The following is a 72,089-nucleotide window of genomic DNA, read 5'->3' as shown; positions in this document are numbered from 1 at the left end:
AAGGAAAGGTTAACTTGGCTTTTGGGTGGGAATTGGAAGACATTAAGTAACTAGAATCCCTCTAGAGGGGGTTCAGGACATTACAAAAATGGCTGTAAGTGGAAAAATACTGGCTGAACTGGAAAAGACCTTCACGCTCCTGGGAAAACTGCAGGATCAGATGGATGTTTTGACTGAGAATGTCACAATAATGAAGGGAACAGTAAATAAAGTTGCTGAGCCTGGAAGAGATATGATTCAAGTTCCTGCAGATGAACAGGGAAGTGTTGTTATTGATCTAAAAATCCTTACAGCCAAACAAGAAAAGGAATTTGAGTCATCTGAAGATGTGTTTAAAGAGGAACATGAGGATCTGAAGGAAAAAGATGGAGGCGCTGTGTTGTCGTAGATGATCAAGGAGAGCCAGAGGCCTGTTAAGTTGGACATAAGGAAAATAAGAACAGGTTGAAGAAAATTTGGTTTGAAGTGAAGAATGGAAATTGTAGAGATCCCCTCATATGGAGATCTGAAGACATATGGAATACAAATTTGGCTAATGTGGAATTTGGAGCCTTTGGGACATTTGGACTTATGAGAAGTAAGAGACAAGATCTTGGCTCCATTGTTAAATATGGAGGTCTGGCTGGAAGAAATGTGGACCTTATTGGAACAGAGCCTCTTCGAGATTCGGAATTTAAAATAAAGGACTATCAAAAAAACCGGCAGAGAGAAATTGAGAGAGAGTTAAGTGCCTCGGATGTGAGGTCGCCAGGCTGATTGAAGATGGACTGATGGACTTTGGTTGGGGTTCGAAACCGGGAAAGGGGGTGGTAGGGCTTCGGGAATCCAAAGGGTGTACAAATATATTTTGTTTTAATTAAGTTGGTTTTGCCACTAACATAAAAATGGGGATTTTGGGGAAGGGATTTGGGGCCGACCTTAGAAAAAGATTGTTAAGAATAAGTGTTGATGTATAAAGAATGAGGTTTCTAAAGTTAAAATGGGTTAATTAAATTGATGGGGCGAATTTAGGAAAAGTATTTTAAGAATAAGTTTTGAAATATAAAGATTGAGGTTTATAAGTTAAAATTGGTTAATTAAAATGAATCAGAGAAAACAAGGTAAAGTGTGGGGACAAAAATTTGCTGAGCTAAAAATTGGAACAGGAATACAAGAAGGGCAGGTGTGGGGAAGTCAAGGAATTTGGGTATGGAAAGTAAGTAATGTAAACTTTTTCAATTGCTGTTTTTTCTTTTTTTTCTTCTCTCTTTTTTCCTTTTTGTCTTTCTTTTTTTATTTTTTGAAAATTTCAATAAATATATTTAAAAAACAAAAAAACAAATTCCACTGTCGAACAGCTCTTACTGTCAGGAAGTTCTTCCTAATGTTTAGGTGGAATCTTCTTTCTTGTAGTTTGGATCCATTGCTCCGTGTCCGCTTCTCTGGAGCAGCAGAAAACAACCTTTCTCCCTCCTCTATATGACATCCTTTTATATATTTGAACATGGCTATCATATCACCCCTTAACCTCCTCTTCTCCAGGCTAAACATGCCCAGCTCCCTTAGCCGTTCCTCATAAGGCATCGTTTCCAGGCCTTTGACCATTTTGGTTGCCCTCCTCTGGACATGTTCCAGTTTGTCAGTGTCCTTCTTGAACTGTGGTGCCCAGAACTGGACACAGTACTCTTCTGAAGGGCTCAGCCCACTCAGCCGCAAAATGCTCAGCTTCAACTCGGCTCCTGCTCCTGCCATACTGCTCTCACCTATTCTCTTCTCACCTTGGCAACCACCCACGTTGCTTTCAGCTCTTCATCAAAGAATAAAATGAAACTGAATGGGAAGAAGGGAGGGGGAAGAGACACTTTTTACTGGGGTTTCATTTTATATCCTGGATGGATTGCCTCAATCGTGGGGTGGAAGGCGGGCGGGTGAAGAAGGCGGGGGGGGGGGAGAGAAATCCTTCCTCCTGAAATCCTTCTAAGAACAACAGCAGACAGAAAGCATGAAGGTAATACTAGGGGAACTCAGCACTTAATGCCTATCATTTTTTCCTAAGTGGCTCAGGGAAAGTGCAGGGTGCATCTGGTAGAATATACATATATATTCCAAAACAATGAAGGGGAAGGAACAAACAGGGCTGCAGGGTACCAGAAGGACGGCGAGCCCTGAGCTGTTGTCAGCAGATGCACAAATGATACCACCAGTGCAGCGGAAAATGAGGGGCTGACTTAGAGGCACTTGGGAGGAGACGAGATGAAGGACACGGAGCAAAAATACAAGACAATGAGCCAGGTCACTTATTCATTACCAGGAAGCGGGAGGCAGGGTCTTAGGCAGTCAGATCCAAGACCGTGGAGCCTATGTCCAATTTTCTGCCCATGGAGAGAGAAATCACCATGGTCGGGAAGGGGAGGAGAGAGGAGGAGAAGATGGGGAGAAGGCCCCCTCCAGAGAAAAACAAGGAAAGGCAAGCAATGGATGGGTGACTGTCCAAGTGGCAGCTGTCTAAAGACATGAGTGACTGTAAATAGAAGACATGAGAGAAGCAGTTATCTTCACCAGGGCGTCAACAACTCCCTCTGTGAAAGAGAGACTCTGCATTGAACAAGGCTGTCCTGTTCTGGCTCTGCTGTGTGCTCAAAGGGGGCTATGTAAGTCTGGCAGGCAGCTCACACTGAAAAGGAATTGCCCAGCAAAGGGATGCAGGTGGCAGGTTCCAGGTAGCAAGCTTGGGGAGCTCAAAGATGTTGCTCCAATAATCTGGAATGGAGCGCCTTTGGCCCTCCAGATGTTGCTGCACTACAGCTTCCATCAGCTCCAGCAAGCAGAGCCAAGGGCCAGGGTTGATGGGAATTGTAGTTCAGCAACCTCTGGAGGTGCAAAGGCAATGGTCCTTAGATTGCCAAGCCAGGACCAAGCAGTGCCAGAGCCACACCCCTCATACGAAGCTGCATGGCACTTGTTGGCCTCAAAGTGTACCGAGATGACCTTCTCCAGTGGAGCTCCCCAAGGAAAGGAAGTGGTGTTAGATAGTGTGTGAGCCCATTCACACAGCTTATGTCCAATGACTCAATATACTATTCTGAAAAGCAGAACCTGGTAGCTGGTTCAGGGAGTCAGCTCCTCCTTGAACACTTTGTTCAGCAGACTCTAGAGGAGTCATCATCTGAGTCATAACAGACACGATAGAGAGATCCTTGTATTGAGCGCATCCATGATGACACTTGTCTTCTGGTTGCAGATATAGCAATACACATTTCTGTTCCCCACTCACATGCTGGTCTAACATGCTAGTATAACTTCTGAACAGGGCTAGGTATAAGGTCCAATCTATGTACAGTGGTACCTCAGGTTACATACACTTCAGGTTACAGACGCTTCAGGTTACAGACTCCGCTAACCCAGAAATAGTACCTCGGGTTAAGAACTTTGCTTCAGGATGAGAACAGAAATCACGCAGCAGCAGCGGGAGGCCCCATTAGCTAAAGAGGTACCTCAGGTTAAGAACAGTTTCAGGTTAAGAACGGACTTCCAGAACGAATTAAGTTCTTAACCCAAGGTATCACTGTATTGTGGCAAATCTCATGGAACAGAGTTTCTGGGATCATACAATTTCAGACAGCAGATAAAAAGCTTGAACCACACACACACACATACACACAAACATAGCAATCTGCCTTCTACCAAGTCCAGCCATTGGTTCATTGAGCTCAGAATTGTCTACCACAACTGGCAGTAGCTCTCCAGGGTTTCAGGCAGGAAGCATTCTCAACCCTACCTGGACTGAACGTGGCCATACAAAGCTGATGTTCCATTGAGCAGGTGGCGCTGTGGTCTAAACCACTGAGCCTCTTGGGCTTGCCGATCGGAAGGTCAGCGGTTGAAATCCCCGTGACGGAGTGAGCTCCCGTTGCTCTGTCCCAACTCCTGCCAACCTAGCAGTTCGAAAGCACACCAGTGCAAGTAGATAAATAGGTACCGCTGTGGCAGGAAGGTAAACAGCATTTCCGTGCACTCTGGCTTCCGTCATGGTGTTCCGTTGTGCTAGAAGCGGTTTAGTCATGCTGGCCACATGACCCAGAAAGCTGTCCGTGGACAAACGCCAGCTCCCTTGGCCTGAAAGCGAGATGAGTGCTGCAACTCCATAGTCACCTTTGACTGGACTTAACCATCCAGGGGTCCTTTACCTTTTTACCTTTATCACTGAGCTACGGCCCTTCCCCACCAAGGGGACAGCATCACAATCTCAGTGCCCATAGGAAACCATATCTGGGAAAGGTGTCTGGCATAGCCTTCTCCCTAACATGCCATATTTCTCCATACAATGCATTTTTCACATGAGGCATGCAACCTTCTCCTGCCCACCTGCAACCTGAGCTGCCTCAGTTCCAGTAAGTCATGTGCACTGTGATGTAGAGATCAGCCTGAGCTCTGAGTTATTTCTTGCTCTTATCAATATAATAATAATAATATAATAATTTATTATTTGTACCCCACCCATCTGGCTGGGTTTCCCCAGCCACTCTGGGCGGCTTCCACAAAGACCAAAAATACACTAAGATGTCACACATTAAAAACTTCCCTGAACTTCCCTTAAGATGTCTTCTGAATGTCAGGTAGTTGTTTATCTCTTTGACATCTGATGGGAGGGTGTTCCACAGGGTGGGCGCCACTACCGAGAGCCCTCTGCCTGGTTCCCTGTAGCTTTGCTTCTCGCAATGAGGGAACTGCCAGAAGGCCCTCGGCGCTGGACCTCAGTGTCCGGGCAGAACGATGGGGGTGGAGACGCTCCTTCAGGTATACTGGGCCAAGGCCGTTTAGGGCTTTAAAGGTCAGCACCAACACTTTGAATTGTGCTTGGAAACGTACTGGGAGCCAATGTAGGTCTTTCAAGACCGGTGTTATATGGTCTCGGTGGCAGCTCCCAGTCACCAGTCTAGCTGCTGCATTCTGGATTAGTTGTAGTTTCCAGGTCACCTTCAAAGGTAGCCCCACGTAGAGTGCATTGTAGTAGTCCAAGCGGGAGATAACCAGAGCAGGCACCACTCTGGCAAGACAATCCGCAGACAGATAGGGTCTCAGCCTTCGTACCAGATGGAGCTGGTAAACAGCTGCCCTGGACACAATAAAGGTACCTCAGGCACTGGCCCGAAACACAGATCCGTACATCCCTCTGCAGGCTACTGTGCATTCTGTCAATTACAGTCTAAAGAAGTGACTAACGAGCTGCTTTGTCATTTCCAAACCCATGTGCACAAGTGACTTTTTGTGGACTTAAAATGTTTCTCAGAAAGTTTCAGGTCTGCATCAAAAGACCAAAGTTGACTTTGCCTTATTTGACTACATGTTGGTGTTTCTTAGCAAAAAGGTTAGTCATGAGGCTGAGTCACCATGCGCTGGGAAGGGAAGACAGCAGGGCCCCTAAAACAACCCCTCCATGCTGTGCTGGGATGTGCCATAGACTGTGGATAAATAGCTCCTGTCCTCCCAACTCTTTCTTTCTTCTTCCCTCCTGAGAAGAAAAATAGTCCCAGATGCTGACACCACCATCAAGCTCAAGGGGTGTGCCCCCTTTAAAATGATGCCGTGAATCAAGAAGAAATGAGAGCTCGGATTATTATGGTAGGGCAGCCTTTGCCAACCTGGAACGGTCCAGATGTTCTGGACTACAGTTCCCATCAAACCTAGCCACTGCTCTGGCTGGTGCTGATGGAAGTTGTAGTGCAAAACATCTGGGGAGTGTCACATGGGTGGAGGTTGTGTTAGGAGAAAACAACATAGAGTGCGGACGAGGTGAAGGTGGAGCATGAGAATGGGAACTCTGCTTGGAAAGGCATTTTCAGTACCACGGACAGAGTTTCTAAGAAACTAGGTGGGGTTTTATTGTCCAAAGATTATACAGACCTAGTTTGGTGTTGTGCATTTGAGGTACACAGCCTCTCCTGCAAGATCAGGGCCTTGGGCATAACTTTTGTGGCTCCCCAAGAATTTCATTTCAGAAGATTAAGGTCAAGCCACCTAAATAGAGGGATGGGGTGGATTCAAAGCCAGGATGCCAAGTCAAGGAGAGGAGCCAAGCAGGCAGTCCAACAGGACAGGTTCAGTCAAAGAGCACAGAGAAGAACAGGGTTGGCTATATATATATAACATGTAACAACAACAAAATTCCAAATCCAAATATTGAGATTACTCCGAATCTCCTGAACCCTCCATCCCTTCCATGGGTCCTAATGATAATATTTACAACTGCATATCAATGCTTATCCAAATTTTTATTCCTCTAAATTATCCATACTTTCCGTTATTTTACAAGTGTGATTAAAATCCGGCTAATGTTTTAAACTTGCTTACAGTGGTTTCGTAAATAAATTATAAACTTGCCCCATTCTTTCTTAAAGTTCTTGTCTTCTTGATTTCTGAGCTTCCTCATGAGGTGGCCAAAGTCTTGGAGCCTCAGCTTCAGGATCTGTCCTTCCAGTGAGCACTCAGGGCTGATTTCCTTCAGAATGGAAGGTTACCATGGGAAAATGACATTTCCCAGTTCCCCTGCCACAACAGTGTTCCAAACAACAAGGAAACAGAGGGGAAGTGGGAGGGTGAGAGAGAAACATCTGTCCTATCCTCTCTCCTTGCCAACACCAGCACCGCTAGAGCTAGGTAAGTAAGTGGGGAGAAGGGGGAGGTCAATTTCAAGTTCACATAACAGTCCAAGCCAGGAGAGGTGGCTTGGTTCTAAATGCTACAAGATTTCTGGTTTTCAGGGGGGGCGGGTGCCTCAATATCAGTCAGTCCCATATCAGTCAGTTTTATTGCACATAGCCAAAGGCTGCCGCAATGTACACAGAATTATTTGACAATTAAAAGAAAATATACTGAATTGGTAAAAAAAAGACTTAAAACATTTACCGTATTTTTTGCACCATAACACTCACTTTTTTCCTCCTAGAAAGTAAGGGGAAATGTCTGTGCGTGTTATGGAGGAAATGCCTATGGGTGGCATGCCTACGGATTTTCCCCCTCTAAAAACTACGTGCGTGTTATGGTCGGGTGCGTGTTATAGAGCGAAAAATACGGTATATTATTACAACATTAAAAAGGTAAAGGTAAAGGTACCCCTGCCCGTACGGGCCAGTCTTGACAGACTCTGGGGTTGTGCGCCCATCCCACTTAAGAGGCCGGGGGCCAGCGCTGTCCGGAGACACTTCCGGGTCACGTGGCCAGCGTGACAAAGCTGCATCTGGTGAGCCAGCGCAGCACACGGAAACGCCGTTTACCTTCCCGCCAGTAAGCGGTCCCTATTTATCTACTTGCACCCAGGGGTGCTTTCGAACTGCTAGGTTGGCAGGCGCTGGGACCGAGCAACGGGAGCGCACCCCGCCATGGGGATTCGAACCGCCGACCTTTCGATCGGCAAGCCCTAGGCGCTGAGGCTTTTACCCACAGCGCCACCCGCGTCCCTATTACAACATTATGTACTCTAAACAAAGCTATAAAAGTACCCCAATGTACAAATAAAAACATTAAACAATGAAATTCATAAGCTAAAATCATCACATGGTCACTAATGTTAAAAACAATATCAATTAATACAGTGTGCAATTTATACTCAGAGTTTGGTGACAAAGATAGAGCATAGCCTGAGGTAGATAGATAGGATCAAATAAATTCATCTCCTTTACAGTTAATGGCTACCTTGGCTATATAATTTGCTCTAATTTTCCTAGCAGCAGTTGCAAAAAGTGCTACCCGCCAGGTCACATACTTATCTGTGTCTGCAAGGAGATATAACATCATATCAAGGGGGTTCTGGCCAGGGGACCCTGTCATTATAGGTACCAAAAATCTTTTTCTTGCATCATTATATAACGGACAGTGCAAGATATAATGCATAAGGTCCTCTACTTCAGAACATCCCCTAATGCAAACACCTTTGTTTTTTAGTATGTCTCTATGTCTCCCATCTCTATAAGCAGAGCTTATTGTATTTAGTCTGAGCCATCCCGGGGGGTCCGGCACGCTTCCTCTGGGCGGCTCTGCTTTTCCCCCAGGGACCTCCGACTCCAGTAGCACGTAAACACAGCGGAACAGAAGCAGGGTCGTCGCGTGTGCGCAATAACTCAGGCTGTCTCCTTATCTTACTTTTAAGTCTTTATTCCTTAGCAAAACACAACAGTTATAAATCTCCTGGCGACAATGCGCTCATGGTCGCTGCTCTCGCAACGGAGCAAAACACACACTGACTGAGGTACAGAAAACACTCCCCTCAGTATTCTAAAACCACGCCTCAGAATGTGAGACGTCACTCAGAACTTCTTAACCCTGTGAGTTCTGAGCCTCTCTCCACACCCCCTCTCGAATCACATTTTGAGAGAACTTCTGAGTGTTCAACACGTTCCCCATTGCCTTCCGCCCCTTCCTGGCATCGTTGTTAGGCACCTGTTGATCTTTCTCACAAATCTCAGGTTCGCACTGTGCGAAACCAACCCACGCATTTGTGACCTGAAACCTCTCAGGTGGAATTCCCTTTGTTGCCCGAGATGACCGCCTGGGCACAAACTGGGGTGCTACCTCTGACCCACTGGGGCCAGCATGTGCGTCTTCCTCATCAGAAGAGTCCCCCTCTGACTTGACACGTCTGTGAGCTTTCTCCATTATGCGGACAGGAGATGAGGGCTCACTCTTGGACACTCTTTTAACAACCTGTGGAGACGCCCTACTCTGTTCAGGGACCTGGTCTCCACCAGCAGGTTCAAGCTCTGGCTCTCCCTCCTCCTCAGAGTCAGACAGACAATCTGAGTGAACGTCAGAGCTCGCTTTGCGCCTTGCCCAACCATCCTGCTCAAAGAACTCAGCCTGTTTACTGACCAGAAGCTTGGTCTGATCACCTTCTGGATATGCGAATCTCCATCCTTTTGTCGTAGGTTCATACCCACAGAAGATCATTTCCTGGTACCTTGGGCCACCCTCCTGCTGCTGAAACTTTGGTACAGGCACCATGGCTCTGCTACCGAAAGTGCGAAAGAAATGCACGAGCGGCCTCTGTCGATGAAGCAGGAAATACGGGGTGTCACCTACCACTGAATTGTAGCACCTGTTCATCGTGAAATTGGCTGTCTTTACCGCCTCCCCCCAAAAACTTTGAGGCAAACCAGAGTCATCCAGTAGAATCTCTGATGCTTGTACCAGAGCTTTACTCCTAAGCTCTGCCACATCACTCTCCTGAGGAGAAGTCACCTTGTGACGTATCCCTCTTTGGCAAAAGAAACCCTTTAGAGCAGATCCAGTGACCTCTAAACCTCGGTCACACTTGAACCCCTGCACCTTGGTGGAGAACCTTAGTTCCACCTCAGCAATCCAATCTTTGATCAGTTGTGTTGCCTCCTCCTTAGTTCTCAGCGTGTACGCCCATGCGTTCTGCGTAAAATCATCTGTCAGCACCAGCAGAAACCTGGCCTTGCCCAGACTTGGCTGTGGCATACCAAAAAGGTCTGCATGCACAAGCTCAAAAGGCTTAGTGGTTACTCTTTCCACCCTGGGATAATTATATCCCTTATTCCTGGCTTTTCTGCAAGCTCTGCAATTCAAAGGTTGACCACATTCTTTTACCTTGCAACCTTTGGTGCACTCTGATAACATCTGAATGTCTTCACAGGAACCATGTGACATTCTCTTGTGCCACACGCAAGCACACGACACATGAGTGTGATCAGTGGCTTTCCCAGCATTCCCCTCACCCTCCAGAGGTGTTTCCAGAACAAAGAGGTTGTTCTGATTCTTCTCAATACGTGCTAGCTGCGTCCCCCCTCTGGAAATTGTACAAACATTTTTCTCAAAACACACTTCAAATCCCTCCTGTAAAAGACAAGGTACAGATAACAGACAATGTTTTATCTCAGGTATGACGTAGACCTTCAGCTCAGCCTGTAAGAAAGAGACAAACAAGTTAGCAACATGAGTCACATGTCTCTGTGAACCATTAGCAAAAACAACTGTTTTCCCAGTTGAAACAGCCCTGCAGTTCCACATTTGTCCATCAGGTGGCGCTGTCACCAAATGGGTATTCGCGGCAGAGTCCACAACCCAACGCAGCACTCTCTCCTCACTGGAGTTGTCCTTCTTTGTTGCCTTAGCAACGGACTTCTTGCTCCCCCCGACCTTGGGGCCTTCGCTGCAGGTGTTCTCCAAAACTGCCAGCGAAGCAGTCAGCTGATAAGCTTTCCTACGCCTGCCTCCTCTGCAGGCCTGGTTGCCATGGAAACCCGCCTGGTTCCCATGGGAAGCAACCTTGGACACATCCTGCCCTGTCTCCCTTGCTCTCTGTGGGCAGCTGCGACACAGATGGTCAGAAGAATCACAAACAAAGCAACGCTGAGTGGAAAACTTTGCAAACTTGCCTTTGGTCTTCTCTGCCCCCCCAACCTTTCCAGCAGCACTCCTTGAGGCTTTTCTGCTTTTGGGGACGTGGCTTTTGGCTTCTGCTGTGGTTTCTCTGCAAACCGCCTCCAGCTCCTGCCAAACAGCCTGGGCACTCTCAAGACCCTTGGAATGGCCTGCACCCCCACTCTCAGGTGCAGTGGAACAGATTGCCACTGCATGTCTCTTCTCTTCTCTCAGCCGCTCTCCAGCACACAGCTCATGTGTTGAGGCATTCCAATAGCTTCCCAACACAGTCCCAGCCCCCTCTGGGCTTTCTGGGCGTCCCTCAGCCCCTCCTGGGCTTGGTGCTTCCTCAGAGCAACTCTCAGCCCCCTCTGGCCTGGCTCCCACTGTCTTCTTCAGTGCCTGCCACGCGGCCCAGAGCTTGCTCCCGTCCACCTTATCAAAAGGGACTGACGACTTCTGGCTGTCTGCCATCTTCTCCCGGGGCCCAGCCTACTTACAGTAACAGCAGTAGCACCTCCCGGTCCAGCAGATCAGATCTTCCCAGCGAGCTCCCCTCTGCCTCAAGATAGGCACAGCTCAGGCTGGCACCAGCTTCTCCTCAGCTGGCCTTTGGCTGCAGTCTTCCTTCCCAGCGTCCCGTTAGCTGGCCGCACCACACACACGAACGTTGCTTATCTCTGCTTCAGGCGTTTGCTGATGACCCCATAACCTGAGTCATCCCGGGGGGTCCGGCACGCTTCCTCTGGGCGGCTCTGCTTTTCCCCCAGGGACCTCCGACTCCAGTAGCACATAAACACAGCGGAACAGAAGCAGGGTCGTCGCGTGTGCGCAATAACTCAGGCTGTCTCCTTATCTTACTTTTAAGTCTTTATTCCTTAGCAAAACACAACAGTTATAAATCTCCTGGCGACAATGCGCTCATGGTCGCTGCTCTCGCAACGGAGCAAAACACACACTGACTGAGGTACAGAAAACACTCCCCTCAGTATTCTAAAACCACGCCTCAGAATGTGAGACGTCACTCAGAACTTCTTAACCCTGTGAGTTCTGAGCCTCTCTCCACATAGTCGTAGCTCTGTAAAAGCTTTTCGAAGCTGTGCAAAAGTCAATTCATTAAAATAAGATATGTGTCCATTGACCTCTCTAAGTTTAAAATACAATGGGGCGCATGTAGATGTGCACATAGAGTTTAGATCGTTTTTAGTTGCCACTGCCCTTATGGTTCGTTTAAAAATATTTTTATGTGAATATAAGGGGAGTTCTTTAATCTCAGTCACTGAGAGGTCATATTTGCCCATCAGTTGGGCAGCGTGATGTACCCAGTTTTTAAGGGATAATCCATTTGAGAGCTCAATCAGGCATTTTTTTGGTAGCCTAGTGTTGTCCATCTGTTGAACTCTAAACCAGTAACAGAGAATTCTTTTATCTATTTGGCTCTCTATGCTCAACATGCGAGTTTCCAACCTGACCATGGCAGATTCCACGTCTTTGGGTAAACCTAAAAGAACTCTTAAAAAATAATTCTGTGGGGGTTCCAGACCGGAGACCTTTGAGGTACCCCAAACTTCTGTACCATATAAAATCTGGGCCATTGTTTTTGCTTTATACACAGATAGAGCTGGGTTGACCAGATTTCCACCTTTACATGCAGCGAATTTCAGAATGGCTTTTGCTGATTTAAAGGCTTGCAATTTAATATTGGATAGCTGTGCCTCAATAAATAAAGCCTCAGCCCAGTTTTCTGGAAGGCCCCCACTCTAAAATCTCCTGCAGGCAGTCATTCTCACAGTACCGAGCTCCTTCTAATTTTAGGTCTAACAGTAGTTTTGCTGTTGAATGCTTTAACATACAAACAAATGTAGGATTGTTCCCTTAGATGCTTTGACTCAGCCCAGGCTGCTACTTAAAGTGTCTGCAGAATTGGAACCATCAGTCTGGACAGACCTAAATTGTTTAAAACCCAGCAATTTGCAAGCATGTGTGTAGACCATGAACAGAAATGTCCCCCTTCCTCCCAATTTGCAGAGATGTTCTTTGAAGAGCTGAGTCATACCAGGGTAGAGTGGAAGAATTTCCTGCTCTTCTGCTCGAGTTAAAAAGGAACGACCCTGTTAGTTCAGAAAAAAAACAGAACGGGGGATACACAGAAGGATGTAACGCCACCAGCAATCATGTACACACAGAAGCTTTTTGTTAACTTGCCATAAGACTTGCTCACTTCAGTCGTCAACAGAAGTCTTTGAGGCTTGGGAGTTGAATATCCTGGCATTTTCAACAGAAGCTGATCCAGGGCACTTAATGTAAAGAATGTTTCTATCTGTCTCTTTCCCTCTCTCTCTCTCTGCTGACGTCAATCATGCCCTTAGATAGTGACCTTAGACTAAAAGGATTGTGTGCTGCAGGACAGTCTTCAGAATCAAAACAAAAAAATTATTTTTCTTTCCAGTAGCACCTTAAAGACCAACTAAGTTAGTTCTTGGTATGAGCTTTCGTGTGCATGCACACTTCTTCAGATACACTGAAACAGAAGTTTAAGATAAAAGCATGACCCTTTGTACTTGGCAAACAAGAGGTGATGATTTTGCCTGATCTTTCCTCCGCAATAAATACCAATGCATCTTTTCACTACACCCCTTAGAGATCTGGATAGGGGTGAGAAATCACCCAGGGTTCTTCTTTGCTACAGTTGAACCAAATAGTCCCTTTTACTCCATTCATATGCACAAATCCTCCAAAATCCCAAAGAGTTGCCAGAATACTGAGAGATCCCACAATTTTGAAAGACCATGCGAACAGAAAACAATGTAGAGAATTTGAAGAAGGGTACAGTCGTACCTTGGAAGTCGAACAGAATCCATTCCAGAAGTCCATTCAACTTCCAAAACGTTCGGAAACCAAAGCGTGGCTTCTGATTGGCTGCAGGAAGCTCCTGCAGCCAATCGGAAGCTATGGACGTCTCTCAGATGTTCGGGTTCCAAAAAACGTTCGCAAACCGGAACACTCACTTCCAGGTTTGCAGAGTTCGGGAGCCAAAATGGACGTGTACCAAGGCGTTTGGGATCCAAGGTACAACTATATATCCAGAGATGGATGTGAGATGCAGAAGAAGAAGAAGAAAAAGAAGAAGAAGAAGCCAATCTTATCCTGATTTAAATATGTGCTCAAAAAGAATGCTTTGTCCTATTATCTGTTTATGTATTGCATTTATATCTGCAAAGGAGCTCAAGGCAGCAGTGGTGTAGCATCAGTTGCCAGTGCCCAGGGAGGGCATGCACCAGGTGGGAGGATGCCAGCCCAGCCCTCACCACCAATGCCACTGGAGTGACCCCACCCCCACCACAGCAAAAAGGGGCTATGTTGAGCCACATGCCCACTCGAACAGGGGGAAGCCCAGAAGGCCAACGCAGCCTTTGGTGGGTGGAGAGGAGCACTGGGCTGGGCTACATTGGGGGTGCCTGCATGGGGGCACCTGGTTCACACCTGCTCAAAAACTGTGTACCTGGGGGCACAGGGCCCCCCCCGGCACCTCCCACACTACTGCAACAGAAGATTCAGTAACTGCTCTAGCAATTTGATGCGGGGAGGGGCTTCCACCATTGTTATTTAACCAGAAAAGTAATATTTCGCTCCTTTCCTTCATGTTTTATTCAGATGACTAGGCTTCTTTGAGTTTCACACCTACATGCATGATTTAATTAATGGTAAGGCTATTAAGGAGGGGGAGCTAATAGATGTGAGGAATTCTCTGCTTTTCAGTGACTTGAGGTATTCCTAGGAGTTGCGATGGTGAAATCTCAGGTCCATTCCATTTTCTTTCCATGATTTTATTACTGTTGTTGTTGTTATTAAACAAGGAGGGAACTAACTGCATATCTAAAAACTCTTTATTTATTTATTGAAAAATGATTTTCCAAAAGCAATTCTGCAGCTTTCCCATCAAACTGTGGCTCACTGGCAAGAAGCCCAGCAGCCAGTAGAATCATGGAATTAATTGTTTTATTGATTAATTGATTTATTATTAGTATTGTTGTTACTAATTAGGTGGCTTACACAGGGTTCCCACCCAGACAACAACCAGATTCAGACCTGCTTGGCTTTGCTGCATCATAGAATTGTAGAAGGGGCCCTAAGGATCATCAATGCAGGAATATGCAGCTGTCCCATACAGGGATTGAACCTGCAATCTTGGTGTTATCAGCACCACACTCTAATCAACTGAGCCATATACTGGTACCATTCAAAGAAGGCTAGGAAACATTATTCCTATGAAGGGCTGTTGCTCTATGGTGAAAGTCAACAGGAGGCCATAAATGCTAGTGGGTGGGCGCCAAAGTCAAAAGTGGGTGCAGCATTGCAGAATTGTATACCTTTCTCTCTTGTCCCCTTTCCCTCAGCCACCCCATCTCTGCAGGCCAAATGAAATTTAGGACCACAAGCATCCCACAGGCCCCTTAGCCCTGGTATAACTGGTTCAATGCATCACTTATCAAAATTTGTGGCCGTGGAACTGCCACGATCTTCCAACGGTGACTTCAAGCCAAAGGGGACACCCCAGACGTTGCACAGCATCTAAACCCAGCTGAGAGGCTCCAAAGAGAGGATGATGTTAACTGCTGGTCCAACCCCCTGCCACCAAAGAGGCTCTCAGATGAGCTTGCATCAAAAGACACGAAGGAGTTTCTCCTTTCAACTTTGCATATTCAACAGTACGTTTCCAAGCACAATTCAAAGTGTTGGTGCTGACCTTTAAAGCCCTAAATGGCCTTGGTCCAGTATACCTGAAGTAACGTCTCCACCCCCATCATTCAGCCCGGACATTGAGGTCCAGCTCCGAGGGCCTCCTGGCGGTTCCCTCACTGCGAGGTGAGGTTACAGGGAACCAGGCAGAGGGCCTTCCCGGTAGTGGCACCCGCCCTGTGGAATGCCCTCCCCCCAGATGTCAAAGAGAAGAACAACTACCAGACTTTCAGAAGACATCTGAAGGCAGCCCTGTTTAGGGAAGCTTTTAATGTTTGATGTATTACAGTATTTTCATATTTTTTTGGAAGCCGCCCAGAGTGGCTGGGGAAGCCCAGCCAGATGGGCGGGGTATAAATAATAAATTTATTTTTATTATTATTATTATTATTATTATTATTATTATTATTATTATTATTATCAACTCTGATTAGGGTGATACTCTGGCAGCATTATAGCCACACCTTGATTGTATAAGGAGTGAGGCTGTATAACTTTAATCCTCCCAAGCTGTGAAATGCAACTTTGAGGCTGGGTTAAGGACAGGCTCTTCTTCTGTAAAAATTAGCTTGATGATCTGGCTTCACATTTAAAGAACCTCCCTGTGGCCCAGAAAGGAAAGAGCTTCAATTATATGTTCCGTCCCTGCTTTACAATTCCCTGGGAAAACGGCAAGCGTTTCAAGTAATAATTGCCCTTCTGTGCTCCATAGTCGCTGTCACATTTGAATACCTTCCCTACAAGGCAAAGTCAAAGCAACTGGGACGTTTTAGGTTAGAGGGATGGCATGACTGGGAGGGATGCAGGGCAGCAGAGTTTGATAAAAATTACAAGCAGCAGCGATAGAGTGGGAAACTTGGGATCAGTCCATGTAACTGATTGTCTGCAGATGCAGTGATAGATTAGATGGCTTTTAGAAAGGATTAGGCCAGTGCATTGGAGGATGAGTCTACTGGTGGCTAAGTGAAGCTTGCATGTTCAAGGGCAATATACCTCTGATTACCAGGGAATGGCCGTCAACTTCTTGTGCATTCCCCCATCGTTCTGCCCGGACACTGAGGTCCAGCGCCGAGGGCCTTCTTGCAGTTCCCTCGCTGTGAGAAGCCAAGTTACAGGGAACCAGGCAGAGGGCCTTCTCGGTAGTGGCACCCGCCCTGTGGAACGCCCTCCCACCAGATGTCAAAGAGAAAAACAAGTACCAGACTTTTAGAAGATATCTGAAGGCAGCCCTGTTTAGGGAAGCTTTTAATGTTTAATAGGTTATTGTATTTTAGTGTTCTGTTGGAAGCCACCCAGAGTGGCTGGGGAAACCCAACCAGATGGGCGGGGTATAAATAATAATTTATTATTATTATTATTATTATTATTATTATTATTATTATTATTATTCCATGGAGCTATTTTTGGAAATACGAATGCTACATTAAGAGCAAATCCACACCATACATTTAAAGAACATCCAATGCACATTTAAAACACGTTATTTCCCCCCCAAATACTAGAAACTGTACTTTCCCTTCCCTCCAGAACTACAATTTCCAGCATCCTTAACAACCTACAGTTCCCAGGACTTTCCGGGGGGGGGGGGAGTCATGTGCCTTGGATGTGCTTTACGTGTGTTGGGTGGGTGTGCTCTAGGCTGACCTTTGGTCTGATCCAGTTCTTCTGTTCTTCTTCCAAGCTCACAAGCGGAAGGGATCAAGGAAGTGTTAAAAGGGAAGGTACCTTTTTTCTGCTTATGTGAGCAGCTCAAAACAGCAGAACCAAAGTGATGCTTGACAGAGCATCAAATGGTGCTTTTCAGAGAGGAAAGGCTGGCACATGTTCTCAGAGTGCAGGATCCTTCAGGCTACCTGACTCACGGCCAGAGGGACCCCTTCTTGTCGAAGTACACTTAGTGATTCAGATCAAGCTCAGCTGGAGTCCCATTGCAAAAGGAAGACACCCCACAACTTTCCATGTTTCTAATGCCAGCTTATGTCCTGGTTTGGAACACCAACTATTAGCTTTTGGTTGCATTTTTAATAAATACGTTTGTGAACTTGTGTGAAACAAAGCCTCAGCTCAAGGAGCACTAACTCAGAAATAACAAGCAAGAAATACATTCTGGAACAGAAAGCCCAAACAATGTTTTCTGCTGACCTTTACTCAAGGATGTAGTGGAAGAGTTCTCAACCCCTTAACTTATTATTTTAACAAGCTTCTGGGGGGAAATCCAGTTTCACATTGTCTCTTCCCAAATACACCTTTGGCCAGTGCGTGACCTAAGGATTGCTTTTGCCTTTTCCCCCATCAATAGCTTCGACAAGAGCAGCCAGAAGAATCTCTCTTTAGCAAACACAACCCCCTGCTAAAGTACATTTTGATTAAACAGACAATAAGATCTTCTGTGTTTCCCCAAATCGCTGGCTTCAGCATCCTTCCAATAGGCATATCTGGCTTTAGATTCAAGCTTGCCATATCAGGTGGCCAGATCAACCTTTAATATAAAAATAAAATGTGAATATATGATGAAGGGATATAAATCCACATCCACACTCATATAGTATTTGCCTGCAATGAACATCCTTGACTCCTGTTTCTTGCAAAAGCCTGTCATCTAGCCAGTGCATAAAATATTAGTGCGAACATAGGATTTGCAACCAAATGATACGGGGGTGGGGGGGAGGCTTGGTTATATGTAAGAAGATAAGACCAGTTTCATTTCAAGATTTTTAAATCAGATATTTTGTACCGGTATGTGTCTAGGAAAAGGCAGATGGAGAGAGTTGACGTAATCAGAAAAAGCCTTTAGCATTGTGATCCCCAGCTTTCTAAATACAATATATTTCTGTTAAAAACTGAATGTTAGGATGTGCAAACATTTAGAACAGTCTTGGGAAAGGATCTGAACTGCAATATCATGAAGGATATGTGGAAGTATATATTTACCCAAGCAAACAGAAGCTTCTGTAGCAGCTGGCCAAAGACTGCATCACTTTAAAATACTTTTTTAATGCTGCGCAGATGGTATAACACAAAAGAATGTGTCTTGCGCAGACCACAACTGCTGAAGATGTAGAGAAGCTCAGGCTGATTACCAACATATCTGGCAGGACTGATCTAAAAATGTTTTCTTTTGGAAGGGATTACAATAATAAAAGAGAAAACAGGACAATCGCTTCTGTTAAATCCGTATGTTTTTTGCTTTTAGATATATAAAAGATGACATAAAACAAGAAAGTAAAGAACTAGGGCAGGATTCAACTAATCCATGGAAGCTCATGAAAGAATGTCTACTTGCACAATGGGGTTTTCCCCACTTTCTTCCACCCTGTACCCCTAAAACTGGCACTTGGAGGTGGTTGTGGAGCCCCCAGAACAGCATGCAGGGAGAAGAGAGGAGGGATCATTCCATATGAAGTGTTTGCAGTGATAGAACATTTTGAATAGCACCATGTTGAATTCCACCTGAAATGGCATCTAAATTTATATTTTCATCTCCTTGGGGTATAGACCTGCCATACCAGCTCTTCGCAAAATGGCAAGTGCATTTGTTGTTGTTTAGTCGTGTCCGACTCTTCGTGACCCCATGGACCAGAGCACACCAGGCACTCCTGTCTTCCACTGCCTCCCGCAGATTGGTCAGACTCATGCTGGTAACCTCGAAAACACTATCCAACCATCTCGTCCTCTGTCGCCCCCTTCTCCTTGTGCCCTCCATCTTTCCCAGCATCAGTGTCTTCTCCAGGGAGTCTTCTCTTCTCATGAGGTGGCCAAAGTACTGGAGCCTCAGCTTCACGATCTGTCCTTCCAGTGAGCACTCAGGGCTGATTTCCTTAAGAATGGATGTGTTTGACTTTCTTGCAGTCCATGGGACTCTCAAGAGTCTCCTCCAGCACCAGAATTCAAAAGCATCAATTCTTCGGCGATCAGCCTTCTTTATGGTCCAGCTCTCACTTCCATACATCACTACTGGGAAAACCATGGCTTTAACTATACGGACCTTTGTTAACTATACGGCAAGTGCATAGATAGTGCTATATAGTAGTGGCAGAAGTGGGGGGGGGCAATGGTAGGAAACTGATATATTTTATCTAGACTGTGCTGAAATTGGGACAAAGCAATGGAGAATTTCTGAAGCCACAATGGGATATTAGCTCCACCCAAGGCATGGTAGAGAACAGCAGCAACCGGGAAAAGATAGATATGATATTTTACAAGGACAAGAAGAAATAGAAGTTGTTAATATTGCAGTTGTTGCATTAGGGATTATTATTTTGCCAGAGTATAATTTAAATTAATAAGATTTTGGAACACAGAAATAAAGTAATATCATCAAACCATCAATTCTAGCAAGTGGGGGGCCACCTAAATTATACAATTTGGTATCTGAATGATTGGTATTAGTAACTGTATTATAATTTGGCATTGTTATAATGAGACTGTTATTGTACAGTAATCATCCAGTGTCTCAAAGTCATCCAGTGTCTCAAAGGTTTTCTTCCTCTGCAAAAGAGGCTTCCATTTTTCTGTCTTCTTTTCTGGGCACCTGAGAAATTCTATGGAATTTTGGTCAGTGTGGGGTTTTGCGCTGACCTTGTCATTACAAGGTGGCCAGAGGTGGTGGGTGGTGTTTGCCCTGCCTTCAGCTAGTGCAAAAACTTAGTTGAATCAGTCCACAGAGAGGACTGATTGCAGCAGATCATCTTGTTCTCCCATAGAGGTTACAGTTGTCTTGGTGGAAGGTGAACTGGTTCCTTGATCTCTCTCTCTCTCCAGTGACATAATTCCCCAGACATCCCCTGTGAAATCATTTAAAGCGGGGGCAGAGAAGGAGAGACACAAACAGACACGGCATTGAAAAAGAGCAAGACAAGACATGAGTCAAGAAAGAAAAAGAACCAGAATGAACGAAGAAAACCCAAACATTTTGAATGTGACTGGAACTCCTGAGGGATTTTCCTGAGACATTATTGGCTTTTCAGAATAGTTTGTTCTTTCCAGATAGCATTTACTTTGCTGGCAGCTAAGAGAGGAGCTAGGCAAAGTCCCATAAAGAACTGAACGTGTCTCTGAGAGTGGTGCGCTTGGGCCATATTATCTGACCAGCAAAAAAGTACCCCTCTTCTCTGTTGTATCTTTGTAGAATTGCAGTTTTCTGGAGTACTCCTGCTGCTGAATCCTGTTGGCAATCACTGACAAACAACAAAAGATTCTTTCCTCATTTGAAGCAAATTCTGGAAAGAAGGTGTCTCAGAGGGTCTGAGGACTGCTTGATAGTTCTGTGCCTCGCTTGCCAGCCTATCTTTCACCTTGAGAGAACTATAGGTTTATTTCGTGCTGGCACCACCATACGGGTCACAGGTGGGGAATCAAAAGCCTAATATGGCCTTCTAAACTTCTCTACCGAGCCCTCAGGATCCTCCCTAGACCTCACTCTTTACTGATACTGTCCTGGGGGCCACCATGAGTTCCTTCAGAAGTTTGCTCTCCAACTCACAGAGGCTGATGGAGGAGAATAGCACTCTCTGCTTTCCCCCACACTGTGCCCCTTCAGACACCTCCAAGTGTCCCTTTTATCCAGGGACACACCCAGATTTACAGAAGCCATCCCGGTTTCTGATTTGATCCCAGAATGTGCCGCTTTTCCTTTGTTGTTGTTGTTTAGTCATTTAGTCGTGTCCGACTCTTTGTGACCCCATGTCCCTATTTTCATCGGAGAAATGTTGAAGGGTATGCAGCTATGCAACTCGCAAGCCCAGGAGATAAGTAACTATACAACCTTTAGAAGGCATCTGAAGGCAAAGAGGTGGAAGGAACAAGAAGCCCCGACAATAATGTACTGACATTACAAGCTACAAGAATTTGCTGAAATGGCACAGTTAACAAATACCGTATTTTTCACTCTATAAGACGCACCAGACCATAAGACACACCTAGTTTTTGGAAGAGGAAAACAAGAAAAAATATATTCTGAATCCCAGAAGCTGGGACAGCCAGCGGGGTCACAGTGCAGTGATCCCGCTGGCTGTCCTGGCTTATGGGATAGCCGCACGCTGTGCTACGGAGGCTTTGGGCGGCTACCCCTGAAGCCAGGAGAGCAAGAGGGGTCGGTGCGCACTGACCCCTCTTGCCCTCCTGTCTTCAGCGAAAGCAACGCGAAGCCATGGAGCCTGCATTCGCTCCATAAGACGCACACACATTTCCCCTTACTTTTTAGGAGGGGGAAAGTGCGTCTTATAGAGTGAAAAAATACGGTGCCCTGAGAGGCAATTCAAAACAAAAATTTGTGGAAAAGTGGGATAGATATAAAACATATGTACAAAAATACAGTAAAGGTTCGCTATCTATGCTAGCATTTGATTGACGCTGGAGTGAGACTGAGTTGAGAAATAAGACTAAGAGCACATACTGATATAGGAATGTATTAGATAATATGTAAAGAAATATACAATAATAAGAGTACATTCATTTGTAAAAAAGGAATATACAATGGGAAAGACAGGAAGTCTAGTGTGTTGGTATGTATATGATTTTGGGAGAGAAATTTGTTTTTGTTTTTTCTCTTTGTTCTTTTTCTTTTTGTTTCATTTTCTTTCTCGGTATATAAAATTCGTATATAATTTATGTATACATGTTGGAAATTATATTATAGTAAGTCCTGTAATGTAATATGACGACGTTTACCGATGTAATACAAGAATGTTAACAAATAAATAAAATGCAAATTCAAAAATAAATAAATAGAAGGCATCTGAAGGCAGCCCTATATAGGAAAGTTTTTAAATGTTTTATTTTATATATTTATATATATTTATATATTTATATATATATATTTTTATATATATATATATATATATATATATATATATATATATATATATATATATATTGGAGGCCACCCAGAGTGGCTGGGGTAACTCAGTCAGATGGGTGGGGTATTATTATTATTATTATTATTATTATTATTATTATTATTATGGAATAGGACATCCATATTTTCACCTGAAAAATGTTGGAGGGTATGCCCTTCAAATGGGGAATTCTAGCACCTGAGGAGAGCTCATGTGACAAAACACTGTAGCCTTAGTGCAGTTTAAAATACTCTTAATACAATTTTTAAAAACCCAAACAGGTGCGATTTCTGCTGTGCCTTTAAAAAGAACATTAACTATACAGTACTGTAAAATCTCGGCACGTTGTATCCGGAGTGATACATTCACTAGATTTGAGAAGCACCGATGCACAAAGCCAAAAAGCATTTCCTAAACCCATGACAATAAGATGTTAGCTCTTCCCTACCATAGTCTGCGTCTCTCATTACCATTCATCACATTTATGGTTGCATTTAATCCTCAGTTGGCTCCATTATTTATGTGGAATTTGTTGATGGCGGCCATAATGAGCAGTGCCCCAATAGGCAAGGAGCTCATTTCACAGAAAGTGTGGGGAGGGAGGCTGCAGAGAGGGGCAGAAGGAGGAGGTGGGAAGCCTTATTTTGTTAAAGGGTCAATAAAGGTTGCTCGATACACGTTCTAATGAAGCAAAGCGGAATAAAACACCCAGGGAGAAGAATTTAACAAATAATCAAGGCTAGCCTTATGACCAGCAGTACACTCTGGCCCTGCTAACAAAACCACTAATGCATTATCTATTAATATTACATTTTTAAAAGAATACAGCGGAATAATTGACCCTAATTTGTTAATCCCAGCCACAATAATTTCTCAGCCCCTAAGCAAAGGACAGTAACAGCGAATCATTTGCACCTTTTTGCACGGCTACATGGCCTACTTTGTAGTCCTCTGTTTTGCGGTTTGAAGAGCTGAATGGTCTGGGATGAAAGATATACCCAAAGAACAGGGGCCCACCCACATCTGCATACGCTCCAAGTGTCCCTATTTTTCCAGGGACAGTCCCAGATTTACAGAAACCATCCCGGTTTTTTATTTGATCCCCAAATGTACCACTTTTCCCTAGGAATCCCTATTTTCATTGATGAAGGGTATCGTAGGGCATCCCTATTTTAATCAAAGAAATGTTTGTGGGTATAGAATTATGCGACCCCAGAGCCATGGAGTTAACTATGCAACCATTAGGAGACATCTGAAGGCAGCCCTGTATAAAGAAGTTTTTTTGATGTTTAATGTTTTATTATGTTTTTATATATGTTGGAAGCCGTCTGCAGTGGCTAGGGCAACCCAGTCAAATGGGCAGGGTGTAAAATATAAAATTATTATTATTATTATTATTATGGAACAGGATGTCTTTATCTTCATTGGAGAAACGTTGGAGGATATGTACTTAACTGTCAGGGGTCCTTTAACTTTACCTTCACCTTTATGTACATTATAATTGTGGTCGAATCTGTGCAATGGCGTGAGCTCCTGCCACTTTGTCCCAGCTTCTGCCAACCTAGCAGTTTGAAAGCATACCAGTGTGAGTAGATAAATAGGTAAAGGTAAAGGACCCCTGGATGGTTAAGTCCAGTCAAAGACGACTATGGGGTTGTGGCGCTCATCTCGCTTTCAGGCCGAGGGAGCCAGCGTTTGTCCAGACAGCTTTGTGGCACAACAGAACACTGTGACAGAAACCAGAGTGCACGGAAACACCGTTTACCTTCCCACCGCAATGGTACCTATTTATCTACTTGCACTGACATGCTTTCAAACTGCTAGGTTGGCAGGAGCTGGGACAGAGCAACTGGGGCTCACTCCGTCACAGGGATTTGAACTGCTGACCTTCTGATCGCCAAGCCCAAGAGGCTCAGTGGTTTAGACCACAGTGCCACCCATGTCCCTGGAGATAAATAGGTACTGCTGCAGTGGGAAGATGTGCTCTGGCTTCCATCACGGTGTTCCGTTGTACTAGAAGCGGTTTAGTCATGCTGGCCGCATGACCCAGAAAGTTGTCTGCGGACAAACGCTGGCTCCCTCGGTCTGAAAACAGAGATGAGCGCCACACCCCAAAGTCTAATTGAACTGGACTTAACTGTCCAGCGGTCTTTCCTACTGCAGTGCCGTGTATTTCTATTTCTGTTTTAGTAATTATTTCTAAATTTTCACTGCTATACGAAGATAAGCAGAAGTAGGCCTAGTAATCTTTCAGGCCTCAGAACCACTGTCAGGTGCAAAAGGGAATACACAGATTTGCATCAGTCCCTGGAGCTGGCAGACAGCAGGAAGCCCCTCAAGTGGTCAAACCGCATGTTGATACTGGAAATCTGGCTTTCTGCCTTTGGCCAGTCAACAGAGCAGTACCTTTTGCCTCATGCATTTCAATCCTCTCCAAATCCTCAAGGCCTAGTGAGATGCAGCCACCTATGGCCTCAACGGCCTTGTACTCAGTAGATGGACTCAAAGTGGATAAGACGAAGATGAACATAATTCCTAGCTTCTGTTAAATGCATATTCAACAAATGCAAATCAGCCCTTTATAGAAATACCAAATGGTTGAAGTGCTTACTCTTAAGTCTTCAGTTTTTAAAAGCTTTGCATTCTGCCTGCTGGTAAAAGTCAATGGCATTTTACTTCTCCTAAAACTAAATTCAGCTTCCAGACATTTTGTGGGCAGACAAAAGGAGGAGGGAGAAAGAGAGAGAGAAGGAGAGAGAGAGAGAGAGAGAGAGAGAGAGAGACTAAAAATGCCTGCCGTAGAGTGCTGCCAAAATTTGGTGTTTGTGAAATGTACTTGCAAGAAACATATGCCAGTTCCAAAGCTCTGCAACACTTTCATGAAGGAAGGAAGCGCTCAGGTGAAGAAATACTCATCCATTTCCTAGATCTGCAAGTAATGCACAGTGAATTGTGCACTGAGCAACAATGCTTCATGACAAGAATCTCATGCACACATTTTGTTTATACATTTATCTGCCACTTTTGCATGAAAAGGATCAGTGCTTTTTTTCTGGGGGGATGCAGGAGGACACAGACCCCTAAACGTTTTGTGAATCTAAGTTTGGCCTCATTGAGGGGTTAGTATTTCAATATGAGTAGGAAAATGAGAGTACCCCTAAACATTTTTTTAAGAAAAAAGCACTGAAATTGATTGTTCCAAGCAATCCATTAAAAAAAACAACAACCCTACTGTACATGGACAATTCAATGCTTTCTGCAGTGTATATGTTTGGGGGTTTTTGTTTGTTTTAATGAAAGGATTTTCATAGATAACAATGGTACATACAACATCTCTGTTTTCAATTCAAAGATTCCTTCCTACAGATGAGTTACATTCGGTGTGAGACACTGAATACACATTGTGAAGTTGTGGGGGAGGGAATCGGGGAGAGGGATGGAGGGAGAAAGAAGGCAGGTCATGACATTTCATTACAGTATTTTGTTTAGTATATGTGCGATGTTTTTGTGTCAGCATTGTGAGAATAGGTTCCTCATTTGTCTGTGTGCTGTTGTTGTTTTGTTGTTTTTTGCTGGCGGTGTGAGATGTTGGGGAGCCCAGAGCAGGGTTGATAGTGTTTAGTTGACTGCAGTGAATTTTGTTTGACTGTGTGAAGGGATGGGGGGCTGGTTGTTGGGTCAGATTAGTCATATCGCTTTGTATGTTGTTGTGGGGTTGTGTTGTTGCTGCAGTGTATAGGAGTTCAACATGTCAAAAGATGAAAAATCATCAGAACTCAGAACTGGGTCTAAAGATAATCAAGACCCTAGGCCCCATAGCAGTTGTTTTTGGAAGTTCCTTCCACTATCCTGCCATTTTCTTGAACTAACAGCAACAAGGAGAAAGTGAAAGCCCTTAAGAACAATTCACTAGGGTTTCAAGACAGTTGTGAATGCTTATAGCAGTGAAGGGATGGGTTTCCCAAACCCAAAACTGACTGTGCAGGCAGTTTGAAACTGCACCAAAATCCCTATTTTTCCTTAACTAAAATCCATTAACTTGAGCTCTGAGTCAATGTATAAACAAAAACCCGGCTGTGCTCAAAGCTCTCTCCTTTATCAGTTTGTGACGGCAATTATGGCCTTCACTGTACCTGTAGAACACAGAAGACACGTCTGTGCCTTATCTTACGTCCTGACCACAAAGACCACAGACCCAGTCTGGGAACAGCGCCAGAGTGTGTTCTCGGAAATGGTGACCTCTTGCTCCAAGATAAGAGTAGGAACAGGAAGATCCTTTTATGGTCAGAAGTATAGGAAGGAATATCCTTTTATGGTTAAGAGTGCTGGAGCAGGAACATCTGTGATGTCAACCTGCGTACATAGGCTGACGTGGTTGGATTCCTGGGGAAGGGGGGAGAGGATGCCTGGAGGATATATATACTGCATGAAACTTCTCATTTCTTTGGACATGCTGTGGACTGACCACGCAAGTGCCTTCTGCTATCCGGGGAGCAGAATAAACTCTTTCTTTGAACCAACCTTGGTATCATTTGACTTCCTTCCTCCTGTCTGGGAGCAACGCAGACCCAATCGGTGAACTCCAGTAAGGCTACAGCAGCAAGGGTCACTGGGAAACAGGAGTGTCAGATAATTCAGACAATAACAGGGGAGGAAGCGGAAATAACTGGTTTGCATATTCATCTGTGGTTGGGAACAGAAATCAGTCAAGTGACTATGAGAAGTATTTGTTCACATCACTGTTGTTTTAAGCCTTCAAAAGACACGTAATCAATAATTTTTAAAGATTGTTTCGACATTTCCTCTACATGGAAAAGAATGGAGGTTTTGTAAGTTACATAAATAGTTAGCTAACTTATATTGTTTATTGTGGATAGCAAGACAAATACCATAGCATTTGGCAGGAACTGAACTGCAGTAGAATGGAAACAGTGCTGATTGTGACAAATATAGGTCAGAATGAAAATTGCTGTCTTGTTAAATCCTTACTGGGAACTCTGTGAAATGGGGTTCCTGTGGATTCTGAGCTCGCTCCATGTTGCAAGAAACATGAACTGCAGTGCTGAGTAACAGGAAATATGGGAAATTCAGTGGGTCTCAGTAATATATTTTGGTTAGTTCCCAGTGTTCTTCAGCAGTGCTTCAAGCTTGTATGACAATGTCCAGATCTGAAGCAGTCCATACTGGTTTCTAGGAGCTCTCCCTGCTACCACTATCACCCTGCTTTCTAAGTTGCGTGGCGAGTTCCCGCCTCCCCCAGGAAGAAATAAAGACACAAGACACCAAGAATTAAGGTTAATGGGCGAAACAGGTCACAACTTTATTGATTACAGGAATGAGTGGTATTGGCTTAGGCATTGGTCCTATCGACTAGCCGGCTTCAGCCTGATTGCATGAAGACTGGCAAGGGTTAACCACCAGTCGAGGGAGTCCTGCTGAGGCACGTCAACTAGGAGCTCCCCCGGGGTTACCGCTCGGGGGCATGCCTTAGGCCCACACCTCCATAGGCTTCGGACAGGGCAATGCCCCCCGGAGTCCTTTATCGGACTACCCCTTAGCTGTGGGGGGAGGCGATGGCACTTCCTCCCCCCCCATACACTTAACCCTCCCTTACCAATGCCTAACCGCCAATGCCGAGGAGTTGTGACGAGTTGCTACGAGGTAGGCGAAAACCAATTGGCTGGAGCCAATTTACCAATTGGAAAAAATTCCTACCAGGCCCCTTGCGGCGACCAACCAAAGTCCATAGCAATGTCAAGGAGCCTACCTAAAGGGAGGGAGGGTGGGAAACTAAATCAGCTGGCTGGCAGGGTGAAAAGAGGGGGAGCCTCGGCCGCGCCGGCCCTAAATAGGGCAGGCCACGCCCCCCAGCCAGCCGATTTGGCTGGCTGAGTGGATGACATGGCCGAGGATTCCCCTGATCTCACGGGGGCTGGGGACAGCCCCCGCGCACGTGGGGTGGGCGTGATGCCTGCAACCCCACCTCCTCCCAAGCTCGGAAGTGGCTTAAGAGAAATGGCAGAAACAATACAAACAGCTTCCTGGAACTAAAACAGGAACATTGGTAGTACAAGAAGCCCAGGCCCAGACCCCAGGAAAGCTTGACCCAAAATGGATCCAGAGTGAACAAGCTCAGATAAAAAAGTGTCAAAGCACAAACATCTCACCCTCATTTTATAATTTTCCCTGTTATGAGAAAAGACAGCTTCATAATCCTAAAACAACATTCAGGATACAGAATGGATTAGCCTTCATGAGCAGTTTAAGTATTGGTTGTTCTGCTGACTTCTTCTACTTTTAATGCTTTCACCACATTGCTATATCTGCAATGCCCTGGTGTGCGACTGTGGGGTCTTCAATTCCCTGTCATAACTTTAGGATGCTCCTGGCAAAGCCAATAAACAATTCCAAGTCATTCGCAATGTAGGTGTCAATGACAGCCACCTCCAATCTCTTTCAGGAGAATTCATCTTATGTAAATTAATCCCATGCTGCTTGCTCTGGGGTTTGTCATACCATTTGTCCTTAAAAACAAGGTTTTATTTTTATTTTTTAATGGAAAAAACTGACTTACTTTTGACAATCACACTAATACCTGCTAAGTAGGAATTGGAGAGAGGGATGTAAAAATGAGGGGATCCAAAATGCCCTCATACAAGGCGAAGGTGAAGGACCCCTGGATGGTAAAGTCCAGTGAAAGGGAACTATGGGGTGCAGCACCCATCTCACTTCAGGCCAAGGGAGCTGGCGTTTGTCCACAGACAGCTTTCTGGGGCATGTAGCCAGCATGACTAAACTGCTTCTAGTGCAATGGAACACCGTGACGGAAGCCAGATCGCATGGAAATGCCATTTACCTTCCCGCTGCAGTGATACCTATTTATCTACTCACACTGGTATGCTTTCGAACTGCTAGGTTGGCAGGAGCTGGGACAGAGCAATGGGAGCTCACCCCATTGCATGGATTTGAAGCACTAACCTTCCGATCGGCAAGCCCAAGAGGCTAAGTGGTTTAGACCACAGCGCCACCCACATCCCCTTGCCTTCAAGGTGATGTGAAACAGGACAAAAATGTTCAAACATCCAGAAGGCTAGGAGCCTTGCCCTCTCTCTAATGTGGCTCTATGATATAACACAGAGCCTAAACCAGAGCCGTAGCTACAGGGTGGGGGGCTAGCCAGGATTTTTGCCCCAGGTGAAGCCTCCAGAGGGCTGCCATTGAGGCTGTGTGTGTGTGTGTGTGTGTGTGTACACAAATACACATAGGGGACTGCCAAACTGGGTCTGACCCAGGTGAAATAAAGGCTAGTTTCACCCCTGCCTAAACTGATTAGCTATATGGGGTCTTAAGGAAGTATGTTAAATAATGCTGTGAGAATGATAAGCAAAAGGATATCCATTAATCTTACTCCTTTTACACATGCACACATTGCATTTTTTGGAAAGAGAGAAATTGCAAATATAACAGGTGGGGAGGTGGGATTCTCAATAAAATATTCCACTGATCCTGACAAACATATAAATTGATACAGGCAGTCCATATCTCCAAATAGGTACCCAAATGAGTATTAACGATTCCAAGCTATGTGTTCAAAAATAGAAAGTTAGCAAGATCTTCAGACCTCTGGGGCTGTTTGTACCATAAAGAATTGAGTGTTCAACACAGCAACTGCTTCATTTTTAAGCAATGAAAACCAGCAACACACACACACACGCTGCCACCCCCATATCAAACAAGCATTACAAACATTTTAATGGGTGTGCTTTTCTCACATAAGCAGGGTTGTAGTGGCATATAATAAGAGCTAATCTGTGTAGCGTCACTGGCGCTTTCGGCAAGCCGAGATAAAACGTTTTGTTATTTGAAAAGTTTGCAGCAAAGAGCATAGCAGATAACTGCTTTGATATTTATGGTAGAGATTTCTCCCCTTAAAAAAATAAAAATAAAATCAGAGAATAATCATGTTTATAATGGAAATCCCCACCTACCCCAGTCTTGAAGATGAGCTATATTACTGCCCTGGAAGAAGGACACGGAGAGATTTCACAAGCAAATAGGACAATCTCTTTTTAAAATGAGAACAAAATAAGCAGGCAGGGAATATAGCAAAGTTGCCGCTGTTCAGGCAACTGCAATATCTCGTTCTAAGCTACCCAATCATGCAGGCAGCTGCTGCGCTATCATTTATATGCTACCAGGACCCAGTCCAGGTGTGTTTTTGCAGCACATAATAGACAGCAACAAGAAAGATCTTTGCAGCCTTCAAAAACAGGAGCAGGCGACCCATGGCTCGCCACAGGTTTTTGGACTTCCATCACTCCTAGACTGCAAGGAAAACCAGACCTGCCTCCAATCCAATGGACGAATTGAGCTAGCTAGTTCTACACTTTACACCTTTGGCTGCGGGAAGGAAGCCTAACTGTGGCCTTTTCTTCCATGTTTACCTTTTATGGGGCTGTTATCAAGGGACACAGGTGGCACTGTGGGTTAAACCACAGAGCCTAGGACTTGCCAATCAGAAGGTCGGCGGTTCGAATCCCCGCGATGATGTGAGCTCCTGTTGCTCGGTCCCTGCTCCTGCCAACCTAGCAGTTCGAAAGCACATCAAAGTGGAAGTAGATAAATAGGTACCGCTCCAGCGGGAAGGTAAATGGTGTTTCCGTGCGTTGCTCTGGTTCACCAGAAGCAGCTTAGTCCTGCTGGCCACACGACCCGGAAGCTGTACGCCGGCTCCCTCAGCCAATAAAGCGAGATGAGCGCTGCAACCCCAGAGTCGGCCACGACTGGACCTAATGATCAGGGGTCCCTTTACCTTTTTATCATTATTTGTATATATTAGTCACTCCTTCACAAAGGTGAACTCAAGGCAGGGTGGTGGTGGAATAAGTATGAAAACAAGAGTAGAAACAACCTGAAATGCTCACTGATAATATTGTTATAAGGGTGGGGGAGAGGAAAACCATACTAAACCCAAGGGATTAATGAATATCAGAATCCTGCTAATAATTGGGATACTGAAGGGGGAGATACAGGCTTCAGTGTAGCCTATGCAGACTAGCCTGGATGGGCTGGTTGAATGTAAGTCACTATGAAACAATAAACAGTTGTTATCACTTCAAAAGGATGTTAAAGATAAATGTTTTAATTTCCTGAAATGGGAATGTTTGCTCATGTTGAATCGCTTTGTATTTTTAGCATGGGGTTTTCCCTTTGGCAGGGACGCGGGTGGCGCTGTGGGTTAAACCACAGAGCCTAGGGCTTGCTGATCGTAAGGTTGGCGGTTCAAATCCCCGCGACAGGGTGAGCTCCCATTGTTCAGTCCCAGCTCCTGCCCACCGAGCAGTTAGAAAGCATGTCAAAGTGCAAGTAGATAAATAGGTACCACTCCAGCGGGAAGGTAAACGGTGTTTCCGTGCACTGCTCTGGTTCGCCAGAAGCGGCTCAATCATGCTGGCCACATGACCCGAAAAAACTGTCTGCGGAAGCGGACAAACGCCAGCTCCCTCGGCCAATAAAGCAAGATGAGCGCCGCAACCCCAGAGTCATTTGCGACTGGACTTAACTGTCAGGTGTCCCTTGTAGCTCTCATGTGATTGGGGTCCTGTGCCTCATAAATTCAAACTCCGCACCTTGAATTGAGCCTGGAAACTAATTGGTAGCTAATGCAATCTTGCAAGGATTGGTGCGGATTTCAGACCACCTTGACCCAGTCTGCACCAGCTGCAGTTTCCAAACTGTCTCCAAAGGCAGCCCCCAATACGACCCTTTGAAGTAATCTAACCTAGATGTCAATGGGGACGCAGGTGGCGCTGTGGGTAAAACCTCAGCGCCTAGGACTTGCCGATCGTATGGTCGGCGGTTCGAATCCCCGCGGCGGGGTGCGCTCCCGTCTTTCGGTCCCAGCTCCTGCCCACCTAGCAGTTTGAAAGCACTCTTAAGTGCAAGTAGATAAATAGGTACCGCTTTATAGCGGGAAGGTAAACGGCGTTTCCGTGCGCTGTGCTGGTGCTGGCTCGCCAGAGCAGCTACGTCACACTGGCCACGTGACCCGGAAGTGTCTTTGGACAGCGCTGGCTCCTGGCCTCTTAAGCGAGATGAGCACGCAACCCCAGAGTCGGTCACGACTGGCCCGTACGGGCAGGGGTACCTTTACCCTTTACCTTTAACCTAGATGTCACCAGAGATTAGACAGCAGAAGTTAGGCTATCCCTGTCTGTGCTTGCCACAACTAGCATGCAGACATTTATTGCTAGAGTTATTTGACTCTGTGACTCTTGGCGATGACACTGATTCATGATGACCTCTGCCTTTATGTGTGGCTAAGCATGTTTATACTCAAACTTTTATCTTCTAGCTAGGCTGTGTTATATAATCAGACTGTGGCGGTAGAGTTTTGGATGCAAAACCAGCTTGACAGGCCAATTTGTCCTGTAAATACAAAGTGCCTGCAACAGGACTGAGTCAGCATAAGTTTTTAACCTAGGGCCAAAAAGGAGATGGCTTAACTGTCAACAAGATGATGAAATTAAAAACAAAAGGAAACCTGGTGATTCTTACCCTGTGCCACAACTACTGTTCCCCCGCCGCCGCTGCCATCCTCTGAGATCTTCTTTCCCCCCTGACCCATACCTAAAGTAAAAGGTAAAGGTAAATGACCCTTGGATGGTTAAGTCCAGTCAAAGGCGACTATGGGATTGCAGCGCTCAACTTCCTTTTAGGCCGAGGGAGCCGGCGTTTGTCCACAGACAGTTTTCCAGGTCATGTGGCCAGCACGACTAAACCGCTTCTGCTGCAGCAGGACACCGTGACGGAAACCAGAGCGCACAGAAATGCTGTTCACCTTCCCGCCGCAGTGGTACCTATTTATCAAGTCATGCTGGTATGCTTTCAAAATGCTAGGTTGGCAGAAACTGGGACAGAGCAACAGGAGCTCATCCCGTCACTAATGTTCCAGTCGGCAAGCCCAAGAGGCTCAGTGGTTTAGACCACAGCGCCACCTGCGTTAGTCGGACATCTTAGGCAGAGTGTAGACTAGGGCTCCCTATCATGTGCAGACAGGGTCAGCCCCCTCATGAGGGAAGCTGAGGTGACTGCCTCAGGCAGAAGAATCCACAGGGGCAGCAGAGCCAGCCTGCAAGGAATGTATTGCCCGCTACTGCTTCCACAGTGACAACAACAGCTGTTGTGCACCCCTTGGAGGCCAGATCTCCCGCCTCCTCAGCAGCGCCACCCGATGCCATCTGTACAGTGGCTTCCTGGTAAATTGGAGGTGCTGCTGGTAAATTGGAGGACCTTGTTCCTGATGTAGGTGTCCACTCGCCCCTTCTTCCCTGGTGGGGGCCGCACCATATTTTTTTGGCTTGCCTCAGGTGCCAACGTGTCTTGGGCCAGCCCTGTGTGTAGATGTGGCCGTGTCTCCCATAAGACTCTCAGAACGAACTTGAGAAGCATTCTTGGCTGACAAATGGCTCTACATCAAATGCTCCCTGCATGCGAGCAGATGGTTGATACATCAGAATAAAAGATAGTCTAGAAGCTTGTACCAGGTGAGTAAGCTTTTCACATGCTGGGAGTGTGCTTTCAAACAAGCGTGACTTCTTAGGTGGCATGGCCATGTCAAGAACTGTACCATGTACACATGTGATTTGCCTTTCCCTTCTGTCAGGCACCTTTTCTAGACTAAAAATGCAGTCAATAAAATGTCCGCGATCTTTCCTTTGGGGAGTGGAAATGGTACAACCATCACTGCGGCTAAGTGTCTCGATTTCACAATAGGTTTTCAGACAATTATTGGGGCTCTCCAAAAATAAATGTGACTAGTTGTCGTGCTATTAAGTCAATTGCATGGAGTAGCCCAGTGCCACGCAGAATAGAAAGTGAGTCAGCTTTGTAAATGGGGGTGGGGAGAACCCTGCTGAATGCAGGAACAGCAATTTGAGCAGGGAATTCTGATGAGAAATACCTTGGCACTCAACACCATTACAAGCTAAAAAGGCTATTGTTCAATAGCCAGGATCCAAAATAACAAGGAAACTTACCATTTGGAGAATTCTGTCCTTGTGGGGAAAGACGTAGAATAATAGAATTGTGGACCTGGGGAAAAAACCAAGATCATGGCCACTGGGCCCATCACCTCCTGGCAAATAGAAGGGGAATAAATAGAGGCCGTGAGAGATTTTACTTTCTTGGGCTCCATGATCACTGCAGATGGTGACAGCAGCCACGAAATTAAAAGACGCCTGCTTCTTGGGAGAAAAGCAATGACACACCTAGATAGCATCTTTTGGCCAGGACTAGCCCAAAAAGCAGAGGCATCACCTTGTCAACAAAGGTCTGTATAGTTAAAGCTATGGTTTTCCCAGTAATGATGTATGGAAGTGAGAGCTGGACCATAAAGAAGGCTGATCGCTGAAGAATTGATGCTTTTGAATTCTGGTGCTGGAGGAGACGCTTGAGAGTCCCATGGACTGCAAGAAGATCAAACCTCTCCATTCTGAAGGAAATCAGCCCTGAGTGCTCACTGGAAGGACAGATTGTGAAGCTGAGGCTCCAGTACTTTGGCCACCTCATGAGAAGAGAAGACTCCCTGGAAAAGACCCTGATGTTGGGAAAGATGGAGGGCACAAGGAGAAGGGGACGACAGAGGACCAGATGGTGGGACAGTGTTCTGGAAGCTACCAGCATGCGTTTGACTAAACTGCGGGAGGCAGTGGAAGACAGGAGTGCCTGGCGTGCTCTGGTCCAGGGGGTCACGAAGAGTCAGACACAACTAAACGACTAAACAACAGAGCTAGAAAGGACCCCAAGAGTCATCTAGTCCAACCTCCGGCAGTGCAGGAATCTCAGATAAACCATCCAAGACAGACGGCCATCCAACCTCTGCTTCAAAAACTCCAAGGAAGGAGAGTCCACCACCTTCCAAGGGAGATCATTCCACTGTTGAACAGCTCTTACTGTCAGAAAGTTTTTCCTGATGTTTAGTCAGAATCTCCTTTCTTGTAACTTGAACCATTGGTTCAAGTCCTACCCTCCAGAGCTGGAGAAAACAAGTTTCACGATCCAGTTCACAGCCAATTGAAGTCCCGAAGACCGGGGGCAAGATGGCAGGATGGGAGCAGGAATGGGAGTCCAGAAACCAGGAGTCGGGAAGCCAAGAGTCCGAGAATCAGAGAGCTGGAGTCAAGAAGCCAAGGATCTGAGGGTCAGGAAGCAAGGAGTTATGAAGTCAAGGGTCCAAGGATCCAAGAAGCAAGGAGTCATAGAATCATAGAATCATAGAGTTGGAAGAGACCACAAGGGCCATCGAGTCCAACCCCCTGCCAAGCAGGAAACACCATCAGAGCACTCCTGACATATGGTTGTCAAGCCTCTGCTTATAGACCTCCAAAGAAGGAGACTCCACCACACTCCTTGGCAGCAAATTCCACTGTCGAACAGCTCTTACTGTCAGGAAGTTCTTCCTAATGTTTAGGTGGAATCTTCTTTCTTGTAGTTTGGATCCATTGCTCCGTGTCCGCTTCTCTGGAGCAGCAGAAAACAACCTTTCTCCCTCCTCTATGTGACATCCTTTTATATATTTGAACATGGCTATCATATCACCCCTTAACCTCCTCTTCTCCAGGCTAAACATGCCCAGCTCCCTTAGCCGTTCCTCATAAGGCATCGTTTCCAGGCCTTTGACCATTTTGGTTGCCCTCCTCTGGACACGTTCCAGTTTGTCAATGTCCTTCTTGAACTGTGGTGCCCAGAACTGGACACAGTACTCCAGGTGAGGTCTGACCAGAGCAGAATACAGTGGCACTATTACTTCCCTTGATCTAGATGCTATACTCCTATTGATGCAGCCCAGAATTGCATTGGCTTTTTTAGCTGCCGCGTCACACTGTTGGCTCATGTCAAGTTTGTGGTCAACCAAGACTCCTAGATCCTTTTCACATGTAGTGCTCTCAAGCCAGGTGTCACCCATCTTGTATTTGTGCCTCTCATTTTTTTTGCCCAAGTGCAATACTTTACATTTCTCCCTGTTAAAATTCATCTTGTTTGTTTTGGCCCAGTTCTCTAATCTGTCAAGGTCGTTTTGAAGTGTGTTCCTGTCCTCTGGGGTGTTAGCCACCCCTCCCAGTTTGGTGTCATCTGCAAATTTGATCAGGATGCCCTTGAGTCCATCATCCAAGTCGTTGATAAAGATGTTGAATAAGACCGGGCCCAAGACAGAACCTGTCAAGGAACCAAATGCAGGAAGGCAGGGAACGTGTTGCTGTGGCAAAGAGCTGAAGGGAAATGCTGACCTTATATCCCTTCCCAACTCTTGCCACCAGGTGCTGTGAGTTACCAATCAGCCTCACCTGTGCGGCCACGCCTTGCCTCTTCAGAACAAACTTAGGAAGGCCCCAGTCCTGGTCACAGGGCCTGGCTCCTTCACGCACACCTGACAACAAGCTTGTTCCTTCTTCCATGTGACAGCCCTTAAGGTATTTGAAGATGGCTGTTCTATCTCCTCTCAGTCTCCTCTTTTCCAGGCTAAGCATACCCAGTTCCTTCAACCATTCCTCATAAGGCTGGGTTTCCAGACCCTAGAATATCTTGGTTGCCCTCCTCTGCACACATTCCAGCTTGTCAACATCCTTCTTAAATTGTGGTGCCCAGAATTGGACGCAGTATTCCAAGTGTAGTCTGACCAAGATAGAATAGAGTGGTACTATTATTTCCCTTGTTCTGGACACTATACCTTTTCTTTCGCTGATAAAGTATCTCCAAATAGAAATAACTGGAAAGGGCTTGCTCAATTTAGAGTCCATTTTAAAACTAACACTGTCTTTGGGAAAATCCAGTTAGGAGACAATTCATAAACTGTTGGGAGCAGTTGTCTGGATAATCTGGGTTAATGTGAGTCATTCTGCACCGCTTCTAGAATGCAGTGAGAAGACTGTCTCTCCCCTGTGTGTCTGCTCCTCCTTCTACAAAGCTCATCTTATTCCTCTGAGTTCTCCGCAGAATGCTAAAATCAAATGGGCCACAGGCTCTTTCCTTAGCCATTTTCCGGGGCCAAGATGATATGCTTACCTTTGCCTTAACAACATGGTAGGCAGATTAGCCTAAATCTTCACTCTCTGGCTGGCCTTTTGCAACTAAATCTGCATTTCTGAGCTCTGGCTTCACAGCTCACTAGACCAGAATAAAACTGCCCTGTGAGGCATTTTTGCTAAAAATAGCACATACAAGGAACCCTCAGATTTAAACAAACCCAGAACCTATTCATTATTTCCCTGGCCTGATTTTTCCCCTCTTCAATTATTTGGGGTGGGGAATAAATTTGATTCAGTTCACATTTAAGGGTGAACCTACTTAATTTACAGGTTCGGAAATTCGCACTTCTCAGAATTTTGCAATGTAGCACTGCAGCCAAGTAATTTGTACAGAAATGCATATACTAGGGTAAAGCGTGCATATAGTTCGGGGTGGGGGGAACCATGCATTTTATTAGGCAAATTTGTTTTGCAAGAAAAGTGTATATTATGCAAAAATCCATACAAAAAAAAGGATATATTAGGAGCAATTCACACTAAAATCCTGGTGTTCATGAGGACTTCCCAGTGCTGAAACTAGATATGTGAATATAGTTTTTCAGTGTACACATGGAGCGTGGAATTGAGATTGATTCCACATATTCAGCATTATCACCTTCATTTTGACTTGCCGTCCCTTCATCACAGCAATTTCTATGACAGTCTTCATTCAGTGTGAATTACTCCTGAGCAGGGATGGACAGATTAGCCTGTATCCATCCTATGCCAATTTCATGCCTAAACAATACTGGCTCCCATTTGTGAGTGGTCTAAGGACTACATTTTTCTTTCTTTAACATTTTACAGCTACTTAGAGCAGCTATTATTTCCTCCAGGGCTGCACAGTTAAAGGAGAACTGGGTTGTATGATATCCAAATGAATTCTACCCTGAGTGGACCCACTGACATTAAGAAACCTAAGTTGGTCATATCCATTATCTTAAATAAATCTACTCTGAGTAATGCTAGTATTGGATGCAACCTGCTGTATTCAAATGCTCTCAGGATGTGACTGGAAGTGAACTTCTCATAGCTCAGCCAGTAGAGCATGAGAATCAGGGCCATGGATTCAGACCCCACAGTGGGCAAAAGATGTACCATAGGGAAGAAAAGATGGCTGCCACTACAGAACTACAGGGCAGCCATCTTTTTTCTGTGCGATGTCCTCATAAGGTTACAAGGAACCTTATGCATAGGAGTAAATAGCTGCCCATACATAAGGTTGGGACACAGGTGGCGCTGTGGGTTAAACCACAGAGCCTAGGGCTTGCCGATCAGAAGGTCGGCGGTTCGAATCCCCACGACAAGGTGAGCTCCAGCTGCTCGGTCCCTGTTCCTGCCAACCTAGCAGTTTGAAAGCATGTCAAAGTGCAAGTGGATAAATAGGTACCGCTCCAGCGGGAAGGTAAACGATGTTTCCATGCGCTGCTCTGGTTCGCCAGAATCGGCTAAGTCATGCTGGCCACATGACCCGGAAGCTGTACGCCGGCTCCCTCGGCCAATAAAGCGAGATGAGCGCCGCAACCCCAGAGTCGGCCACGACTAGACCTAATGGTCAGGGGTCCCTTTACCTTTACCTTTTACATAAGGTTTTCTCAAAAGTGAGAATCCGGACATAGTTGTTGAGTTGTGGTTTGGGATTTTGGATTGTTGTTTTGTTGTCAAAGTTGTTGAGCTCCCCACCCCCCGGACATTTTGCAGATTCAGCGAAAATCTGCCCAGATGCCATTTTCAAGCCCGATTCCCAGAAATCTCCAGGAAAACTCGGATGTATGGCAGCCCTAACCATACATCATGCAGGCAAGTGCATTGTCACTGTGATGACGCAGCCATTAAAAACCATGTGCCTCTTGCGAGAGGGGACTTACGCCACTCCTTGCCTAGTGGGGCAATAAGTGCATGACCCAGGCCATTTCTGCCTGTCGAATAAACTATCTTTAATTAATTCCCAGCTATGTCAGGCTTTAATGAACAGTGGATTCATATTAAAACATTAACAGAAGAAGAAGAAGCCAGACACAACAGCATCCATTGTTCTTTCATTTAATGAAGCTCATTAAAGTTGATTAAGCTCCCCTAGTCCCAATCCTCTGATTGTGTATGTTGGTCATTACCATAATGCAAGGCAGCCTTTGGAATCTGTCCAACACCCATCAACTGAGGCAATGGCCTGTCACTAATCCTACATCAACAGACTAATTCCCTCCCTCCCCCCCAAAAAAACCTCAGTTTTGCTGACTCACAGCCAGACATTCGCCGCAGCAGAGCAAAAAGGCCATATAGCTGGTGGCATCCTAGCAAGAGAGAGATGTCCGTGACTTCACTTCCTCTTCATTGGTTTCTGCTTCTGGCTTTCTTTGATGAGCGGCGGTGCCCTTCTGGCTGCCTGGAGCGGCACAGCCGAAAGCTTTAGAGTCTGAGTACTTCACAGCTGCAAGGGGGAAAAGGAGACCATTGATCTCTTTCACACACCCCTCCCCATTGCGTTTATCTCATTGTAGTCTGTGCCTTGACCCGCTCTGGGGAAATGAGTCAAAGAACGCAAACATCATTTGCATCCAAGCACAGCAGAATCTCCCAGGACAACAGCGCGGAACCAAGTGCATCACATTCAGAGTATGCAAAGGATCTCCTTCTCCCTTTGAAGAAATCAGAGAGCAAGGAGAATCGTGAAGGAGGAGGCTTGACAGTTCCCCTCTACTGGGGGACTGCATTGCAGGAGGGGCTTTAGGACCTTGCGGTGACCCAGCGGTGGGCAGAGGGATGCTGCTCACGTCACTAGGGCACCCAGTCGCGTCACGCCCCCCCCGGTCGACGAATCGTGTGGGCCAGGGGGCGTGGCCGCTGACTATTTAATCTGCGGCATGGCTGGGAAGGCAGCCTCCATTCATCTCCGTCGGATCTCCCAGCCCACCATTCACCAACCTCTTTTCTTGCATTGCTTGATTATGGCCTTGCTATCACTAAAGTTAGGGATGCAGGTGGCGCTGTAGGTTAAACCACAGAGCCTAGGACTTGCCGATCAGAAGGTCGACGGTTCAAATCCCCGCGACGGGATGAGCTCCCGTTGCTCGGTTCCTGCTCCTGCCAACCTAGCAGTTCGAAAGCACGTCAAAGTGCAAGTAGATAAATAGGTACCACTCCGGCTGGAAGGTAAAGGGCGTTTCCATGCGCTGCTCTGGTTTGCCAGAAGCGGCTTAGTCATGCTGGTACATGACCCGGAAGCTGTACGCCGGCTCCCTCGGCCAATAAAGCGAGATGAGCGCCGCAACCCCAGAGTTAGTCATGACTGGACCTAATGGTCAGGGGTCCCTTTACCTTTACCTATGACTAAAGTTGTAGGGGGCGGGTAGGAATTTTTCCACTTGGCAAATTGGCACCAGCCATTTGGTTCTCGCCTACGTAGTAGCAATCATCACAACTTTGTAAGGTTAGGCATTGGGTAAGCCTTACCATGGGAGGGGCAGTTGGTGCTTCTAGCCTGCCCCTCCACATTAAGGGTATCCCATTAAATTCCTGCTCCATGATTGCAGTCATGGGATTGTTGTCTTTCACATGACGGTATATGTTTTGACTCCACAGAGTGGGAAGTGACAGAGACAGGATGTTTGTGTTACTGTGTTCCGTGAAGTGGGACTATTGTCCTTTGTTCTTTTTCTCTTTGCTGTCTGAAGCTAGAGAGAGAGGGAGCCATACTGCAGTGCTCCGTGTGTGTTGATATGTAAATAAAGTCGATTAGCCAAAATGCTGAGTTGCTGAGGTCTGTCACGAAAAGCTGCGAAGACTCTGTGGATCCCTAAGTGTGCCAGTGTCAGTTGGCATCGGTCACTGTGATATTTGGGCTGAAGAAAGCTTATGAAGCTCCCGAACAATCGACCAGGAGAGAGGGAACATGCCAGTCGGGCATGTGTCTCTGCCAGGGTCCTACTCGAGTGTAGGCTGAACTCCTGACAGTGGTTCCTATCCGAAGCCTGGGTGTGGGCTAGGGCCATGCCACGACCCCGTCGTGGGAGTGCTCTTAATTGATGTCTATCATAGGGCTCCCCCTATCAGTGGTCTTGGGGTGTCCTGCAGACAGGCAGGAGTCAGTATACAGTGGTACCTCAGGTTAAGTACTTAATTCGTTCCGGAGGTCCGTTCTTAACCTGAAGCACCACTTTAGCTAATGAGGCCTCCTGCTGCTGCCGTGCCGCCGGAGCCCGATTTCTGTTCTTATCCTGAAGCAAATTTCTTAACCTGAAGCACTATTTCTGGATTAGCGGAGTGTGTAACCTGAAGCGTATGTAACCTGAAGCGTTTGTAACCCAAGGTACCACTGTATAATCTTGCTTCACCCAATTGCCTAAGCCAAACCGCTCACATCTGTAACCAATAAAGTTGTGGCCCTGTTTATCCCATTAACCCAACATATTCATGCCTGTGTGTTTATTTCTGTGGGAACTGTGGGGTGCGGGGCCTTGCCACGCAAGTCCCAAATGACTGGAGATTAGGGTAGGGATAGTCCTCTCCCTTTGTAATGCACAGACTACCTTTCATGAAGAGGAACACAGCCAATAATAGACAGAATCATGGCTTTCACAGGTCCCAATTGCTGGCTGGGGGCGGTGGTATTGGGTTACTGCTTTTGGTTTGATTTTATATGTTGTGGTCTTGTTGTGAACCGCCCTGAGACCCCCGGGTACAGGGCGGTGTATAAGCTGAATAAATAATAATACAGTGGTACCTCGGGTTAAGTACTTAATTCGTTCCGGAGGTCCGTACTTAACCTGAAACTGTTCTTAACCTGAAGCACCACTTTAGCTAATGGGGCCTCCTGCTGCTGCCGCGCCGCCAGAGCACGGTTTCTGTTCTCATCCTGAAGCAAAGTTCTTAACCTGAAGCACTATTTCTGGGTTAGTGGAGTCTGTAACCTGAAGCGTATGTAAGCTGAAGCGTATGTAACCCAAGGTACCACTGTAAAATAATGAAGCCTTAAACCGCTCAGGACCTCAATACCTCAAGAACCACCTCTTTCCATAGGAACCTACCCGGACCCTGAGATCACCTTCTGAGGCCCTTCTATGTGTGCTTCCTCCATGAGAGGTCCAGAGGGTGGCAGCACGAGAACGGGGCCTTCTCTGCAGTGGCTCCCTGTCTGTGGAATGCTCTCCCCAGGGAAGTTTGGCAGGCACCTTCATTATACACCTTTAGGCTCCAAACAAAAACGTTCCTCTTCAGCCAAGCCTTTGGCTGATTAACATCCGATGCCCTTTAAAATGGGGAAGGGGCTTTATCGGGTAGTTTTTGTTTTTATTATGTATTTTGGATTTTTATGTTGTGATTTTATGTTGCAACTGCCCTGAGACCTGCAAGTACAGTGGTACCTCGGGTTAAGAACTTAATTCGTTCCAGAGGTCCGTTCTTAACCTGAAACTGTTCTTAACCTGAAGCACCACTTTAGCTAATGGGGCCTCCCGCTGCCGCCGCACTGCTGGCACACGATTTCTGTTCTCATCCTGAAGCAAAGTTCTTAACCCAAGGTAATATTTCTGGGTTAGCGGAGTCTGTAAACTGAAGTGTCTGTAACCTGAAGCATATGTAACCTGAGGTACCACTGAATAGGGTGGTATACAAATTTAATAAATCATAAAAGAATAAGAAGAAAAACTTTGCTGGATCAGACCAAAAGGTCATCTAGTGTATCTTCCTGTTTTTCAGGGGAGTGTGAACTGTGCCTCAGTTTGTCTATCATTTTGGAAAGACCAAATTCTGTAGGTAGGTTCACATGTGAACTGAATCAAATTTCTGCCCCATGCCTGCCCTCAGGATCTGCCGCCTGAGGTGGTTGACGCACTCTGCCTAATGACAGGACTGGCCTTGGTGTAAAAAATTATATGCCTCAATTTTATTTGAAGGTCTGAAACGGCGTTGGTAAATAAGGTGAAAGGGAAAATAAATGCCGTGGACAAGCCTACATATCAAGTATGCACAGGGCTTAAACAATCCTGAATCCAGGGGCAATTTTTCCGTTTTTCTACTGCTGTTTTGAAAGCCTTACATTTGTAATTGTTTCATAGTTTACAATTTCCGCCACAAAAAAAACCCATCCTTCTAAACACCACAAAGATGATACATTTCCTTTCAAAATATGCACTCCGGACCGAAAATTATATTCCCGGAGACTCGAAATCATTAAGGTGACATTAAAATAACCTTTTGGAAAATTGTTCCATAGAGACAGGCCTAACCTTTCTGCTTCCACTATATGAAACAAAACTCTACATGAGGCCACATTAGCGTTGACATTTTTGATCAATTGAAGAACTGTACAGCAGGACTTAAGGTACCTGGACACAAGGACGCTTCACTTACCGCAGGAGCTCAGATTAGAAATTCGTTAGCAAAGTGCTCTGCCTTTCAAAGAGCAAAGGTTTTCTCCATTGACTAAGCAGTCGCAGAAGATTGAGGAGAGTCTCTGAGATGTATTGAACTAGCCATGGGGGATTAGGGTAAGCAACCAATCAGGTGGACTGTGGTTACCCAGTAAGCCATCCACTTCAGGGATGTTTGAGGAAATGGCTCTCTTCTCTAGGAAGCTATTTCTGCCTAAATAACTAGCATTGCATGCTCAGGACATGCAGAAGTGCCTGTGCAGCTAATCCAAGTCAGGGCATGGATTATGCATTTTTCACCACAATTGACTCATATGCAAAGTATGTTCCCCATTTAAAAAGCTCCGGTAGTACAATTCAAAAGGACCAAACTGCACATTGGCTTGTGTGTCCTCTTGTTACTCCCCACCCCCACACGCGCACTGATCTGATATGCTAATGCTGCTACAGTTATCAACAACAGTAAAAAGCGAGTTTTCCATTGAAAAGTAAAAAACCATGGATATCTGCAACAACACCCATTGAAGTCAAACAAAGTCTTAGCTTTTCCACATTGCTGGAAACAAAATTAACACAAATTCTTCCTAAAATATGTAGGTTTTTAAAAATGTCCATTTTCTCCCCAAATATCTATCTAGCACCTCTCTCTCTCTCATATTGTGTGTGTGTACGCACACAAATATACATACATATTTTGATAGATTTCAGATATCAGACCCTCCAATTTCCCTATTTTCCAGGGACGTCCCTGATTTAAAGAAGCCATCCCAGTTTCTGATTTGATCCCAGAATGTCCTACTTTTCCTTAGGATGCCCCTATTTTCACAGGAGAAATGTTGGAAAGTATGGAATTATCCGACCCCTGAGCTGTCTGAAGGGAATCTTGTATAGGGAAGGGGTTTTTTTAATGCTACATGTTTTATTATGTTTTTATGTATGTTGGAAGCTGCCCAGAGTGGCTGGGGCAACCCAGCAAGATGTGTGGGGTGTAAATAGTAAAATTATCATTATGGAATGGGACCTCCCTATTTTCATTGGAGAAATGTTGGAGGGTATGATATCAAGAACTACATTACAACATTCAGATAAGTGCTGAACCAGTGGATAGATAAGTTTTGATCAGCACATTAATCAGAGATGTGTAGACTGGGTCATTTCATACAGGAATCTGCAAAGATCAAATTCATTTTTTGGTGGTTGCTTTGGTCATTTGATAGAAAATCATGTATTGCTTTTCTGAAGATGCCAACGGTCAGTGGAGAATTTCTAGGGGAAATAACAACAAGCCACCTAATAAAGAAATCTATGGTGGGGAAAGCAATGTAATAAAAAAAGAACACGAGTAGAAGACTCTTTCAACAACCCTCTTTCCATATCTGGTGACATTTACTGTTCATCAAAAATTGATACGACTGATTTTAAAGCACACTGAGAGAAGAATTGCCAGTGACACTGTCATACAATATGCAAAAAGAAAAGGAACAGGGTGATGGGCTATTTGCAAGGTGCTGCTATTAAGAACAACTGAGCACCAATTAAGAAAATTGTCATGAAACAGTTAAGAAAAAATGAATGCAGTGCATATTCTTAAATAACTTCTTTATATATGGAGGGGAAGGGGAAGAAAAATAGTTCCAAGGTAACCATCTCTTTGTAACATTTTTGCGTGACACAAAAAACTGGGTGTTGTAGCTTAGGCCAACCACCAACAGTCAACAGCGTTGTTGTGAAGATAAAACAACTCTTTGAGCACCTAGAAGGAAAGCTGCAATAAAATAAATATATGAATAGGTGTGTGGCCTCATTTCCCAGTGATTTCATAGGAGAAAGTATTTAGGCATTGATCTGGGACAGATTTGCAATAGGGAGGCCTGACCCCCAGGTCTTGGGATCACCAGGCACAAACCTGGCCCTACCAGCGTTTTTTTCAAACTTGGGTCCTTGGCTGTTATTGGACTACAACTCCCATTACCACTGGTCTTGCTAGCTAGGGAGAGTGGGAGTTGTAGTCCAACAACAGGGGGGGACCCAAGTATGAGAAACACTGCACCTACCCTCTTTGTCCCTGAGAGTAGGTTATGTTGTTGTTGTTTAGTCGCTTAGTCGTGTCCGACTCTTCGTGACCCCACGGACCAGAGCACGCCAGGCCCTCTTGTCTTCCACTGCCTCCCGCAGTTTGGTCAAACTCATGCTGGTAGCTTCGAGAACACTGTCCAACCATCTCGTCCTCTGTTATCCCCTTCTCCTTGTGCCCTCCATCTTTCCCAACATCAGGGTCTTTTCCAGGGAGTCTTCTCTTCTCATGAGGTGGCCAAAGTATTGGAGCCTCAGCTTCACGATCTGTCCTTCCAGTGGGCACTCAGGGCTGATTTCCTTCAGAATGGAGAGGTTTGATCTTCTTGCAGTCCATGGGACTCTCAAGAGTCTCCTCCAGGACCAGAATTCAAAAGCATCAATTCTTCGGGGATCAGCCTTCTTGATGGTCCAGCTCTCACTTCCATACATCACTACTGGGAAAACCATAGCTTTTACTATATGGACCTTTGTTGGCAAGGTGATGTCTCTACTTTTTAAGATGCTGTCTAGGTTTGTCATTGCTTTTCTCCCAAGAAGCAGGCGTCTTTTAATTTCGTGGCTGCCGTCACCATCTGCAGTGATCATGGAGCCCAAGAAAGTAAAAGAGAGTAGGTTATACTTCTCTTCAAATGCTTTAATTTGCTCCTGTGGGCGCAGTGTCAGTGTAAAGCATTGCCGAGCTGGGGGTTAAATTGTTGTGCTGAGTGGAGAGGCAGGGAATGATGGAGGGCTGCGTCAAGGTGCCGTATAGCTTGCAAGTCTTGAGCAACCTAAGTGCGTTTGAGTGCTGCAAGCACACTTCAAGAAGGAGTACCTGAAGTGGTTATCAATCAACCAGACATTCTGAAGTCGTCGTGATGTCCTCTTCCTCTTTGGCCAATTCACCAGTGGAGCTCTCCTTCTCCTGGAAACAAGGGACTTTTCAACCATCACACCTACTCGGTAACTTCTGGTTCAGATTGAGTAATGCACTCTAAATGTGGCTGCTTTAAAAATAAAAGCTTTTATTAAGGATATTAGGTGTTACAAAACAGATAGACAGGGAAAGCTACATCTGTCCTCTCCACTTCTTTCAATTCATAGAGTCTTCTTCACAGTTCATTTACATTTAGTGAGAGGCACTTTTTGTCATAGACATCTTGCAACTGGGGGGAAAAGAAGGGGGGAGAGAGATGGGGAGTGTGGATCTCTCGTTCGGTTGCCTAGTGTTAATGTAGAGGGTTGTGGCAGCATCACATGCAGGCATCAGCAAACTCAGCCCTCCAAATGTTTTGGGGCTACAACTCCCACGATCCTAGCTAGCAGGACCAGTTGTCAGGGATGATGGGAATTGTAGTCCCAAAATATCTGGAGGGATGAGTTTGCCTGTGCCTGATCACATGGGTACGTCCTTTGTTTGTTCCAGTGTTAGAAACTGAGATATGAAAGCCAGGAGCTAAATGGCTCCTTAAACCTAGGTTATTGGGGGGGGAGAGAACGAATTCCTGTGCCCCACAAATAAGAACAAAAGAATATTAGGTTTGATTGATGGATATATGAGGGGGTGGGGAGGATGTGGTGATGGCTTTGGTTTATTTATATTGTGATGTAATATGGAAAAAACCAATAAAATATTGTATTAAATGCCAAAAAGAAAAAAGAAATTCAAAATCTAAATATGCAATGAATGAAACTTCATTCATACATAAAATCCCCCAAAGATTACCAGTTGTAAAAATATTGCAACCATCAGGTAATCTCTTAAGAAGTTTCTTCTTCTTTTTTCCAACCTCCAAGACGGCATCAAAACTATTTGATCTTCTAAATGTAGCTACAGCAGTTCCAGGCAACGACGTCTCGGTTCAGTCCTTTGCTTGAAACCCTTATTTTTAAAATGAATTTTAATCCCCATCTGCCGAAGGTGCTGCACAGATTTCCTTTGAACAGAAGAACTTCAAGATCAACAGGCTCCGTGTAATTTTCCATTGCAAGTACTTATTCTCGCCTTCCCTTATTGAAAGCTTAAAAGGAAAAGGCTCGTGTGGAAGGAAGGAAATCACTTTTTTATTATTATTATTAAATGAATTTTATTAGTATTTTCCACAAAACAACAACAACACGAAAGATATCAAAAAATAACAATACACAACACACAAAAATCAACATTCGAAAACTAAAAAAACAACAAAAACAAAACAAAAAAACAAATCCATATCTTACAAGTTAATATTATAAACACTAAAACAACAAGAAGACAATGACTTCCACCAATCCCACAGCACCTCCTTTATCTCTCATTGTGTCTTCCTGTTTTCCTGTTTTCTTTATTTATTCTCTCTAGCCTAACATCTAGAAATAAATCCTTCTTTCATATCCTTTCACTTCACAAGGTTATTCCAGACTCAGCCAGATTTCTGCCCTCGAACCTTGACTTTTGAGGAAATCACTTTTCACATGACTGCGGAAGGGCTCCCAGAAACTGATGCGCACAGGCCCCAACAGCTCCTAACATGCCTAGGTTTCAAGGTGGGGGAGAAAGGAACTAGGGGAAGTATCTCCGTGGAATAAATGGTAAGCATTTGCTATTGAATTATAAAAGGTTTTAAGATTCGATATTTAGCAGCATACAAAATGCACAGCAAAGTGGCCACACACAGGGGTTTATTTTATTATTTTATTTGAAACATTTGTAACCTGCTTGCCCTGTTCTACATGGAGTTGCTCAAAGTGACTTAGAAATACAAACTAAAATGTAAAAGCAACAATGGTCCATCTGTCAAAACATGAATTATCAAGCTAAAAATAGCAGCAAAACAGACACACGCAGTGGGGGAGAGATAGTGACCAGCAGTCATTATGCAGCAAACAAAGGAAAAGCTGTTGTTGTTGTCGTTGTCGTTGTCGTTACTACTACAATTAACTTTGTATTCTGCCCTATACCTGTAGATCTCAGAGCAGTGGACAATACAAAGTTAAAATATAAAAACACGAAATACATAATAAAAATAATTAAAACAATTAATAATGCTAGTGTATTCAAACTAATAGGGACGCGGGTGGCGCTGTGGGTTAAACCACAGAGCCTAGGACTTGCCGATCAGAAGGTCGGCGGTTCGAATCCCCGCGATGGGGTGAGCTCCTGTTGCTCGGTCCCAGCTCCTGCCAACCTAGCTGTTCGAAAACACTCCAAAGTGCAAGTAGATAAATAGGTACCGCTCCGGCGGGAAGGTAAACGGCGTTTCCGTGTGCTGCTCTGGTTCGCCAGAAGTGGCTTAGTCATGCTGGCCACATGACGCGGAAGCTGTACACCGACTCCCTCGGCCAATAAAGTGAGATGAGCGTCGCAACCCCAGAGTCGGTCACGACTGGACCTGATGGTCAGGGGTCCCTTTACCTTTACCTTATACAAACTAATAAGAAATACACTCCCCCAACAAATGCCCCTAAAAATCCCCCAGCCCGCAAATACAACATTCCAAATTAACATATAACTTTTAAAGCAACCCCATTCTTTTATGGAGACTCGCCCCGTTCCAAAAATAGGAAGGAAACCTAACTTCTTGAAGCAGGAAGTTCTATATGCAGGGAGTCGTCTCAGAAAAGACTCTCTTGTGTGTTGCCACCAACCTTCCCCCAGAAAATAATGGCATGCACAAGAGGTGTGCAGCAACTAATCTTAAACAATGAGCAGATTTATATAAGAGGAGTAATAATAATAATAATAATAATAATAATAATAATAATAATAACAACAAAGTAAAGGTACCCCTGCCCGTACGGGCCAGTCATGTCCGACTCTAGGGTTGCACGCTCATCTCGCTTAAGAGGCCGTGAGCCGGCGCCGTCCGAGGATACTTCCGGGTCACGTGGCCAGCGTGACGAAGCTGCAGCTGGCGAGCCAGCACCAGCGCAGCGCACGGAAACACCGTTTACCTTCCCACTGTAAAGCGGTACCTATTTATCTACTTGCCCTTAAGGGTGCTTTCGAACTGCTAGGTGGGCAGGAGCTGGGACCGAACGACGGGAGCTCACCCCGCCGCGGAGATTCGAACCGCCGACCATACGATCAGCAAGTCCTAGGCACTGAGGTTTTACCCACAGCGCCACCACGTCCCAATAATAATAATAATTTATTTATACCCCACCCATGTGGCTGGGTTTCCCCAGCCACTCTGGGCAGCTCCAACAGAATATTAAAAGCACAATAAAACATCAAACATTAAAAACTTCCCTAAACAGGACTGTCTTCAAGAAGCTTATAGTCCTCTTGGAATGGAAAGTGTGCTTGGAGGTGTATGTGCGATGTCTGGTGAAGTTATATAAAGATTGCATTTAGCCCTGGAAGTGTTAAATGTATTTTAAAAAAATAAAATAAAAATCATTCCAGCACAAGAAATCTCAGAAACTGGAGAGACAGCTGAAGAGAATTTCTAGCAAGTGGGAATGAATGATTCATTGCTGCATCACTTCTTCCTTGTCTCTTCCCAAGATTAGCGAAGGCAGAACAGCAAAGGCTGCAATCCTGTTGCCACTTACCTGGGAATAAGCCTCACTGAACTCATCTATACATCCTTCTGATGTACAGAATTGCACTGTGAATTGTGCAAAAACAAGGATATCTTAATAAGGATATGATTAATGTTTACAAATTGACGGAGCTTGCTTTCTGTAGCAAAATAGGACAACGTATGAACATAGCCCTAACTAAATTCTAGCAATGATACAAAGGCAAAAAGGGCCTCAGTGATGCTGCAGAGTTTTATATTCAATGTCTGACTGACATTCTCACAGCTCCTTCCAAGGACAGAAAGCGAAGCTTAGTATGAAGGTCTCTTGGGGTTCACACATCCGCTGCTAACCTTTCACTCTTGCAAAAGCCTTTTTATCACAATGAGAGGATGCCAAAATCTTGATACTTGGGGAATGGAACTTTTCTGTTTTTACAAAAAAAAATAAATCTGCTTTTTCTCTTCTTATTATTTGCAACTGTAAACCACTGGTGAACAGAACAGGTTGAATGCCTGGAATCTCTACTCCTTAAGCTCTTCCTGACCCCAAACACATACCACCTCAAGCGAGAGACTTCCCAACCAAAACCTGGTGGCTCATGAATTTTCACCCCTTCTGCCTCAACTTGTGGACGCTGAGGACTAAGCCGCATGAGTTGCCAAATAATTATTATGCACCACTTTCTGTACTACTGTGAGGATACCAGATGTCCCCGTTTCCCAGTGACAGTCCCCGGATTTACAAATCAGTGCCCATATAAAATCAATTGAAGTTGAAAAGTGTCCCTGCATTCATTGAAAAAAATCTGGTAACCTTATACTACAGTGGCACCTCAGGTTATAGACGCTTCAGGTTACAGATGCTTCAGGTTACAGACACCACTAACCCAGAAATAGTACCTCAGGTTAAGAACTTTGCTTCAGGATGAGAACAGAAATCGTGCAACAGCGGTGTGGCGGCAGCAGAGTCCCCCATTAGCTAAAGTGGTACCTCAGGTTAAGAACAGTTTCAGGTTAAGAACGGACCTCCAGAACTAATTAAGTTCTTAACCCAAAGTACCACTGTATTTCACTTCAGACTCTAGTTGGGGCTAGCCATGTTATTGGAGGCTCCATAATATCTGACAAAAATATGCAAGCACATCAAAAACTGGCATGCCAGGGGAGAAGAATGCCAGCCTCTCCTCTCTGGTACATTTGCTTGCTATGTCCAGATAGGTAAAGGTAAAGGGACCCCTGACCATTAGGTCCAGTTGTGGCCGATTCTGGGGTTTCAGCGCTCATCTCGCTTTATTGGCCGAGGGAGCCGTCGTACAGCTTCCGGGTCACGTGGCCAGCATGACTAAGCTGCTTCTGGCGAACCAGAGCAGCGCACGGAAACACCATTTGCCTTCCCGCTGGAGCGGTACCTTTTTATCTACTTGCACTTTGACGTGCTTTCGAATTGCTAGGTTGGCAGGAGCAGGGACCGAGCAACGGGAGCTCACCCCGTCGTGGGGATTCGAACCGCCGACCTTCTGATCGGCAAGTCCTAGACTCTGTGGTTTATGAGTTATATGGAAAAGCAGGCTGCGTACAACCTGACCCATTTGTAGCACAAAAACGTAGTTTCTCCTCAATCATAGTCATTCATGTTCATCCTCAACATGCTGCTTTCAATCTAGATTGAGTCTAGGTGCTGCATTGCACAAAGCGAGTGTGGTCGCTTGATGCGTGTTTCAAGACACTCTTCTTTATTAGCTGAGCCATGCCTTTTCCTCCCAGCACATGTCCCAGGTGAAGGTAGAAGGAAGTGGTGGTTGCAACCCACAATGTCATCATGGATACATCCCCCATTTCCGGGACTGCATACTTTTGTCTTCAAATTGACACGCTGCGTGGTAACACAGAATCGATCAATCTTTTACTCTCAGAATGAAACTGGTTTCTCAAGAAGCGTTTTCCGGGGGCAAAAGAAATATGCAATAGATCTAGATTGTGTGAGGACTGTCTGGAAAAAGCAAACATTCGGTCTCCATTGATTCTAGAATAAAATGTCAAGCACATGGGTCCAAGAGCTCTAATGTGGTATTCCACAGATCATGGAGCTTGATTCTTTGTGCAGTGTTCTCTTGCAAGATGGTAACTCATTCCTCAGCCACATTACCCAGGGCAATCTAAAGCCCTCCTTGCTACAATGTCTATTTACTCTTCATTGCAAGAGGCAATATTCCCCGGCAACAGCTGCCACTGGCTTCACCTCTGCGGCTGCCATCCCACTGCTCCTCAGAGGCAAAAGGAAGATACAGAAACATTCAAGAGCTGGAAAGCAACCAATGCAGGAAGGCAGATTTGAAATGAAGGAGCCCAGGGAGCCTCAGGCGGGTGCTGTTTGCTTTGCAGGGCACTAGTGGGCTCTAGCATGCATCAGAGTGCTTGCCTCCTTTTCCCCATGCATCATCATCATCATCGTTTATTATTTATACCCCACTCATCTGGCTGGGTTTCCCCAGCCACTCTGGGCAGCTCCCAACAGAAGAAGAAGAAGGAGGAGGAGGAGGAGGAGGAGGAGGAGGAGGAGGAGGAGGAATAATCAAAAAATCAAACATTAAAAATTTCCCTAAACAGAGCTGCCTTCAGATGCACAGTGTATATAAGCATCACTAAAGGGACGCGGGTGGCGCTGTGGATTAAACCACAGAGCCTAGGGCTTGCCGATCAGAAGGTTGGTGGTTCGAATCCCCGTGACGGGGTGAGCTCCCGTTGCTCGGTCCCTGCTCCTGGCAACCTAGCAGTTTGAAAGCACGTCAGAGTGCAAGTAGATAAATAGGTACCACTCCGGCGGGAAGGTAAACGGCGTTTTCGTGCGCTGCTCTGGTTCGCCAGAAGCAGCTTAGTCATGCTGGCCACATGACCCAGAAGCTGTACACCAGCTCCCTCGGCCAATAAAGCGAGATGAGCGCTGCAACCCCAGAGTTGGTCACAACTGGACCTAATGATCAGGGATACCTTTACCTTTACCTTTTAAGCATCACTAAAGCAGGATCTCTCCAGAAAAACAGACCCTGCAGTGGCTCTCTCCAGGGACCTTCCTATCAATCAGGGAAGTACAGGGCCCAATATATTTCTGGGTTTCCAGAGTGCTTTATCAACCACCAAGACATGCACAATTCCCAGCTGAATATTGATAGTGTCTTGCAGCCAGAGAACCAGCCGTCCCAAATAAGAAAACTGCAAAGTAAGCATATTACGTGCCCAGAACTATCAGCGGACTTTCTCCTCAACTCATTCTGTTTACAGCGTGTTACCCTGCTTATTGCAAGGGAGCAAGGTCCTAGAGGGAGGCAGCGAGGGAGCGTCTCTTTGCTGTTTATCTTACTCCATCTGCCGGGATCTACTGTTCCTTGCATGAGCTCCTGCTCTTAGCTAGCATTAGTGAATCATCACTCTTCTTTAGCCAAGAGTCGGGAGAAGCCGGTGCCAAAAATGGGACTCAAGCGTTTCCCATGGAAAGCCTCAGAAAACTAATCAGTGGGACACCTGCAACTGAAAACCTCCAAAGCCAACTGAGGCTGCAAAAATGGCTCACAGGACAGAGCTCTCAGACAGCTTATCAGATCCGAGGGGCCAGTTGTGCCAAGTGTACATATGCTCTGGGCAGCACACTCTGAGGCTTAAGCTATGAGACTTTAGCCAGGGCGGAGAGCGCTGGGAGAAAGAAATAAGCTGATTGCTATGAGACAAGCAGAGGCTGAGAAGGAGATTCAATGGGAGTTGACCACTGACAAAGGATGACAGGGAAAGGAAGAACAATTTCCAGGACTGGCCCATCATGGAACCAGTGGACCAAGAACCAGGCAAATTGAGGATGGCATCTAGCTAATTCAGGGGCAGTGTGTGCAGACCCACACTGGTTTGGGGTATTTTGGTTAAAAGATAAAATACAGTCATACCTCGGTAGTTGAACAGAATCCATTCTGGAAGTCTGTTCAGCTTCCAAAATGTTCAGAAACCAAGGCGTGGCTTTCAATTGGCTGCAGAAAGCTCCTGTAGCTAATCGGAAGCCACGTCGGACATTCGGGTTCCAAAGAACATTCGCAAACCAGAACACTCACTTCCAGGTTTGTGGTGTTCGGGAGCCAAAATGTTCACGTCACAAGGAGTTCATCAACCAAGGTACGACTGTACTAGGTGTAATAAAAAGGAGAATTCCCTAGATGCCAAGATCAAGGTTTGAGGCAAGTACGCTTTGATGAAAGAACCCCAGCAGAGATTTAAAATGACAAAGCATGCAGCAAAGCAGAGCATGGAAATATAGGCTGTTAGACCTTTAAAAGATCTCCTTCTAAGTTGCTTCCAAAGTTCCCCACTTCTCTTAGTATAGAAAAAGACCACATGTTTGGCAAGCTCAAAAATGGTTTACTTACAAACTCTTCAAAGGTCAGATTTATGCGCTCTTCCATACAGCAGCAAGAAAACACAGGCAGTATAACTTCCAAAACAGTAAATGTTTCTAAATTATTTGTATAGAAAAACTAAGATGGCTTGCTTAAGTTTGGAGCATCCAGCTTAGATCTCCATACTGGTAAGGTTCACATGGTGGAATGAGAAGAACAAAGGCTTGATAACCCTTCCTTCCAAGGGCTAACCTAGCTAAGCCTGGCAGGACACCTTACTCTATGGTCTTAACCCCCCTCATGCATTAATTAGACTTAAGCATGTTGGTTATATGAAGTTGGATATCCCACACAAACCTTACCAGGTCTTCGGCCAATTAAAAGTGCACTCTATATGACAGCACATCAATCTTAGTTTCATCTTCTTACTTTATTTCTTAATGTTATTGGATGTTACTTTACCCTAATATGCAGATATCTTTTGGGCTAGAGAGCTACACTGCAAAATTCAAAGAAGTGCAAATTTGTAGGACAGCTGTGTTTTGAGTTTGCATGAAACATGAAATAATTTTCATCAAGTGAGGATGGGGTAAGGCTTGTGTTAAAATCTGAACCAGAGTAAATTTCTATCCCATGCCTACTTATGACATAGCACTATACACCATTATACATGTACTTGGGCTATGTGTGGAGGAATTATTTTAATTAGTAACATTATGCTAATGAGTGGAAACCAAGCACTGAAAATTTTAACAAATCTATCTCCTCCTCGATAGCCATTGACTTGCCAGCATTTTTCCTCCTCCTGTCTCTCCTGATTCTAGTGATCTTCTGCATCGATGCAATCAAGGAAATTCTCCTCTGTTAATTAAAAAATAATTGCCATTTATCATAAATTGCCAAGTTTTCTTAGAACAGCACAGACTGCTTCCCACATCGAAGAGTCCCACAAACTCATGCACACAATAAAGGCATCAAATCCCTTGTAAGGCTTAGCAAATTGCGCACTCTGTCTCTCATTAGTTTTTTGGTGTTTTTTTACCTCCTCTTGTTCCAGAAAAGCTGTGTTCTTGAGTCAAATACAGCACATCAGTGGCTGAGACACACTAATTAAATTTCTGCAGTTGCAGTTGGGAATAGGAAGCCGAAGACTCTACATTAACTAATTCAGATCCAAAATGTGAAGAGATGCTAATTATTTTCGCTATTCACTATTCAAAAGGGATGATGAGCTACCTGGTATTTCTGAATTTGCTGTTTTGTTGATTATGCTTCAAGTGTGCTACACACATCAGTGACTGATGCAAACCTAATGAAGTCAAAAGGTGCCCAAGTAAATTGCAGTCACAAGATGAAAATCCAAATGCAAGTGTTCATCAGCAGAAATAAATATCCAATTCTGATTTGTCAAAACAACTTGTGACTTCCCTCTCTTTTCAGACTTCTCAACTGGTTTCCCTTGCTCATTGACCTCTTTCTGCCTAGCTGAAACTCCCTGGCCCCTCTCTGTTTCCCCTTCCCTCTCTGAACTCCACCCATTGGACTGTAAAGCCTTGGAGCTTTGCTCTTTACCAGTGCCCCATTCATTGAGAGGGAGGAGGAGGGAAGTGAGCGGCAAAACAGACCATCTAGGAGATGTGCATCACTCTACCTGCAAGGTTGGCAAACACAAAGCCCTCTCCACAACAGCACACAGAGACATTTCCAGCTCCCCCCTTCTGCACATCACCAGCCATTGGTGCCAACTCCAGAGGGCCCAAGGTGCCTGGGCACCCACAAAATTTTCACTGTGGGTGCCTGGCCTTGGCTGCCACCTCCACCTGCCGCCTTACCTCTGGCTCCACAGTGGTGACTGGGCCGGGCCAGGGCCTCCACCGTGGGGTCTTTGTTGGAACCCACTGCAGCCTCACCACCAACACAGGAGCAGAGAAGTGGCACCGGAGAGCTGCTGGAGTTGGTGGATGAAATCCTGCCATTCTGAGTTCCTTGGGTCCTGGAGCTGAAGCCTGGATACATGGTGCGAGGCAGCGGTGTGGCAGGTGGTGGTGCTGCGGTGCTGTGTTTGGCGGTCAGCTCAGTGGGATCCCACCTTCGTCACCAGTGAAATATACTCAGAGTCGAGAGTGGATTTCATGCTCTTTATTCAGCTCATAGTGGTGAGGAGGAATGGAAGTTTCCCCAAAGTATCTGCTTTATATACATTATTTACACAATGGGCTGCATGTGATTGGCTAATTCCGGAATTCTCCTGTAAGCCAATCAGGTTGTGGATTCACTTCCATCTGGAGCTGGATTGGGTGGCTCCTGCAGACCAATCATACTGCTGCATTGTTCTAGGACCAACCAGACTGCTGCATTTTGGATCCTATTGTTCTAGGACCAATCAGACTGCTGCATTTTGGATCCTTTTCAACTCAGTACATAACACTGGATCTCTCCACTGCTTTGCCTGGCTTTGAACCTCTAAAGTGGCATCCTTGGCCCTACACAGAGATGCCTGCGGAGGGGCTCTGCCCATAGCTTCCCCTCTCAAGGCCCAGCAGGGCGGGACCGATCCATCCTAGAGATGGAAGAGGCTCTGGCTTCGCTCACTTGCCAGGCCAAAATTGGGCAACCATGTAAGTAGCATCATCATCATCATCATCATCATCATCATCATCTTAATTTATTTCTACCCCACTGATCTGGCTGGGTTTCCCCAGCCACTCTGGGTGGCCCCAACAGAATATTAAAAACACAATAAAACATCAAACATTAAAACTTCCCTAAACAGGGCTGCCTGCAGATGTCTTCTAAAAGTCAGGTGTTTGTTTATTTCCATGACATCTCATGGGAGGGCGTTCCACAGGATGGGTGCCACTACCAAGAAGGCCCTCTGCCTGGTTCCCTGTAACCTCACTTCTTGCAGTGAGGGAACCGCCAGAAGGCCCTCGGAGCTGGACCTCAGTGTCCGGGCTGGAGGGTGGAGATGCAGGTATACTGGGCCGAGGCCCTTTAGTGCTTTAAAGCCTGCATGGTTTGCTGAGGTGGATGGGGGGTGGCAGGAGCCTCGGAGGGTCTCTCAGGAGGCGGCCTGACCTTTGGCTGGCAACCTCTGCACAGCAGCGGTGCACACATGTGATGTCACAACGTCACCGCATGCATGCGCCACTGAGCACCCACTGGCTGAGGCCCAAGATGAAGTCCATGATGAAATGGCTCTGCCAAATAAATTCTCTGTTCCTCCTCACGTTCAGGAAAGGGTTGACAAGCCCCTTTTTCTGAGCCTTGGTTTGTGCAGGAGAAAACAGTGGAGGTTCCTAGTGAATTGTGGTCCATGCAAACCCCTTTGATTGGAGACTTTGCTGGGGGAGGGCAGGAAGAAAGCCCTCTTAGGACTGTTGAGAGCTCTGTTCCACCTTAAGGAACAGACATGGGATTGTTACGTGTCACATGTCTGTTTACATTCCAGCACAGCTTGCTGGGAATTTCCGTTTGTGTATAGCTTTTTGCTTTTAGCTGTTCTGTCTGAGACGGTAAGAGAGAGAGAGAGACAACATGTTTCTTTGCCCTGATTTATGATTAACAAATCTGTAGTTGTAGTATGCTTCCACAAGCCTCACGCCTATCTGCTGATGGTGTGCCCTGGCTGAATAAGCCTGGGTCGCTGATTTATGTCGGAGCAGAAGTGATGGTCTCTGCAGCGGGACAGCTGGAAGGAGATGGCCCAGCCGGGGCTAGCCAGCTGGCCTCCTGGTCCTCTGCATGTCAACAAGGACCTGAGTTTAACTTCCAAGCTGCCAGTGGTTCATCCCAATGCTAAGGCTCCTGCCCAAACCAGGACTGAGTGGCAGAAAGCATAATATACCCTGTCGATCCAGGCATGCTCTGCTAATGAGCTGAGCCCTCTAGAGGCACAGTTAGAGCGCAACTTGTGGAAAATATAAGCCACGTGACAGGCCCAATCAACCTCAGAGCTAGTCCGGGGAAAGCTGAGATTCCAGAGGGAGCCAATCAGCAGGTTTCCATCATCACCAGCTTCCAGGAGGGATTCGATGCGGAATGAAAACAGTCCAATGGGAAACAACTCAAGAGCCTGTCGCACATCAGCATATCTATGTGGCAGGCAGCTTCCTCGAAGGCGACTCTCCACGCCTGGCATCTCACGCAGCTTTGCACATGACTCTCTTTCCTTTCAGTCATGCTGATCCATAGCTGGCAGATACCCTCCCTCTCTGGATGGAAAGCTGCTTTCATCACACAGACTGCATTCGCCGCTTCCCAGGAGCAGGCCTGCTCTTCCCTGTTCCTCACTGGACAAAACGGTAATGGGGCAAAGACCCAAGGAAGAAAATGGGGGGCAAAGAGTGCCTGCTTCTTCACTGAGTGCTCTAGAGGGGTGGTCAACCTGAGAGTAGCCTTGGTTATTTATTGGGAAGCCACCAAGTGCCCCACGGAGGACCTTACGTTCTTCAAACAAAAACATCTTGGAGGTCCCGGGCCACAGAGAGGTTAGGCTGGCCTCAACCAGAGCCAGGGCTTTTTTGGCTGTGGCTCCAATCTGGTGGAACGCTCTGTCACAAGAGACTAGGGCCCTGCGGGACTTGACATCTTTCCGCAGGGCCTGCAAGACAGAGCTGTTCCACCAGGCCTTTGGCCAAGGCACAGCCTGATGCCCTCCTTTGGCAATCCTCACAGAACTCTAGCCCAATGGTTGCCATTAATCTGATTTGAACTGATTTTATAGTGAAATGATTTTAGAATGTTGTATTATTTTACTGTTGTTAGCCGCTCTGAGGCCAGCTTCGGCTGGGGGGGCGGGATATAAATAAAATTTTATTATTATTATTATACCGTCCAACATTTCTCCGATAAAAATAGGGACATCCCATTCAATAAGAATAATTTTATTATTTATTCACCGCCGATCTGAGTGGGTTGCTACAGCCACACTGGGTGGCTTCTAAAATATATAAAAACATAACAAAACATTAAACATTAAAAAAGAAAGTTCCCTATACAGAGCTGTCTTCAGATATCTTCTAAAGGTTGTTCAGTTACTTATCTCCTTGGCTCAAGGGTGGCATAACTCCATACCCTCCAACATGAACCAATGAGTCTCCATTCAGCTTGAAGCAGCTTGTTTCGTTCCTATGCTTGTTCTGCACATACTTACGTATCTACCAGGCTACCAGGCTGGGGCACAGAGCTGCTGCACAAAAGGATATATACACAATGGCTCCCGCTTTGCAAAGACCAGGCTGGATTAGAAGGGATGGTATTATTCTCTTGCCCGCTTTGGATCAGGTTTAACGTCTGGGGCTTTCAAATTGCAGGGCTCCTGCAGCCTGCCATTAGCATGCAGCAGGAAGACGCTGGTTGACTGAAGCAGTGAAAATGCAGAAAAATTAAGCCCACCCTCCAACACTCGGAGGAATCAGAGGGAAGGCAGCAGGGCAGGAATGGGAAGAAAGAACCACCAAAGCACACTAACAGTGCAATCATAATCAAGTCTACCCAGAAGTACTACTGAATTCAGTTGGGTTTGTTCTCAGGTTTGGATTGCAGCCTAAATGGATTCATTCAGCCCAACATGTTGTGTAGACATGTGTTCCAGTGAAAGCTGGAGGCAAAGGGCAGCTGCGGGCGAGGGCTGGTGGCAGCACAGATTCATGGGGCAGGGAATGGGAGCCGATCCGGGGTGAGTTGGGGGAAATTTGCCTACAGCAGCAAATAACCAGCTCATAACCAGCCACGATGGCCATGACCAATGCAGTAGGTCAAGGATACTTTAGTTCTTCTCCTGTAGTCACATAGTGTCAAGGATCTGTCAACGAGCCAAGTCAACCACAGGACAGGCACACGGGATGCAATGATGCAATGAGCTTTTTATTAGCAGAAAATAACAACAAAGTACAGTGGTACCTCGGGTTACAGACGCTTCAGGTTACAGACTCTGCTAACCCAGAAATAGTACCTTGGGTTAAGAACTTTGCTTCAGGATGAGAACAGAAATCGTGCAGCAGTGGCGCGGCAGCAGTGGGAGGCCCCATTAGCTAAAGTGGTGTCTCAGGTTAAGAACAGTTTCAGGTTAAAAACGGACCTCCGGAACAAATTAAGTACGTAACCAGAGGTACCACTGTAGAGTGCTCTGGTTTGTCTTAATCCAGCTGAGATGTTGCTGAAACTGACTGCTCCTACCTCCACCCTTCCTGCCCTAGCCTTTCACTCTGGATCCCTGCCAAGCAGACAAAGGCTGTGTCAAGGGGCTGAGCTTCTCTGGGCCTGTGTGGCAGGACTCTCCTCGAGTGAGGTGTCAGATGGGGAGGAGAGCCTGCAGGACTAGGGCTGTCCTGCTGCTGTGTAGCAGGAGCAACCTCTGTCTGAATCTGCACTCAGACTATGACTCTCAGCCTCTAACCCTGTTTTGAGAGCCAGTGTGGTGTAGTGGTTAAGAGCAGTAGACTCGTAATCTGGGGAACCGGGTTCGCGTCTCCGCTCATCCACATGCAGCTGCTGGTTGACCTTGGGCTAGTCACACTTTTTTGAAGTCTCTCAGCCCCACTCACCTCACAGAGTGTTTGTGGTGGGGGAGGAAGGGAAAGGAGAATGTTAGCTGCTTTGAGACTCCTTCAGGTAGTGATAAAGCGAGATATCAAATCCAAACTCTTCTTCTTCTTCTTTTGGAAGGGCCTTGATCGCTCAAACTCCCTGCTTCTAACACGTGGGTAGGCAAACTAAGGCCCGGGGGGCCAAATCCGGCCCTATCACCTTCTAAATCCAGCCCGCAGACGGTCCAGGAATCAGCGTGTTTCTGCATGAGTAGATGTGTCCTTTTATTTAAAATGCATCTCTGGGTTATTTGTGGGGCCTGCCTGGTGTTTTTACATGAGTAGAATGTGTGCTTTTATTTAAAATACATCTCTGGGTTATTTGTGGGGCATTCATTCATTTCCCCCCCAAAAAAATATAGTCTGGCCCCCATAAGGTCTGAGAGACAGTAGACTGGCCCCCTGCTGAAAAAGTTTGCTGACCCCTGTTCTAGCACCTCTCAGCTTGCCCCTTCTGCAGACTGCCCAGGATCCAGGATCTAAGTCATCTGTGCCCTCCCTGGATGGCTCTTCAGTGGGTGGCTCCCATCACTCTTCCTTAGCCAGCCTGTCCCTGGGCATCTATGTAGTACTGGCTCCATCAAGTGAAAGTAGTTCAAGCTGCCACATCAAACCTCTTCCCAGGTGAGAGCTTATATAAAGCAAAGGCAGCAGCAGTGACAACAAAAACCTTCCATTGATTTATCCTTTATTAGCTCTCCTTTAGCAATAGCAAACAGGCACTCAGCTTAAATTCTGCAGGGCCGGTAATACAGGCATACCCAATTTGAAGCACAGGTGTGCGGTGGGGGGCAGGGAGCAGGGAGGAAGGGAAATATGGATTGCAGTTTTCCCCTCAATCGATATTGTTCCATCCTGCCAAGACAGCATGAATAACATGCCTGCTGGGAAGCACAGGGGTTAATTACCACTGGAAATGTACGAACTTCCCCGAGATCTATGTGACCAGGTTAGCCCAAAGACTGATTACCATGATGAAAAAGCCATTAAGATCAAGACAGTCTGTCTCGTGGCCAATCCCTCAGACAGAGTTCTTGGGTTCACCTTGACGATACACTGTTGATAAGGACGGTACTCTCTCCCTTTTCCCCCCTAGCACTCTCATTCGGCTTCTGCATTTTCTTGTTGGGAGTTAAGTGGTGATTTATTGCTTAATTAGGCACCATGAGCCTGGCATAATACAAAATTATGTGGGAATGCCTAGTGGACTTTGTAGAGACTGTTTGCAACTGGAATCCACCATGGCCATAATTTTCTTTATATATATATATATATATATATATATATATATATATATATATATATATTTCTATTAGTTTTACATAAAAGTTATACATCATAAACATAACATTTTCACACTTTTTAAAATGTTATTTCAAACCTTGAGACCTCCTTCCCTCCATGGGTTCCTATTCTAAATTTTATTCCTGCATCTTTTACTGTAATCTATCTGTTATATGGAAGTGAGAGCTGGACCATGAAGAAGGCTGATCGCCGAAGAATGGATGCTTTTGAATTATGGTGCTGGAGGAGACTCTGGAGAGCCCCATGGACTGCAAGAAGATCAAACCTATCCATTCTTAAGGAAATCAGCCCTGAGTGCTCACTGGAAGGACAGATCCTGAAGCTGAGGCTCCAATACTTTGGCCACCTCATGAGAAGAGAAGACTCCCTGGAAAAGACCCTGATGTTGGGAAAGATGGAGGGCACAAGAAGAAGGGGACGACAGAGGACAAGAGTGTCAACTCCATGAAGCACATCCAGCTGCACTGTGAGCAGTTCAAACAAGCCAGGGATCAATTAATTAAACCCCTATTGGTAAACCTAACTGGAAAATCTGAAACCTTCCGCCCTAAGTACCTCCTTGGAGATATGTCAAATGATACTCCCCTGGTCATGGCTCAGTTCCTCTCAGAACAGAAACATACATGCTCTGGATAAAACATAGTGACCGCCTTGGAATCCTTTCCTTGCATTTCTGTTTTACTTTGCTTTTGAAAATGTTTTTGTGGGTCTTTGGACGGAAATAAAGAAAGAGATCAGGTTATCACTGGTAAAGGAAATGCTTTGCTGGTCATAAATGGAGGTTTCACAGGACCCAGGACCCACATGCAAACAGTTAAGGAAATACAGTGGTACCTCGGGTTAAGAACTTAATTCATTCTGGAGGTCCGTTGTTAACCTGAAACTGTTCTTAAGCTGAGGTAAAACTTTAGCTAATGGGGCCTCCTGCTGCCACTGCATCACCAGAGCACGATTTCTGTTCTCATCCTGAAGCAAAGTTCTTAACCCGAGGTACTATTTCTGGGTTAGCAGAGTCTGTAACCTGAAGCATATGTAACCTGAAGTGTTTGTAACCCAAGGTACCATTGTGGGTACCCTTTGGGGGCCACTGCTTCTTGCAAGTGGGACCTAAGGGAAAGACTTACTATAAAATCAGTAATTGCACAGGATTTTCCAGCCAGAATGCACACAGAGTCCTGTTTGAGGATGCTCTGTCCTCAGCAATATAAACTTCATTATGAATGTAAGTGTATGCAGCGGCCTCATTATGGCACTGCGGCAGTAAGAGGCGTCTCTCTCCCTTCTTCTCTGCTGGAGCAGAGACAAATCTAAACTGCAGGCCTCTTGAATAGCCTGCAAACAGAAAGCCATGCAGAGATGAGGTCACATTCAAGCCGATTCACACTTTTTTTAAAAAAAAGCTGACATCGGTTTAAAAGTTGCTGAGTCATCAGCAGTCAGCTGGAGCAGTAGGCAGCTTCAGATGGGTGAGGTGGTCCAAGCAGAGTCTTACGTCAATACAGATAGAGCATTAGCTTAAGATCTTACAAATTTGAAAAGTTAAGAACCTCAAACAAGTGAGTTTGAGAGGGCATTCAGATGAACGTTTTAAACAGCTGTTTGCACAAACCTTGCTTTCAGCGGTACAGAGCCCTAAATATCAGGAACTGGGAATAAATGGTAGGGCAGAATTAATAATAATAATAATTTTATTATTTATATGCTGCCCATCTGATTGGGTTTCCCCAGCCACTCTGGGCAGCTCCCAACAAAATATTAAAAACACAATAAAACTTCAAACATTAAAAACTTCCCTGTACTTCTGAAGCTGCCTTCGGATGTCTTCTAAAAGTCATATAGTTGTTTATTTCCTTGACATCTGACAGGAGGGTGTTCAACAAGGCTGGTACGACTACCGAGAAGGCCCTCTGCCTGGTTCCCTGTACAGTGGTACCTCTAGTTACATACTTAATTCGTTCCGGAGGTCTGTTCTTAACCTGAAACTATTCTTAACCTGAAGCACCACTTTAGCTAATGGGGCCTCCTGCTGCCGCCGCGCCGCCAGGGCACGATTTCTGTTCTTATCCTGAAGCAAAGTTCTTAACTCGAGGTACTATTTCTGGGTTAGCAGAGTGTGTAACCTGAAGCGTATGTAACCTGAGGTACCACTGTAACCTCACTTCTCGCAGTGAGGGAACCGCCAGAAGACCCTCGGAGGTGGACCTCAGTGTCTGGGCTGAATGATGGGGGTGGAGATGCTCCTTCAGGTATACAGGGCCAAGGCTGTTTAGGTCTTTAAAGGGCAGCACCAACATTTTGAATTGCAACCTTTAACTGCTCTCTGCTTGCATTTGTTTTTCTCTCAGGAGAAGCTCAGCGCTGACAACTGGTAGGCTTAGGGATGAGGGAGAAGAAGGATTTTTGTTAGTATTTTAATGAGAAACTACCTAAATCACACTTTTTGAAACAATACATGAGCCCAAAACAAAGCTCTCTTTCGAAATTTGCAGTTTACCACATTTTGTGATGCTGTTCTACAACCAAAGAATACATGCAAAAATTCTTATATTTGGGGGGAATGTGCATGAAAATGCCTGCATTTGTGAAAATAGCACACACATTGCATTATATATGGGGAAATTGCTTGCGAAAATGCCTGTTATGAGATACACACTATGAGATGCATACATATGGAGAAGGAAGTGTGTCAGCTGTCTCACGAATGTCACAGCTACTGCAGCAACAGCACGCCAAGCAAGAAACTTGCAAATCACGTCAACTGGAGCTAAGTTTCACTATTCTGACATCTGACAGGCATCACAAAAGGCACAAAACCAATCTTTTCCCATCACAGCAATTATAAGTAACTGGTGACTGGGAGTGGTCACAGGGACCATAGAACACCAGTCCTAAAGAATCTACATTGGCTCCCAGTATGACCTAGTCATTTTGACACTTTGGCAGCCTATTTGCAAATAAACAATTCCAAAACACAGATGCGATTTCACTTTCACAAGATTGAATATACTGCCTTCGGCTGTACTTGAGGGTTGATTTAAAAAAAAATCCCCTGGAAAAACGGATATGTCTCTGTGGAAATGGCAGTACAGTCGTACCTGGGATCCCACTCGTATCTTTGGCTTCCGAACACCACAAACCCAGAAGTGAATGTTCCAGTTTTCAGTTACAGGTAGGTAGCCGTGTTGGTCTGCCATTGTTGTTGTTGTTTAGTCGTTTAGTCATGTCCGACTCTTCGTGACCCCTGGGACCAGAGCACGCCAGGCACTCCTGTCTTCCACTGCCTCCTGCAGTTTGGTAAAACTCATGTTCGTAGCTTCGAGAACACTGTCCCACCATCTCGTCCTCTATTGTCCCCTTCTCCTTGGGCCCTCCATCTTTCCCAACATCAGGGTCTTTTCCAGGGAGTCTTCTCTTCTCATGAGGTGGCCAAAGTCTTGGAGCCTCAGCTTCAGGATCTGTCCTTCCAGTGAGCACTCAGGGCTGATTTCCTTCAGAATGGATAACAAAAAAAATTTTTTTTTATCATACCAACAACAAACTTAGTTGGTCTCCAAGATGCTACTGGAAGGAGTTGTTGTTGTTGTTGTTGTTGTTGTTGTTGTTGTTGTTGTTGTTGTTTGCAAACGTTCTTTGGAACCCAAACGTCTGGCTTGGTTTCCGAACGTTTTGGAAGTCAAACGGACTTCCGGAACTTATTCCATTTGACTTCCGAGGTACGATTGTATTGAGTCTGTGGCTCATGTGCTTCTGACTTGCACTCTTTATAAAGATTTGAGGAGTGAGGTTATTATCCCTCTATTATTGTCCATACCAGATCACTCAACCATTGCTGTGTCCTTTCTTTTGAGCAGATCTCGATGATCAGGTGACAGCAAAAACTACAAGGTTTTAGCAGGGACAGTTAGAATAAGATCTATTATTTGATTTGATGTAAAACCCCAAAATGTATTTTCTATAGTTAAGCTTTTACCTCTATCTTTAGTACATTTTATTTTATTGCTATGGCTAGTGGCTGATGCAAATAAAGAGTCTTCTGATTCTGTTTCCTCTATGTTTCCGAGCGTGAGTTGCTGGGGACACTTGGGTTTTGCTGTTCGTAAGAGATTTTCCCCAAACTTTCTGCTCTTTAAAAAAAGATACGAAATAAAAATCTCTATTATATTTCACTGCCGCTAGCAGCCTTGCGTTTGGGTGAGAGGAGGGGAGGGTTGTTCAAACCGGCATTGTTATTAAAAACTTGCTTGATGTTCAGCATTCCCAGCTTCAGAACATGCTGTCTGAACAGCTCCTGCAGTATTTGAAGTTTGAAAAAAGAAAGAAAACAAGAATCAGCTTCCATTTCTGAAGCTTTGGCATTCTTTGCTAATTCCAGGTCCAGGCTGAGAAAATATGCATTAGTTAACATCACAAGGCAGGAAGATTCCCGAAAGTGCCTGTCACTCCTGGCAGCTGGCATTGTACCAAGTGGGATATTTATAGCTCATGTGTTTCCTATGCACGATTCATTTCTCTCTTAATAAAAAGGAATGCCAAAAGAGGGGAGGGAATAGAATGGGCGTTGGGTGCAAAAGCATCTCTCTCCCCACCCACGTATAACGTTCCCCACTGGTGTTTATGCTGTGCTGCCTTTTACTCCAGCAGTGAAGCACAAACCGCCTTTGCGATTCCCATAGAGGCACTAATTGGAATATCTGAGGCTTCTCCAGCATGGTGCCCTCCACATGTTGCTAGCTTCCCAATTTTCTTCATCCCCCACCAATGGCTATGCTGGTTGCGGCTGATGAGATTTGTAGTCATTGGCTCCCAGTACGTTTCCAAGCACAATTCAAAGTGTTGGTGTTGACCTTTAAAACCCTAAACGGCCTTGGTCCAGTATACCTGAAGGAGCGTCTCCACCCCCATCGTTCTGCCCAGACACTGAGGTCCAGTGCCGAGGGCCTTCTGGCTGTTCCCTCTGTGCGAGAAGTGAAGTTACAGGGAACCAGGCAGAGGGAACCAAGACAGTGTGGTGTAATGGTTAGTGTGGTGGACTATGACCAATAAGCAGTGAATGGTGTTTTTTAAAAAATAATAAAAAAGGCAAAACCAGGGTCCTTTATGCTAGTCTGGTAGGAATGTTTAGGCTTTGTTAAAAAGCATCAAATACATTCACCTTTTCCTCCAGCAGCTATGGACCTCTGGGGTAAGGTAAAAGGTAAAGGACCCCTGAGTGTTTAAGTCCAGTCAAAGGTGACTATGGGGTTGTGGTGCTCATCTCGCTTTCAGGCCAAGGAAGCCGGCGTTTGTCCACAGACAGCTTTCCAGGTTATGTGGCCAGAATAAGTAAACCACTTCTGGTGCAACGGGACACCATGACGGAAACCAGAGCACATAGAAATGCCATTTACCTTTCCACTGGAGCGGTACCTTTTTATCTACTGGCACTTGTGTGCTTTTGAACTGCTAGGTTGGCAGGAGCTGAGACAGAGCAACAGGAGCTCACCCCGTTGCAGGGATCCGAACCGCCAACCTTCTGATTGGCAAGCCCAATAGGCTCAGTGGTTTAGACGACAGTGCCAACCGTGTCCCAAGTAACATGCTCTATACTCACCTCAGCCAGAAGAAATACAACCATAATCTTCCTCCTTATTTAACCCTCAACTTCTTAGTTGTCATGTTAACCATACTGATCTATTATATCCTTTATATAATAGTATAGCAATAATATGAGCAGCTGTTATTGCTTTGTGGTTGTTAATATCTTATCAAAATATTTCATTTGAAACTCTTAATAAAAAATAGTTTAAAACCATTTGTTGAAAACATGCCTTATTAAATCCACAAAGGATTCTTTTAAAGAGGATTTCCACTTTGTTGTTGTGGTTGGTTTTGGCCAGCAGATTCATTTCAGCTGTTCTGGAAGCCCACATGGGAAAGCAAGGGCTTCTCCCAGCTATTTACACTGGGGGCGGGGCTGGCCCCATCAAATATTTTAGAATGTAAGAAGAGCCTGCTGGGCCAGGCAAATGAATGACCCATCTTTTTTTCTATGATTTTTATTAAATCTTCTATTTTACATTTTAAAATATTCATTTAAACAACCTTAAAATATCAGTAACTCCCCTTCTTCTCTCCCTGGTTCATTTTGCATAACATAAATCCTTGCATGTTTTACATAATGGAATTCAGAATTCCATTATTACATCCATCAAAACTTATTTACACTGTTGAATTTATCTTAATGCTGCCCACATTTTCAAATATACACAATTTTTCCCCATATATTCAATAAACATTTTCCAATCTTCTTTAAACGTATGTTCTTCTTGTTCTCTTATTTTATATGTTAGGTCCTCAAGTGAGCATATTCCACCAGTTTAAGTTGCCATTCTTTTTTAGTTGGGACTTCACTCGTTTTCCATTTTGGGGCTAACAAAACACAGGCCGCTGTAGTAGCATACATAAATAACATTTTTTGACACTTGGGAATTTTCATTTGAATCCCCAGAGTCCCCAACAAAAAGGACTCTGGGGTTTTGTTTTGTTTTTGCAGGGGGGTGGGGAAAGTACTTTTAAACATTTTTTCAATTTATTATGAATTATTTCCCAATACTCTTTTACTCTTTTACAGGTCCACCACATATGATAGAATGTACCCTCAGCCTCATTGCATCTCCTGCACTTATCTGATTCAGTCTTATACATCTTAGCAAGTCCACTCAAAGTTAGATACCATCTGTAAATCATTTTCAGGTAGTTCTCCTTCAAGGAATAACATGCTGTAAATTTCAGATCGCTCTTCCAAAGTTTCCCCCAGAGATTAAAAATCTATATTATGTTCTATATCTATTGCCCAGTGTGTCATATCATAGAGGCTTTGACAAGCTGTCTTTTGTTTCCCCGTCTAATCCAGGATCCTGTTCTCTCACAATGACCATTCAGATGCCTGCAGGAAACCAAATTTATCCAATTAAACCTTTTATTGCACAAGCCATAGGCCATGGCATCATTCAGAAGGAGAACAAAAAGAAAACAACAGCAATCACCATAAAAATCATCAGGCACGGACATACAATAAAACCACGGTCACGGCTACTAAAATTATTTGTTGCATTAAATAGAATAGAATAGCAGAAGATTCTCAGGTAAGATTGTAGGGCCATAAGAAACACGGTGTGATGGCCTGGGAATCTGATTCAGAGGCTGAACCGAAGGAATCCCAGCCTGCACAGGAGTCCCCGCCTCCAGGGCCAGCTGAGCCGGGGCAGGGCCTTGAATCTGAAGGGCCTGCACCTGTGCCGGATCCTCAGGAGCAGACACCAGCTGAATCCGCTCTGGCTCCAGAGGTGATTGAGGACCCATTGCCTGCAGGTGCTCCTGTCCCAGCTCTGTCAGGAGAAGGTGAGGCTGCCTCTGGGTCCAGTAACCCTCCAGCCTCTCCTGAGCTGCAGAGGCTCAGGGCAGAGTGGCGGAGGGAACTAGGTTCTCTCAGGAGGAGTGCTCACCTTAAGGCCAGGAGAGGCGAGTCACCTGTGGGCCGGGGCCGCCCTATGCCTGAGAGGAGATAAAGGCCAGTCAGCCCAGTCTCAGGTTGTGGGAGCAATGTCGTTGGAAACCTGTTTCTGCCAGCACCCAGACCTGTTCTTCCGGAGTTCCTGACCACGCCCGGCTTCTTGCTTTGGACCCCGCTTCGCCCTTGGTGGACAGTCTCCAGACCCTTGGCCCAGGACCGGACTCTGACCACACCTCTCGGTAACCAACCCCCCCCAGGTCCAGCACACACACACACCCAACAGCCATTCTGAGAAAGGAGAGGTCCGTCAGGAGAACAAGGCTGGCACTGATGGGCCTCTCAAATGTTTATTATTCAAGGTTGTAAAGAGATAAGGAGGACTCAGGAATGCACGCTGCTGTGGTGTGGTGGGGCCATTGCAGGGATATGTCCATGTAAGGAAATAGAAACTTACTATAACTTCCGATTTCCCAGAAATCAGGTGGTTTAGAAGAAATCAGGTGGTATTGTATTCTGCAAGTGTATAAAAAGCTGGCACGCTCAGAATTGGGTGTGCAGATTGCGAGCTTTATTGCGCTGCACCTTTGCTATGCATATGCATTTCAAATAAACCCTGTTGTATCCTGCAAGGTCGTTTGCCACTTTGTGTGAATCTGTGCTCCGGGGACCCAAAAGCAGATATGGAACAGGTCCAACAAGATGTGCCAAATTAAATATTGCAGGAAACTCACAAGCAGGACCCGGGTGCAAGAGCACTCTCTGTTCCTACAGTTCAAATAACCACACAAGCTTTTCCTTTGCATGTCAACATTTTGTGCCGTGAGATCTCCTTTTCCTTTGGAATCTGCCGCCCACCTTCTGCCTGAAGCCTTGTGAAAACAAAAAGCACAAACACCATGCATAATTTGCAATCAACCCCAGCAGATCATGTTCTAGGTAAAGGGACCCCTGACCATTAGGTCCAGTCGTGACCAACTCTGGGGTTGCAGCGCTCATCTCGCTTTATTGGCCGAGGGAGCCGGCATACAGCTTCTCTGTCATGTGGCCAGCATGACCAAGTCACTTCTGGCAAACCACACCAGCGCACGGAAACTCTGTTTACCTTCCCGCTGGAGCGGTACCTATTTATCTACTTGCACTTTGACGTGCTTCCGAACTGCTAGGTTGGCAGGAGCTGGGAACGAGCAACGGGAGCTCACCCCGTCACGGGGATTTGAACTGCTGACCTTCTGATCGGCAAGTCCTAGGCTCTGTGGTTTAACCCACAGCGCCACCCGCATCCCGCAGATCATGTTCTATTCCCCACCAAAAGAAACCATGTGCCATGTCCTCCATTGCACAAATGGCAGTAAGTAAGATATTGAGAGAGAGCGAAGGATAGTCTAGGTAAGCAGAAAGGTTTAGGGCATTCACTCCCAAAGTAATAGTGACATATCTTTTGGCATTTCTGCTAAATCCCTCTCTTGAGTTTTCATTTTCCTCTCCTGAGATGAAGCCGTGCTCTGGCAATGCAGGAAGAAGAACCAATTTTCCCACTTAACTGTTGTTTCAACTGAAGCTCTAGTAAGAAAAATGCTCCTGCGAGCTTCTTTTATGCATTCTCACAAAGAGGATCCAGTCTTCATTTGGACGGATTACATTTACATCCTGTCACATCCCGTTAGGTTGTTTACAGCCTTATGCAACTTTCTCACCTTAGCTGCCTGTATCACATCAGCATGAAATAATATAAGGCAACTATTAAAGGGGGGGAGAATATTCTCTATAAATCAAACTCCCATCTAGGCAACAACTGAAGCAGCCTATTCACTTTTGTGAGGCTTAATATTCTGATAAATCACAGGCTCTACCTCTTTTATCCTACTTGCCAAGTATTCTCTTTTCTCCCTCAAGTCCCTCCTCAGATGTATTTTTTAAAAAACCAAGGCTATTTGAAATCACAATGGGGGCGTGCAACAAAAGTGTTCCAGTTTAGGCTTCCGGCCAATCAACCATCCCCTTTTGCAGGATACTCTATTCCAGCTTTCCCCAAGGGAGTGTTGTCCATATCAGTGATAGTACGGCTCATGCAACACTTGCATGATTAATATACACAGAACAATAATTATACATACTTTATCAACCTTCTGAGAAAAATGCAAAACATTAAACAAAGCCACAAAGACTTGCGAACTACCCAGCCTAAAATGAACTTATAATGTCTGGTTTCAATAGATTTTTCAAATGCTTAACTCAGTCTATTAGATAAGTTCATGAAGATACTAACAAAAGGTAAGTTCGGTGATATTCACAACACCGAGAGATGATGGTAGAGTTGTAGATAGATGTTAATAAAGTTCATAGAATCATAGAGTTGGAAGAGACCACAAGGGCCATCGAGTCCAACCCCCTG

This window comes from Podarcis raffonei, chromosome 17 (assembly GCF_027172205.1).
Source record: "Podarcis raffonei isolate rPodRaf1 chromosome 17, rPodRaf1.pri, whole genome shotgun sequence".
Taxonomy (NCBI): Eukaryota; Metazoa; Chordata; class Lepidosauria; order Squamata; family Lacertidae; genus Podarcis; species Podarcis raffonei.
This window is presented reverse-complemented; position numbering follows the sequence as displayed.